The sequence below is a fragment of the Phoenix dactylifera genome, unplaced genomic scaffold (assembly GCF_009389715.1).
Source record: "Phoenix dactylifera cultivar Barhee BC4 unplaced genomic scaffold, palm_55x_up_171113_PBpolish2nd_filt_p 000412F, whole genome shotgun sequence".
In the NCBI taxonomy this organism is placed as follows: domain Eukaryota; kingdom Viridiplantae; phylum Streptophyta; class Magnoliopsida; order Arecales; family Arecaceae; genus Phoenix; species Phoenix dactylifera.
Genome location: NW_024067852.1, coordinates 360,678 through 432,766, shown reverse-complemented (window position 1 = coordinate 432,766; position 72,089 = coordinate 360,678). Strand labels below are relative to the sequence as shown.

At 37.4% G+C, this 72,089-nt stretch overlaps 4 protein-coding genes and 1 non-coding gene across 11 annotated transcripts; 1 reads left to right on the top strand and 4 right to left on the bottom strand.

Annotated features, from left to right (window-relative positions):
* Nucleotides 1-15,817: 15,817 nt before the first annotated feature.
* Nucleotides 15,818-16,522, bottom strand: LOC120105984 (disease resistance protein RPM1-like). Its single transcript, XM_039118793.1, has one exon. It carries the CDS (start codon nt 16,520-16,522, stop codon nt 15,818-15,820), a length of 705 nt encoding a protein of 234 aa, XP_038974721.1.
* Nucleotides 16,523-23,105: 6,583 nt separating this feature from the next.
* Nucleotides 23,106-25,202, bottom strand: LOC120105983 (disease resistance protein RPM1-like). The gene has a single exon (XM_039118792.1). The coding sequence runs from the start codon at nt 25,200-25,202 to the stop codon at nt 23,106-23,108; it is 2,097 nt and encodes a 698-aa protein (XP_038974720.1).
* Nucleotides 25,203-31,194: 5,992 nt separating this feature from the next.
* Nucleotides 31,195-31,275, bottom strand: TRNAL-AAG. The gene has a single exon. It is a non-coding gene; the product is annotated as a tRNA-Leu (tRNA).
* Nucleotides 31,276-35,372: 4,097 nt separating this feature from the next.
* On the top strand, nt 35,373-47,460 carry LOC120103871 (pectin acetylesterase 9-like). 6 transcript variants are annotated; one of them, XR_005508232.1, is made up of 15 exons: nt 35,374-36,042; nt 36,157-36,239; nt 36,318-36,447; nt 41,087-41,166; nt 42,091-42,177; nt 43,622-43,746; nt 43,847-43,907; nt 44,096-44,152; nt 44,235-44,312; nt 44,478-44,583; nt 45,091-45,236; nt 45,379-45,489; nt 45,635-45,733; nt 45,811-46,256; nt 46,371-47,460. XR_005508232.1 is itself a non-coding variant. In XM_039118790.1 (14 exons), the coding sequence occupies exons 1-13, from the start codon at nt 35,895-35,897 to the stop codon at nt 45,689-45,691; spliced, it is 1,269 nt and encodes a 422-aa protein (XP_038974718.1). In that variant the 5' UTR covers nt 35,374-35,894; the 3' UTR covers nt 45,692-45,733; nt 45,811-47,460. The 6 variants fall into 6 exon arrangements, 3 of the variants coding, with proteins under 3 accessions (XP_038974717.1, XP_038974719.1, XP_038974718.1); XM_039118790.1 differs by having other exon boundaries at nt 45,811-47,460; XR_005508234.1 differs by lacking the exons at nt 45,635-45,733; nt 45,811-46,256 and having other exon boundaries at nt 35,373-36,042; nt 45,389-45,489; nt 46,952-47,460.
* Nucleotides 47,461-48,624: 1,164 nt separating this feature from the next.
* Nucleotides 48,625-62,028, bottom strand: LOC103719371. Of its 2 annotated transcripts, none has more exons than XM_008808580.4 (3): nt 61,710-62,028; nt 53,392-53,437; nt 48,625-49,306 (listed from the first exon to the last, which is right to left on the bottom strand). In XM_008808580.4, the coding sequence occupies exons 1-3, from the start codon at nt 61,908-61,910 to the stop codon at nt 48,993-48,995; spliced, it is 561 nt and encodes a 186-aa protein (XP_008806802.2). In that variant the 5' UTR covers nt 61,911-62,028; the 3' UTR covers nt 48,625-48,992. The 2 variants fall into 2 exon arrangements, with proteins under 2 accessions (XP_008806802.2, XP_008806801.2); XM_008808579.4 differs by having other exon boundaries at nt 53,392-53,446; nt 61,710-62,026.
* Nucleotides 62,029-72,089: the final 10,061 nt, after the last annotated feature.

Genomic DNA, 72,089 nt, shown 5'->3' with positions numbered 1-72,089 from the left:
TTAGGGGAAAGAATGTGAGAATAGGACCTTAATGCGCTGATGTCGGCAGGCTCAGCTGACTCCAGCCCTTCGCCTAATAGAAGAAGCGAAACTGGGGATCGCGATCGCGATCCCCAACTCTACCTTTCTCGGGCAAGATGGAGCGGAGGCGCTGCGGGCGCTCCTGGGCAGCCCTGCGGCCGCCCCTCTCGGCCGTTCAGGTGGCCACGAGAATTGCGGTGGTGAATGAGCCAAAACCCACCTATAAATTCCTCTGTCATTGAGCCACCACTGCTGAGCCTTATCTCCTCTATCTCTTCCTCTTCTTCTCCTCCTCCTCCGGTGGCTGGCAAGCCACCTCGTCCGAATGCCATCCAAAGACCTTTTTGTGATCCATGTTTTCCTCCATTTAAGATCGGCTTCGAGCCGCCGCGGCCGCCGCCGTGAGATCTGCCGCTTGACCGCCGGACTGAGCCACCCTTGGCCGAGATCCATTCCCTCTATAGACTTGCCGGTGAGCTCCCCTTCTCCTTGTTCTTTTATTCTTAGAATATTTGTTTCGAACCCAACCGAGATTGTTCTCGGTCTTCCTCCCCACCGGCCCACCGCAGCAGCTGCCGACCGCCTCTATGCTCAAGTGGCCGGAGGTTGACGACCACCTAGGTTTGGCCACCATTGGAGCTCCCTTCCTCTTTCCCCTCTACCTTCTTTCCTTCTTCCTTCCTGTTTTCTTAAAGGGATGAAGGACACCCCCTGTTACCCATAGTGGGTCATGATGGGCCATAAGCATTAATATGGGCCCTATTCATATATGGACCCACTTCAACCATTTTGGGCCCTCTTGGGCCATACCTATTGTGGGCCAAGGTTGAGCCCAGTTCAACCATGTTGGGCCATTTATCCATTTGGGCCGTGTTGGGTTATACCCATTTGGGCTGTGTTGGGTTGTTTACTCATTTGGGCTGCGTTGGACCGTATTCCATTTGGGCCTTGTTGGTCCCTATTTGCCCATTATGGGCCCTATACATCCATTATGGGCCCGTTCATCAATTGTGGTCCCGTTCATTCGTTGTGTCCTAGTTCATCCGTTGGGGACCGTTCACTCATTGTGGGACACGTTCACCCGTTATGGGCCCATTCATCCATTTTGTGCTTGTTCATTTGTTGTGGGTCGTATTTATTTTGGGCTCTGTTCGTCCATTATGTGCCATGTTTATTTTGGACTGTGCCCATTCATTTTTGGCCCTGCTCATCTATTATTGGTCATATTTTTTTTAGGCCTTGTTGGGCCCTGTTTATCCATTGTGGGCCATATTCGTTCATTATGGACCAGATACATTGATTGATTCAGGTCAACCCAGGCCAAATATCTCTTTTCTGATTTTGGTCAAATTGAACTAAATAGGCCAAGCCTCTGATTGGACCTAACTAAGTAGATCAAATCCAAAAGCTCAATTAGCCTTAGATTGTGTATCTCTTTCTCTCTTTAAGCAAGCCCATGTTCTGACTAGATCTAGACATTTCCTCTGATGGTCAATCCAAACAATTAGGACCAAGCCCAAGAGCAGGATGTTGACCCCCTAATGGATTTTGATGAATACAAAACACTAGAGTATAATTCCATTTATCTTAACAATTTAATTGAGGAATTCATGTGATTAATTGAGAATATTGTTAAGAAATGTCTAGGCAAGTTCCCATAATTTTTATGAATTTATTGAAGAATATTTGAGTTAAAGAAAACAGATCAGGGACAGCCGAGACGTCTCCGGATAGTTTCAGAAACGTCTCTGGCACAAACAGAAAGAACCGGCACACTTGGAGACGTCCCCGACACCTGCCGAGTCGTCCCCGCGTTAGCGGAGTCGACTCTCTCAGTAGCGGAGTCGACTCTCTCAGTGGCGGCAGAAAGGCAGTTTTCAAGAGATATGCGCGAGACGTCCCCACAGTAAGCCGAGTCGTCCCCGCAAGTAAAAAGGAGACTTCCCGAGTCGTCCCCAAGATAGCGGAGACGGCTCTCTCAGGGTTTTCCAGAGAATGTTTTTTTTCGGTGATAAGGAAGCGGAGTCGACCCTGAGACAGCGGAGTCGTCCCCATGCATAAAGTGCAAACAAGCCGAGACGTCCCCTGAAGGAGCGGAGTCGACTCTCTCAGGGAATTCCAGAGGACATGTTTTTCAGAGATAAAGAAGCGGAGTCGTCCCCAAAACAGCGGAGTCGTCCCCATTCAAAAAGTGCAAACAAGCCGAGACGTCCCCTGAAAGTGCCGAGTCGACCCCAGACAACCGAAAAAGTAAAATCTTGTAGCCGAGACGTCTTCCGTTGAAGCGGAGACGTCCCCAGAGTGACTGGGACGCGACTGACAGCTTTTCAGGTTTGGTTTGAATTTCAAATCCTTCTTTCTTTGTCTCTAACGGCTATATTTGCTTTTTTGGGCTATAAAAGGGACCTCCTAAGTGCTTCTCAACAACTCTTCACCAACCCAAAGCTAGATCATTCAAGAGAGAAGTAAGAAAGAAAAGTTCAAGGGAGTGAGTGCATTCAAGTGAAGAAATCAAGTGTCTTCAAGCTTCCCAAGTGATTTCAAGCTCAATCACTCTCGTGCGCTTGGGATTAAAAGCTCACACTCAATCCTACGCGCTCCACATCGGAAGAATCAATATCTCCCACGCTTCCAACGGCAAAAGGATTCTTCCGGGTTCTATTGTTCATAATTGCAATATTTGCTTTTTAGAGCTTTTCTTTTCTTTTGTAAACTCTTTCGTTGTGGTGCTTGTTCCAGTCAAGGGACTTGGAACAAGGGAAAGGCGTCCCAAGCCTAAGTGAAATTGGGGGTTTTAGGGTTTGTTGTGAGCCCGGTGTAAAACAACGAGTTGGGTAGTGAACTCGCAAAACTACCATACTGTAATCTTGGATTATAGTGGAAATTCCCAAAGGTGATTTGGGGAGTGGATGTAGGAGCAGTGGAAGCTCCGAACCACTATAAAACATTGTGTTTGCGATTGACCTTTCTTATTCCTCCTTCTTTACTTTAGTGCATATATTCGTGTGTTTTATTTTTAATTAGTCAAAAGCTTTTAAAACACCCAATTCACCCCCCTCTTGGGTGACCATCTCTGGGCAACAAGTGGTATCAGAGCAGGTGCTCTGTGTATTTCTTGAAAGACCTAACCGTCTTAGCCAAAGATCTAGATGGCAACACCCTTTAACAATGTTCCTGCCGAGGGGCAAGCAACCAATAGATCTCCACTCTTCAATGGGACAAATTATACCTATTGGAAGACTAGAATGAGAATCTTCATTCAAGCACAAGACTATGCCTTGTGGAGGGTTATAGTCAAGGGACCACAAGAACCATCACACATGGTTAATGGCATTCGAGTTCCCAAACCTGAGGAGGATTGGGATGAGAATGATGATAGGATGGCTCAACTTAATTCTAGAGCCATGAACTCATTATTTTGTTCTCTAGATGTAAATGAGTTCAATAGAGTCTCCACATGTACTTCCGCTAAGGAAATATGGGATAGGCTTGAAGTTACCCACGAGGGTACAAATCAAGTCAAAGAGTCTAAAGTGAACATTCTAGTTCACAAGTATGAGTTGTTTAAGATGGAACCCAATGAAACCATCACATGCATGTTTACTCGCTTTACCGATATAATTAATGGTCTAAAGAGTTTGGGTAAATCTTATACTAACCCAGAACTTGTGAGTAAAATTCTCAGGTCTTTGCCGAAAGCATGGGAAGCAAAGGTCACGGCGATCGTAGAAGCCAAAGACCTCAACACTTTGGGATTAGAACAACTACTGGGCTCATTGATGACGCATGAGCTCACAATGAAGCAACATGAAGAAGAGTTGCCGAAGAAAAGGACAATCGCACTCAAGGCTACCTCAAGTGTGTGTGAAGAAGAGAGTAGTGAGAGTGAAGAAGAAAGCCAAGATGAGGACTTGGGTTTGATAGTAAGGAAGTTTAAGAAATTCATGAGAAGAAAGAAACCTTTCCCAAGAAAGAAATTTGGAGGGAGAAATGATTGGGAAAAAGAAAAGGAAAAAGAAAGAGATCCAATCATATGCTATGATTGCAAGAGACCGGGACACGTTCGTTCCAAATGCCCTCAACAAAAGAAGTATTTTGGAAAGGAGAAGAAGAAGGCATTGAAGGCAACATGGGATGATAGTGACACATCATCCTCCGAGGAAGAGAAGGAAGAGACCGCCAATTTGTGCTTCATGGCGTTCGAAGACGACGAGGTATGTCAAAACCCAACTATAAATTTTACTTTAGAAGAATTATATGAAGCTTTTCAAGAACTTATGGGTGATTGTAGTATGTTAGGAGCAAAGAATAAAGAGTTAAAAGCCTCCAATCAAAAACTAAAGAAAGATTTTGAAAACCTATTAATTGAAAAGGAGAGCGTTAAAAATATTAACACTACTAACCTAGAAATCAAAAATTCAAAACTTAGCATTGAAAATGAAAAGGCAAAAACACTAATTAAGGAATTAAATCTAAAAGTAAAATCCCTACTTGATAATAATACCTCACTTGCACAAAATGTTGAATCCCTTAAAAAAGATAAGGAAGAACTAGTTAAAGAAAATTTGAATCTTAAGAATGAGGTACATAAGTACAAACCAATTGTTGAAAAATTCACACAAAGCTCTGAAAAATTAAATCTTATTCTTTCAAATCAAAGAGCTGTTTTCAATAAAGCCGGATTAGGATATAAAACTAACACACAACAAAAATACCTAAAGAATTTCTTTGTAAAAGCAAAAAATGTAAAAACTGAAAAATCTACATGCTTTCATTGTGGGAAGAATGGACATAAAGCCTACTCTTGTATTCAAAGAAAGATCCAAACTAACAAGAGTACATTTATGAAAGCTAAAAACATAACTAAAGTATGGGTGCCTAAGGGAACCAACCACACTAACCACGAAGGACCCAAGAAAATTTGGGTACCTAAGAGCTTCACATGATCATTTTGCAGGTATGCCTTGCAGCCGGAAACAAAAAGAGAATGTGGTATCTTGATAGTGGTTGCTCAAGGCATATGACCGGTGACAAGAGTCTCTTCGTCACCTTGGAATCAAAAGAAGGAGGAGTAGTCACATTCGGAGACAATGCTAAAGGTCAAATCATTGGTGTTGGTAAAATCTCCATATCACCTCCCTCATTTATTGATAATGTATTGTTAGTCAATGGACTAAAACATAATTTATTAAGTATAAGTCAATTTTGCGACAAGGGATTTAAAGTATCATTTGAATCATCACTATGCATAATTAGTAGTCCAATTGATAATGAGATCATACTCACAGGACATAGGCATGGAAATGTTTACATGGTAGATCTTGATGATCTCACCATGAAGGATGGCCAATGTCTTGTAGCCATGAATCCCAAAGTCAATGAGACTAGTTGGTTATGGCATCGTAGGTTAGGGCATGCTAGCATGGATTTAATCTCAAAATTAATTACAAAGGATCTAGTCAAAGGACTACCAAAAATAGACTTTGAAAAGAATAAAATTTGTGCTGCATGTCAATTAGGGAAACAAACAAGAAGTTCTTTCAAGTCTAAGAACATAGTCTCAACATCAAAACCCTTAGAACTAATTCACATGGATTTGTTTGGACCCACTAGAACTGCTAGTCTAGGGGGTAAGAAATTTGGTCTTGTAATTGTTGATGATTTTTCACGTTTTACATGGGTTTCATTTCTTGCACACAAAGATGAGTCCTTTCCCGCTTTTATCAAGTTTCATAATAGGGTTTCAAATGAACTCAATCTTAAACTAAAAGCAATTAGGAGTGATCATGGTACCGAGTTTGAAAATCAGTATTTTGAAAAATTTTGTGAAGAAAATGGTATCAATCACAACTTCTCGGCACCTAGGACACCCCAACAAAATGGGGTGGTAGAAAGGAAGAATCGCACACTAGCAGATATGGCTCGTACCATGTTGTGCGAATCGGATCTACCAAAGTATTTTTGGGCTGAAGCAATAAATACTTCATGTTATATCTTAAATCGTGCTTTAGTTAGATCCATCTTAAAGAAAACACCTTATGAGTTGATAAAAAGTAAGAAACCTAATATAAGTTATTTTCATGTTTTCGGTTGTCGATGCTTTATTTTGAACAATGGAAAGGACAATCTAAGTAAATTTAGTGCTAAATCATATGAGGGGATCTTCTTAGGTTATTCCTCATCTAGTAGAGCATACAGGGTCTTCAACAAGAGAACTCTCGTTGCTGAAGAATCCATTCATGTTGTTTTTGATGAAACTAATGGAGATTCTTCTAGAAAAGAAGAAGATGGTGATGTAGGTATACTTGAAGACCAAATGAAGGAACTCTCCACTCAAGACAAACAACATGAGGATGATATCAAAGAAGATACAAATCAGCGAGATGAAGAAGATCAACCTCCTTCAAGAAATCAAGATCTTCCCAAAGAATGGAGGTATGCACATGGTCATCCAAAGGATCTAATCCTTGGTGATCCTTCACAAGGTATAAGAACTAGATCCTCTTTAAGAAACACTAGTGATTATCTTGCTTTCGTTTCGCAAATAGAGCCTAAATCACTAGAGGAAGCTGAAAAAGATGATAATTGGATGAATGCTATGCAAGAGGAATTAAACCAATTCGAAAGAAATGAAGTTTGGACTCTAATGAAAAGACCCCCTAATGTTTCAATTATAGGCACCAAGTGGGTGTATAGAAATAAACTAGATGAAGATGGAATAGTAATAAGAAACAAAGCTAGGCTAGTGGCCAAAGGATATAATCAGGAGGAAGGAATAGATTTTGATGAAACTTTTGCTCCTGTTGCTAGGTTAGAGGCTATTAGACTGCTTTTAGCATATGCATGCTTCATGGATTTTAAACTCTATCAAATGGATGTAAAAAGTGCATTCTTAAATGGCTATATAATGGAGAAAGTTTATGTAGGACAACCTCCAGGTTTTGAAAATCACTTACATCCAGATTATGTGTACAAATTGCATAAAGCATTGTATGGACTTAAGCAAGCTCCTAGGGCATGGTATGAAAGATTAAGCAATTTCCTAATTGAGAACAAATTTAAGAGAGGAAATGTAGACAAAACCCTCTTTATTAAAAGAAAAGAAAATGACTTATTGCTTGTACAAATCTATGTGGATGATATAATTTTTGGTGCTACTAATGATAGTCTTTGTCAAGAGTTTGCCAAGCTTATGCAGGAAGAATTTGAAATGAGCATGATGGGTGAGCTCAACTTCTTCCTTGGGCTACAAATAAAACAATCAGAGGAAGGCATCTTCATCAGTCAGTCCAAATACATCAAGGAAATGCTGGAAAAATTCAAGATGAAGGATGCAAAGGAAATCAGCACACCCATGAGCTCAAGTTGCAAGCTTGACAAAGATGAAAAAGGTAAAAGTATAGACTGCAAATTGTACAGAGGTATGATAGGCTCTCTACTTTACCTTACTGCTAGTAGACCAGATATATTATTCAGTGTTTGTATGTGTGCTAGATACCAAGCATGTCCTAAGGAATCACACTTGCAAGCTGTTAAAAGAATATTTAGATATCTAGTAGGGACATCTAATGTAGGTTTATGGTATTCTAAACAATCTGACATAAACTTAATTGCTTATTCCGATGCTGATTTTGCCGGGTGCAAACTCGACAGAAAAAGCACAAGTGGCACATGTCAACTCTTGGGTGCCAATTTGGTTTCTTGGTTTAGCAAGAAACAAAATTCAGTTGTCTTGTCCACAGCTGAGGCTGAGTACATTGCAGCTGGAAGCTGTTGTGCCCAAGTTCTTTGGATTAAGCAACAACTTGAAGACTTCGGTATCAAAATGGATAATATACCAATTAAATGTGATAATACAAGTGCAATTAATTTAACAAAAAATCCTGTCCAACACTCTAAGTCAAAGCATATAGAGATTAGGCATCACTTTATTAGGGATCATGTGCTGAAAAATGATGTGATGATTGAATATGTATGTACTGAAAATCAATTGGCTGATATCTTTACAAAGCCCCTTTGTAAAGAAAGATTCAACTTCTTAAGGAATGCTTTGAGCTTGTATGATCCTAGCAAATGAATTGAACTTGTATTGCATTGTTTTGCTGCGCAAACTAGTAATCAACCTCAAGGTAAACATAAGTGAAAACATGAATTCATGTAAGCTAAATGACGAACTGTTTGACTTTCCGGAGGATGGTTACCCTCCCTTGGACTCTTCATGGAGATATTTTCAGAGCCTATTTCATAGGTATTCGAAATTTGGTCAAACATTCCTCATTTCAATATTAATAATGCAAAAATTATTATCAAATTATTATAGGATGTATCATTAAGGGGGAGGATCACAAACAAATTCACTCTAAGTTTATCAAAAGAGATCATGTTGATTAGGGTGATTAAACAAAAATTGGGAGAAGATAGAATTTAGTCTGAAATTTTTCAGTGCCGGAGACGTCTCTGGCAAATCGCAGAGACGTCCCCCCGGGGGAGACGTCTCGCCTTAGTCGTGGAGACGTCTCGAGGACCGAATGAGGGCTTTTAAAATAGGTCGAAATAGCTCGAGCCGACCCGAGCTTTCTCCTTCATCCCCGACCAAAACGAAAAACCCTAGCCTCCATTTGCTCTCCACCTCAAACCCTAGCCTCCGTTTGCTCTCCATCACAAACCCGAGCATCCATGGCACCAAAGAAGGCTAGGACGACCCGTGGAAGGCGACCTAGGGTAGCGGCCGACGGTGAGGAACGGCGGGAAGAACCCTCCGCGCCGTCTCCACCGGTTGCTCCGCCAACCATGACTATTTCCTGTGCAAATCGCACAGTCACGACAGGAAGGTACATAGATTTCTCTTTTTTAGATCATGAGGGGTTCTCTATTGGAGAGAGACTCCGAGCCCAAGGGTGGGAACACTTTTGTACCCTCAATACCTCGACCTACCCCGGCCTAGTTAGAGAACTTTTTAGCAATATGGCCTTAGGGGACCTAGGGTACACTGGATATGTCCAAGGGACATTAGTAGAAGTCAATGAAGATGTCCTATCCACTGTCTTACAAATTCCTAGGGACGGTGAGGCTCCAACCTCACATCCCCAAAGGGAGTCAGCCCTAAATTTACTTTTAGGAAGAGAGGACTGCGGCCCTCTTGATGTTGTCAATTCCCAGGACCTAAATGCAGAGATGAGACTTCTCTTAAGTATTGTCAACCGGGTCCTATTTCCTAAAACCGGTCGCTTCGATTTTGTTTCGGAGCGAGACTTAGTTATAATGCACCACATCCTACTAGGGATCCCTCTAAACCTCCCTAGACTCATGCTAAATTACATTGCCCTATGTCATAGGTATTCTAGGTTTAGTATACCCTATGGCATGATCTTTACCTTAATCTTTAAACACTTCAAGGTTCCCATTCCAACAAATGAACCTGCAAAGCCCTTGAGAAACACCGACTATTACAATGAGGGCACAATGAGAAGAATGGAATTTCATAAGATAGACGGATCGTGGGTCAAGGTACCAAAGAGAAAAACCCAAATCCTAGAGCCTGAGATCCCACATCATGAGTCTGACCATCACTCTCCTCCACCTAGTCACATGGATATCCCTGATATTCCCTCCAGCTCAGCTGGACCTTCCACATCCATGCCACCACCTCCTCCAGTTAGTGGGCCCTCCTTCCTGTCAGAGGATCAGATGCGCACCTTAGCATCTGCCATTTGCTAGCAGATGAGGGAGGAGATGAGATCCATGATTTCTACAGAGTTGGCCCCCATCAGAGCTTCACATGAAGGGCTTCTACAAGAGATGAAGGATATTAGAAGTCAAATTGAAGCTACAACACAAGAAATAATGGGTGTGGGTGCCACCCAAACCATCAGATCAATAGAGCTCAAGGACAGCTTGAGGAGCATTTCCAAGAGTCTCAAAGAGCTGACAAAACCAGATGGCAACGTGGGCACCTTGGTTGCCCAACTCAGAGGGAGAATTGAAATGGCAACCATAGAGTTTGAAGCACTTGTGGCAGGTTTCCACAAGTCACAGGGAGATCAATTTAAGACCCTCATGGATTCCATCAATGCATTCATAGATGCAGCTTGTAAGGTTTATGAACAAAATACAGCTGGTAGGGCCCATGAGCAACGTCGCCGATGAGGGACATTTTGCAGGCTCTTCTTTTTGTAAATCCTAGGCTATTTTTGAAACACCTTTGTATTAGAAATCAATACTTGTAATGATTTCTTCTTTTTGACTATGTACTGACTTCAAAGGTTCACAATGATACATGAATACAATCCCTTTTGAAAACTGTGTACATTGCCAACTCTATGTATGTGTTTCTATGAATGTGAATGTGCCTCTTGATGTGTCATAAGAATCTCATAACATACATTAAGTATTCAGATTTGGCACAACTTATCAAAGCATATGAAACAGGGGGAGCACAACCTGAATATCAAAGGGGGAGTAAAATGAATGCTGAACTCTTTAATAAAGATAACTTGAATATCCTTCAGTGGTTAATTATATTATACTATGAATTGAGTTTTAAGCACCTAATGATAATTTGTCCCCTTCATTGTTGATGACAAAAAGGGGGAGTAGATATATAGAAAGAACCAATATGGATATTGAGATATAATTGAAAGGGGGAGTAGATATATAGAAAGAACCAATATGGATATTGAATATGGAATGCAAAATTTATAATCATACTCCAAAGTTGATTTAGAAAAGATAAAATTAAAGAATATTGACTTGATTCAAATTCAGCATCAATATTTCATTTTAACTTGATTCAAATTCAGTTGATATGCTAAAATTGCTTAAGAGCTATAAAGTTCAATCCCATGCAATTATGCACACTGTATCTAGCTCTAATCAAAACATTATACTTGTACATCTGATCGAATACTGTGTATATGTTTAAACTTCAAATTTTTGCATATACTCAGTGTTTTGTCATCATCAAAAAGGGGGAGATTGTTGACCCCCTAATGGATTTTGATGAATACAAAACACTAGAGTATAATTTCATTTATCTTAACAATTTAATTGAGGAATTCATGTGATTAATTGAGAATATTGTTAAGAAATGTCTAGGCAAGTTCCCATAATTTTTATGAATTTATTGAAGAATATTTTGAGTTAAAGAAAACAGATCAGGGACAGCCGAGACGTCTCCGGATAGTTTCAGAGACGTCTCTGGCACAAACAGGAAGAACCGGCACACTTGGAGACGTCCCCGACACCTGCCGAGTCGTCCCCGCGTTAGCGGAGTCGACTCTCTCAGTAGCGGAGTCGACTCTCTCAGTGGCGGCAGAAAGGCAGTTTTCAAGAGATATGCGCGAGACGTCCCCACAGTAAGCCGAGTCGTCCCCGCAAGTAAAAAGGAGACTTTCCGAGTCGTCCCCAAGATAGCGGAGACGGCTCTCTCAGGGTTTTCCAGAGAATGTTTTTTTTCGGTGATAAGGAAGCGGAGTCGACCCTGAGACAGCGGAGTCGTCCCCATGCATAAAGTGCAAACAAGCCGAGACGTCCCCTGAAGGAGCGGAGTCGACTCTCTCAGGGAATTCCAGAGGACATGTTTTTCAGAGATAAAGAAGCGGAGTCGTCCCCAAAACAGCGGAGTCGTCCCCATTCAAAAAGTGCAAACAAGCCGAGACGTCCCCTGAAAGTGCCGAGTCGACCCCAGACAACCGAAAAAGTAAAATCTTGTAGCCGAGACGTCTCCCGTTGAAGCGGAGACGTCCCCGGAGTGACTGGGACGCGACTGACAGCTTTTCAGGTTTGGTTTGAATTTCAAATCCTTCTTTCTTTGTCTCTAACGGCTATATTTGCTTTTTTGGGCTATAAAAGGGACCTCCTAAGTGCTTCTCAACAACTCTTCACCAACCCAAAGCTAGATCATTCAAGAGAGAAGTAAGAAAGAAAAGTTCAAGGGAGTGAGTGCATTCAAGTGAAGAAATCAAGTGTCTTCAAGCTTCCCAAGTGATTTCAAGCTCAATCACTCTCGTGCGCTTGGGATTAAAAGCTCACACTCAATCCTACGCGCTCCACATCGGAAGAATCAATATCTCCCACGCTTCCAACGGCAAAAGGATTCTTCCGGGTTCTATTGTTCATAATTGCAATATTTGCTTTTTAGAGCTTTTCTTTTCTTTTGTAAACTCTTTCGTTGTGGTGCTTGTTCCAGTCAAGGGACTTGGAACAAGGGAAAGGCGTCCCAAGCCTAAGTGAAATTGGGGGTTTTAGGGTTTGTTGTGAGCCCGGTGTAAAACAACGAGTTGGGTAGTGAACTCGCAAAACTACTATACTGTAATCTTGGATTATAGTGGAAATTCCCAAAGGTGATTTGGGGAGTGGATGTAGGAGCAGTGGAAGCTCCGAACCACTATAAAACATTGTGTTTGCGATTGATCTTTCTTATTCCTCCTTCTTTACTTTAGTGCATATATTCGTGTGTTTTATTTTTAATTAGTCAAAAGCTTTTAAAACACCCAATTCACCCCCCTCTTGGGTGACCATCTCTAGGCAACACAGGATCAGATCAAATTCAGACCTGAGCTAAGATTCTCTCTCCTCTTGTTTCTCTCTCTCGACAAGCTCGGAAATTTTAGTGTAAACCCTGTCCTTCCTGTAGCTTAGATCCAAGTTAACCCAGTTTTGAAATCTTGAATCGTCTCGATACCTCGACGATAGACCGGCCATTACTTCAACTCCAGCTAGATTTGGCCACTTTCGATCTTCACCTCTAACCCGTTGAATCTTCCTTGCTCGGACCAAACTGATCTAAGGGCGTGAGACCATAGTTTTTAATTTTGAATTTTGCAATTATGTTAAAATTAATAATATTTTAATGATATTAAATAGGTGTATCTAACATGTTTGCTTGAAGTGGCATTTAAAGTGAAAAGAGATAAGTAACTTAATACTTCAAAGTGTATTTTCCAAAGTGTTTGACAAAGTAATTATTAGTGAATTTAAATTTTGAAATATATTTTGTACTTAGTAAAATAGGTCAAGCATGTTAAATATTATTTGAAAATTTTGTTATATGCTATGAAATCTGTAAAATATAACTAGGCAACTTATAAATCTATTTATATATATATATATATATACATTCTCAGCATGGTTATGATGTGTTCTAGCCCCGCCAATAGGGATTATTCATTAGCCCTGACGACTTGTATTTGTGAAAAATTAGTTTTGACACCATTGCTACCAGTGATTAGAATAGTTGTTTTTGGACACCGTTGCCGCCGGTGATTAACATAGTGGTTTTTGGACACTGTTGCCACCGATAGTTAACAATAGTACTTTTTGGCACTTTGTGCAACCAATGCCACTGGGTTACGTGGCCATAGCCTATTGATGTTGGAATTTTGGTATCAGAGTTTTTGTGAAAATGATAATAAGTTTCGAAAAAAAATGTGTTATTTGTGATTTATTTTTTAGTTATTATTTTGTATTTTGATTAAATATTTGGCATGCTTTGACCTCACTCTGAGGTATTATGTTGCTTACTAGGCTAGTGTAGCTTATTATCATATGTTTCTGTTTTTCAGATCCAGATGCATAGATGCCTGATCGCTCAAGACTTGGAGAGTGCGTTAGATTTTCTAATGATTTTTTTAGTTATTGGCATTCTAGATAGATTAGTTAGAGTATTTAATTTATGTTGACATATGTTATTTTGAAACTTTGAAAGTTTGCTTTGAGATAAAATTATTGATTAAAAAAAGAGAAAATTTATAAATTTGTCATTGTTTTGATATGATTTGCAGTCTTGCATGCCTGTACGGTTCGCAATGTAGGCATGCGGTGTCTGTTGCATTCCGGGCTTGGGGCGTGACACGAAGGACAAAGTAAAGAAGGAACTCACAATGCTAGACCTCATCCTAGAACAGCATGAGCCAGATCAAGATTGACTTGGGAGGATAGGGGCGACCGGAGTAGGGGGAGAAAGGCTCGAGATAGGAGAAAAGGGCGCAGAAGCTAGGGAAGCATGAAAAGTCAGGGATGACCAAAGTAGGGGAGAACGACCGGAGAACATGGTGCTCGCCAAGAAGCATGGAAAAAGAAGAAGCTGCTTCGCTTCTTAGGGTCTGTTTCGAATAAAAAAAAGTCAAACTGGACCAGATCAACTTGTCTGACCAGTTGGTAAGGTTCTTTCAGGTTTGATCAAGCTTTGACCAATTCTAAATTTCTCTTAGAACCGAACCGAATAGACGACCGGATCCCAGTTCAACCAATCGAACTGACCGGTCGGATCTAGTTTAAAAAATATTGTTCTCTCTGCAATTTTATTTTGTTGATTTGAATCTCCCTCCTCATTGTACCAGCTCTCTATCTTAACTCCCTTGCCCATCTGTTTTTCTTCCTTTCTTTTTTTTTTTGCTGGAATGGAAGTATTATACATGTTTTTCGCCCGAAAGAAGGATTCACCTTCTTTTGCATAAATCGTGTAAGTCATCAGAAAAAAAAAGTAATAGGTGTACAGTATCTTGTTTCTTGAATTCAAGTCCAGTCAGTTGGAGTATGCAGATTTAAATATAACAGATAAGATGGTTAAATTAAAAAATAACGACTCCAATTTTACCCAAAAATATTACAGTACCATGCTGATTAATGGTACCAAATAACAAGCTATAATTCCATACAAGTGCATCCTTATTGGTAGTCTCACCAAGTACAATAAGATGTTGTAATATTTACTTTCTAGCATACACACACACATAAAGATATCCACACGTTCACGTACACATACGCATATAGGAACACACACAGACATGCACACCCACACATGGCAATAGAAATTCTGACTGATGGCTTCTGGAGATACATGCAAGCTTGCTTGGTGGATTCCTCAAGATGGCATACTACTTGCCCTTTCCAGAGAGATGCATCCGTCCCCAGTTTAAACCTAGCTAGCATAAATAAATAAAGTGAGATTTATCAACTAGTTTGAGCAAAATTTTAATTCTGTACGTTTTTCATAATCTGTGACTCTTCTGACTGAGGAAGCGTGCCAGATCTAACAAATTTAGACACCACAACACCAAATAGCAAGCCAGATGTCATCTGCTATGCTCTGAAAATTACCAATTAAAAAGTTTCTCATGAATTTCAGTTGACTAAAATTTGCACAGTAGAAAATAGAAACTCCTTTGTACCTGTACACTGTGCAAAGACTGAATAATGGTGAAATGCAAAGAAACTGCCTTCATGTTACCATTAGAATAAAGAATAGATATATATGCACATGTAAATACACATGCAAACATACATAAGTTCATATATGTGCAAATGCATTCATATATCCATGCATGCGTGCGTGCTTGCATACATGCATACATATCTGTGCATGTTAGTGGACGTGTGTGGACTAAGTTCCAACTACATGGTTCCCTCTAGTTTGAAGATCTCTTATGCATGCCATGGGTTTGTCAAGCTCATGTGCACATTCCAATCGACTCCAAGTAGTTAGTATATCGTTGTGTACATCCTTCTGATTAGAACAATGATTATTTTCCTCACATTTAAGATCTAAGAACCACTCATGTCCCGAGGATGAAATACAGTCTTTAGATTATCATACACGCTTATCTTTGTCTTAAAATCAGGGCTTCAGATGAAAAGATAACAAATATGGTGGAATTGCGATCTGAAAAGGGGAGGACAAAAAAAATAAAAAATAAAAATGCTCAACTGGAAAGCGTGACTTAACACACAGGAAAAGAGAAGCTGAATAAAATACTAACCTTTCATGTGCCAACATAAACCTTGATTGAAGAGGGTTTCAGGAAAGAGTTTCTGATGTCCACCTGTCTCCTCTCTTGAATACATGCTTGATTAGGGGGATGTGTTGAACCTTCTGTCGCTCCTCCGTGTTCCCATTCCCTCCACGCATTCTCTCTATGAATTCCAGTGGCATCTCCATCAAGAACAAAACTTGGAGGCTTGTTAGATGTTCAACGCCCTGAGGTAGCAGCTTAACTCCTCCGCAGCGCAGCAGGCACAACTCAGACAGGCTTGGCAATGCCCCTTCCTCCATGCTTATTGAATCGAGCTGGTTCGAACCACCCAGCATTAGGAATTTGAGTTTAGGGAACCCTCCTGCATTGAAGCACAACTCCTGTCCGTCGTAGGCCATGTACATGCCTAGAACAGCCAAGTTGGGCAGTGCATGCAGGCAAGGTAGCGGGTCTTCTCTCAACCTAGACCAAGACAATCCCAAATGCCGAAGGCCTGACAGAGAACTGAACCAGTGAGGAAGCGCCCCACCTTCTAGCTGCCCTCGTAGATCGAGCTTCTCATAGAGGTATGATGGTGGCTTTAGAGCTTCCAGCTGCAGCGCTTCTCCTTCGTCGCTGGCTACAATGTCCAGGCTGACCAGGCGGCTCATCTTTGATATGGAGGAACACAGCTCCACTGAATGCATGCCTCTTACTCTGGTTATTCTCAGGGTTCTCAGTTGTGTCAAATTGCCCAGGTGCCGGACCATGTCTTTGTTGGAATTAGAATGAATTTTGAAAAGTTTTAAAGAGGTGTAAATAAAAAGATTTGTAACCCCCAAAATTTTAAAAGAGTTGTTATAACCTTTAAGTATTTCAAATTCCATTTGGAAGTTTCAAAACTTCCCATTATCTTTCATTATGGCCTTAATGAGGCCATAAGTATTCAACCGTTATGGTTGGATGACAAAAGGCCTATAAAAGAGCCATTCCTTGTATCTAACAAAAAAAAAAAACAATACAAAACCCTTCTTCTTCCTCTCATTGTTTCTCTCTACCACCATTCTCTCTTTTACAATTTTCTATATTATTGGGCAACCGATATAGACTAGGTAATCTGCCTACTACAGACGTGCACTGTAGATTAGGCCCCTGTGAGTCGTTTGGGTTGTATCTTGGAGTCGTCGCTGACCGCCAATACCTGCACGTGGGAAGGCAACAACGGCTTTAGGACAGTGCGTCTCTTGGCGTGCCTTTCACACCTCACAGGCCAGATATTTTCTTACCAATATTTTATTATAATTGTTAGATTTTCTGTTTATGTGATTTAAATATTTTACAAAGCATCTTGTTAGTTCAACATTCTAAAGCCGTTGTGATATTGTTCCATCTATATGTTTATATATTCTGCAAGATGCATTGTTGAATACTGTTTTTGTTCATCTTTGATAGAAATCATTATTGGATACACTTTAAATAATAATATATATATATATATATAGTTTAGCTTTAGATTCTCAATTTTAATATTAAACTGTTTAATTAAAAAAAATAGTTTACTGTTTTACTGTTTTAATAAAAAAAATAGTTTACTGTTTTGATCAAGAAAACAGATTACTGTTTTAATTAAAAAAAACAGTTTAGTGTTTTAATAATAAAAAAAAAGGTTTACTGTTTTAATAAAAAAACAGTTTACTGTTTAATAGAAAAAAAAACAGTTTACTGTTTAATAAAAAAAACAGTTTACTGTTTAATAGGAAAAAAACAGTTTACTGTTTAATAGGAAAAAAACAGTTTACTGTTTAATCAAAGAAAACAATTTACTGTTAAAAAAAAAACAGTTTACTGTTTTAATTAAAAAAACAGTTTATTGTTTTAATATAAAAAATAGTTTACTGTTTTTAATTAAGAAAATAGTTTACTGGTTTTAAAAAAAACAGTTTACTATTTAATATATATAAAAAAAAAAGTTTACTGTTCTGATTTAAAAAAAAAATAGTTTTGGTGAAGATATAAGTATTAAATCTAATTGGTGACATTAGGGTTGTTTTTCTTTACAATTATTAGTAAAGTTATTGTTACATAGTATACTATTAAGAGATACTCTTAGGAACATCTTGTTTAAATTTATTCATTAGTGACATTATTGTTATTATTTTTTCTCACAGTTGAATACTCTACTGTCTTTTTTAAACTTTTAAAACTTAGAGTTTAAAATTTAGAATGGCAAATATGGAAGAAGCTAATAGTATTAAGCCTGAAAAATTTAGTGGACAAAATTTTCGTAGGTGGCAAAGACAACTTAAATATTGGTTGACTGTGTTAGGACTTGTATCTGCAATGGAGGAACCACGGTCTAATCAAGAGTTACCTTCACAAATGACTAATGAGCAAGTAGAGTACCACTGCTATAATAGAATACTTAGTGCTTTGTCTGACCACCTTTATGATGTGTATCATGCCACTACCTCAAGTGCAAAAGAACTTTGGGATGCTTTAGAGGCTGAATATGGGATGATAGATGCTGGCATTGATCGGTTTACTGTCTCAAATTTTAATAGTTATAAAATGGTAGACAATAAACTAGTGGGAGATCAAATTCATGAGTATCAAGAACTTCTTAGAGGAGTTGAGAAAAAGGGAACCAAATTTAGTGAAGATTTTAAAGTCTCCTGTCTTATAGATAAGCTGCCATCATCTTGGAATGATTTTGCTAGAACCCTTAGGCATAAACAAGGAGAGTTAACCTTAACCCAAGTCATAAACTCTCTTAGAGTTGAGGAAAAACATAGAGCCAATACTAAGAAAGAGGATGAAAAGACTCCTAAGGTGAACCTAGTTGAAAATAATACTAAAAATTTTTACAAAAGAAATAATTTCCAACATAGGGGTAAGAACTTCAAGAAAAATAATAAGTTCCACAATCGTTCTAACCAAAACCAAAACTTCCAATACCGTAATAATAATAATAATAAAACATTCAAGAGCAAAGGAAGTGAGAAAAGGCTATGCTTTGTTTGTGGGAGAACTAATCACATGGCGAAAGATTGCTTCTTCAAGAAGACTGAGGAGTATAAGCCCAAGCCCAAATCAAATCACCATCAAAGAGATCCAAAGGCCCAAGTCTATATGTTGATGGATCAAGAGAATTCAGCCGAGCCATCCTTTAGGTATAACTTTAGTTCTTCTTCTATTAATTTTACTTATGGAAATAAAGATTGGTGGTTAGATTCTGGAGCTAATGTACATATTTGTTTTGATCATGGTTATTTTAAAACTTATCAGAAATCAAGTGGAGGAAGTGTAACATTAGGTAATGACTCTGTTGCACGTGTGCTTGGAGTTGGAGACATAGATTTGAAGATGACATCTGGAAAGATCTTAACTTTGAAAGGAGTGCGACATGTTCCAGAAATCAGAAGAAATTTAGTTAGTGGGTCATCCTTAGTCCAACAAGGATACAAGGTTGTTATGGAATCCAATAAAGTTGTAATTTCAAAAAATAATGTATTTGTTGGGAAAGGATTTATTAGTGAGGGGTTGTTTAAATTAAATGTACTTTCAGAAGTTAAAGTTATCTCTTCAAGTGTTTTCAATATTGAATCTTCTAATGTATGGCATGAACGATTGGGACATGTACACTTAAAGAAAATTAAAAGAATGATGGATCTAGACTTAGTCCCTAAGTCCAATCTAAACTTCAAACATAAATGTGAAGTGTGTGTACAAGCCAAACAACCTAAAAGGCCTTATAAGTCTGTAGAAAGAAACACTCAACTCTTAGAGCTCATACATAGTGATGTATGTGATTCGAACAGACCACCTACTAGAGCAGGAAATAAGTATTTTGTGACTTTTATAGACGATTGTTCGAAATTCTGCTATGTGTACTTAATAAAAATTAAAGATGAGGTGTTTAATAAATTCAAGATTTATAAGACCGAAGTAGAGAATCAATTAGAAAGAAAGATTAAGAAACTCAGATCTGACAGAGGAGGTAAGTATACCCTTACTAATTTTAGCATCTTCTGTGAGGAATATGGAATAGTACATGAAATAACTCCGCCATACTCTCCCCAATCTAATGGAGTAGCTGAAAGAAAGAATAGAACTTTAATGGATATGGTTAATGCGATGTTGATAAGTTCTGGACTACCTGAGAATTTGTGGGGAGAAGCAATTCTTACTGCATGTTTCATATTGAATAGAGTAACTATGAAAGATAATGATAAGACCCCTTACGAAATTTGGAAGAAAAGAACACCTAATCTTAAAATCTTGAAAGTGTGGGGGTGTTTAGCTAAAGTAGCAATCCCTGAGCCTAAGCGAAAGAAGATAGGGCCTAAAACTATAGATGCTGTCTTTATAGGATATGCTCAAAATAGTAGTGCCAATAGATTCTTAGTTATAAACTCAGAGATTAGTGAAATTTCAAATAACACAGTTATAGAATCTAGAGATGCTACCTATTTTGAAGATATATTTCCTTATAAAAATAAAATTTCACACCAAGTAATAGATAAATCTTTTACTAATGATAAACCTTCCACTAGTACAAGTGCATCTAACGAACCAGAAATACAATTAGAGTTAAGAAGGAGTAAAAGGTCTAGAATAGAGAAAAATTTTGGAGACGAATTTTATACCTTTTTAACAGAAGGAGATCCTACTACCTATAAGGAAGCTATGTCTTCTTTAGATACTCCATTTTGGAAGGAAGCTATACAAAGTGAGATAGAGTCTATTATTCAAAATAACACTTGGGAGTTAACTAATTTACCTCCTGGAAATAAAGCTATTGGGTGTAAATGGATGTTCAAGAAGAAGTTAAAACCTGATGGAACCATAGACAAGTACAAAGCTAGACTAGTAGCTAAAGGTTTTACACAAAAGGAAGGAATAGATTACTTTGATACATATTTACCTGTATCTAGGATAACTACGATTAGAATTTTAGTTGCTTTAGCATCAGTGCATAATCTAGTGATTCATCAAATGGATGTTAAGACTGCATTTCTAAATGGAGACATAAATGAAGAGATATATATGGAGCAACCTGAAGGTATTGTAGTTAAAGGTCAAGAACATAAGGTCTGTAAGTTAGTTAAATCCTTGTATGGTTTAAAACAAGCTCCTAAGCAATGGCATGAGAAGTTTGATAAAGTGATCTTAGAATATGACTTTAAGATTAATGAATATGATAAGTGTGTGTATTACAAAGAGAGTAATGGAGAACATGTGATCTTATGCCTTTATGTTGATGATATATTAATTTTTGGGACAAATTTGGAGATAGTAAATGATGTTAAGTCTTATCTTTCTAGAAAGTTTGACATGAAGGATTTAGGAGAAGCCTATATAATTTTAGGAATGAAGTTGGAAAGAACACCTAATGGAATTACTCTTAATCAAACCAACACAATAGAAAAGATGTTAAAAAAGTTTAATTATTTTGATTGCAAATCTATATCAACACCATATGATCTAAATGTGCATTTGAAGAAAAATAATGGTGAACCAGTATCTCAACTGAAGTACTCACAAATGATTGGATCATTGTTATACATAGCAAATAAAACTAGGCCTGATATAGCATGCGCTGTTGGGAGACTTAGTAGATATACTCATAATCCTAGCAAAGATCATTGGGTTGCTTTAGAGAGAGTCTTTAAATATCTTAGAGGAACCTTGGAATACTCATTGTGTTATAAGGGATTTCCGAATGTAGTTGAAGGGTATAGTGATGCGAATTGGATAACAGACAATATGGATGTAAAGTCCACTTCAGGGTATGTATTTCTTTTGAGTGGAGCAGCAATATCTTGGGGATCTAAGAAACAAACTATTATCTCTCGCAGTACTATGGAGTCAGAACTTATAGCTTTAGATACAACTTGCTCTGAGGCTGAGTGGATTAAGAACTTGATGCTTGACATGCCTTTAGTTAATAAACCCATGCCTGCCATTTTTATACATTGTGATAGTAAGGCAGTAATAGAGTTAGTAAGGCAGGCACATACTAATAAGAAAATGAATAGACATTTGCAAGTGAGGTATAAATCAGTTAAAAGCCTATTGAATAAGAATATTGTGTCTTTGGAATTTGTAAAGTCTGACAAAAATATAGCTGATCAGCTAACCAAAGCTCTTTCTAAGAAAGCTGTCATTGATTTGTCGAGGGGGATGGGCTTAAGCCCATAAGGGAGTCACCTAGGGAGGTAACCCAACCTTTATGATTGGAGATCCCATGAAGAAGGTTCAATGGGTAGAAACAATCCATATTGCGTGACTCATTTCAGCACTACTTTTAAGGAGAGAGTCTCCTGCTCATCCCTATGGCAATAGTGCTTTGATATGTGACGTTAAGGAAGGGTATTACCCTGAATGAGCCCGAGGCAGGCATACTTCTGCAGGATACAGGTTACATGTATTCTTGGAGGACTCACCTAAATGAGAGTTGTCGTGAGGCCGCGACCGTGAGAATTGGGCTGTTCTCTAATAACTCTCATGAGAATCAAGATTCAGCGCATGGCCATAAATAGCGCTAATCCGCACCAAGTCTATATCAATACTATGTGTGTGGCATGTTAAAATCTGGTCCAAAGGGTCTAGTTCAAGACTTAGTTCACTATGATCCTTCAAGTTAGAACTATCAACACTAAGTGTAGGTTCAAGTCCGGAAGACACCTGCACCCATTGCATAGTATAAAGCTGCCCAAATTTCTCTATATATATATGTATATGATTTTATAAAGTTTTGAAACTTGTGGGGGACTGTTGGAATTTGAATGAATTTTGAAAAGTTTTAAAGAGGTGTAAATAAAAAGATTTGTAACCCCCAAAATTTTAAAAGAGTTGTTATAACCTTTAAGTATTTCAAATTCCATTTGGAAGTTTCAAAACTTCCCATTATCTTTCATTATGGCCTTAATGAGGCCATAAGTATTCAACCGTTATGGTTGGATGACAAAAGGCCTATAAAAGAGCCATTCCTTGTATCTAACAAAAAAAAACAATATAAAACCCTTCTTCTTCCTCTCATTGTTTCTCTCTACCACCATTCTCTCTTTTACAATTTTCTATATTATTGGGCAACCGATATAGACTAGGTAATTTGCCTACTACAGACGTGCACTGTAGATTAGGCCCCTGTGAGTCGTTTGGGTTGTATCTTGGAGTCGTCGCTGACCGCCAATACCTGCACGTGGGAAGGCAACAACGGCTTTAGGACAGTGCGTCTCTTGGCGTGCCTCTCACACCTCACAGGCCAGATATTTTCTTACCAATATTTTATTATAATTGTTAGATTTTCTGTTTATGTGATTTAAATATTTTACAAAGCATCTTGTTAGTTCAACTGTCTTCATCTGCTTCAACCGATTGCAGAGTCTGCAGGTTATTCAAATTCCATATCCCTTTTGGTGCTTTAACACCAGGATCACTAGCCAACTCGGCAAATACTGGATCACGAACACTCTCCACGAACAAATTCCGGAGATTCTTGAGTTGAGTTATCTCATGAGGCAGCTTCTCAATTTTAGTATCATAAAGATCTAAGGTTTGCAGGTTTCGCAGTCTTCCCAAGGATCTGGGAAGCTCCTTCACCAAGGTTCTCCTTAAACCCAGGTAGCGCAAGTTGAATAAAATGGCCACATCGTCTGGAACCGTCTCAATGGGAACACCTTCTAGATCCAAAACCCTCAAAAGTCTAAAGCTAGTTGACCTTGAAATCCATGACTGCAAAGAGAAACTAGTCAGGTCAAACACTAAGAAAGAGCGAACATTGGACATACCTCTGTGTGGCTCCAAATCATTGATGCCCTTTTGAACTAATAAGCGGCGAGCTTCACCGATCGATTCAGCTTCTTCACCGTCGTAAACCTTGCAGAAGTATTCTTGTTCAGATGTTCTCCTAGTTAACTCTCTCACAGTACCATGCATTCTGCACAACTTCGGTCTACCAAAATAATTCCTTCTCACAACTTGAAGCATACATCGACGAATGAGCTCATTGAGGTTCTCCTCTGCTGCCTCTTCGTTTGATATTCCTTTCCTTTTCCGAACAAAACCTTCTGCAACCCACAACCGGATTAGTCTCTTCCTTTTTATGAGATAATCCTCTGGAAAGATGCTGCAATATAAAAAGCAGTTCCGTAGATGATAGGGTAGATCTCTGAAGCTGAGCTTCAATATATTTCCCACCCTTTCGGAGAACGGCATACTAGTCTCTTCCCAATCGAAGCCTTGACAGAATATCCTCCCCTCTTCCTTCTCTCGATATGACAGCGCGCTTCCTGCGGCCACAATAGCAAGAGGTAAGCCGTGACACCTCTGCCAGACTTGTCTTGCCCAGTACTCTAGATCTGGAGGACAACTTCTGTCCGCATATCTCCAGAATGCTTTGTTACAGAAGAGTCTCCATGAGTCATCCTCTTGCAATGGCTGTAGCTCGAGAACACGGCTTTCAACTGCTAGTATAGCTACATCATGGTTCCGAGTTGTTATAACAATTCTACTTCTACATCTACTATCTACGAGCACTCGACTCAATTCACCAGACCAAACATTTATGTGCCACATATCATCTAGGACGATAAGATACCTCTTTTGTTGCAAATAACTACGAAGTATCTCCGCCAAACGGTTGCAGGGCATTGTGTCAATGTTGCCTGGAGGAACATCACGATTTTCCTGGAAGAGGTCTTCGATGAGTCTTCTCATTAGATCTTCGGCTGTATATTTCTGGGAGACACGTACCCATGCTCTGCAATCAAAATGTCGCCTGACTTCTTGGCTTTCGTAGCCATCATTAACAAGAGTGGTCTTTCCCAGACCACCCATTCCCCATACTGAAATTATGGTGCGCAATGGTTCCTCATCAGTCAGCCATCCTACTAGCTGTTTCTTGTATGCCTCAAAGCCCACAATCTCACCTTCATCAGGGAAATAAGGAGCCTCTTTAAGGTGTGGGTGTCTTCCAAGAGAATCATCTGTGGAAGTTACACACTCTGGGATGCTGTAACGGGCTTTCAGCTCTATGAGTTTTTGAAGTTTGTCCTCAGCTTCTTGTAACTTCTCTCGGATGCCATGCCAGGCCTTGATATGCTTGCAGTGTCTGAAAGTTCTATAAAGGGAACCGTAGAATCCACGCTGATGTTGCTCTCCCACCAGATAGGCATATTCATCGATGATATCTTCGAACTCGTAGACCAGGCCCCTTAGAATGTTCACCCATTCTTTCCATCGCTCGTCAACATCTTTCATTGTATCCACATATCTTATGTAGGCTTTCATGAGTCCAAACTCAGTATGAAACCATTTCATTTTTCGGTGTATTTCTTCCGATGGTAGAACTGCTTTGAGTAGTTTGGAACATACAGGTTTGACGGGTTTTTCGGCGATGTCAGACACTATCTTTTCCATCACAGCCATTACGAGAGCTTCCGCCATGTTTGAGCTAACTGATCTCAGGGAACTTGGATGTGTAACTATGGGAACAAGAAGGTTGAGACGTCAGCTTAATCTGAAGCTAAAGGAGAATTCCTCTCCCTTCTTTTTCACTTTTGTCACATGGATATATGATGAAAGTATGCATCGGTTCTCAACTTTTTCGCAACATTTTCTTCTTTGAAGTAAGGTATGAGAATCAGCAAAGCAGAGAGAATGGGTCATGCCTAGCTTCGATTATTGGAATTTACTGTTGACTTTGAGACAAAATAAGGAAAAGAACGTGGAAACTAGAAAAGGAACATTACGGACTGGAAGGATGAAACCCAAGAGTGTCATTGAGGATCTTGCTTTTGCTTCCGTCTTCTTCTTTGTTATGCAGATGCAAAGAAAAGGTGCATTACTCTTGCATTGAGAAAGAAAAAGACGAATAAAATAGTAAAAGCAAAGAATAGACGGAAATATAATTACCACATAATCAAAACCCAAGCTAAGCTTTGTTATGATAGAAGTAACTCTACGAGTTATTCGTGCCTTCGAGTGATTTCTTATATGTACCTAGGCCTGCATGCCGACACATCTTTAAACAGTTCATTTGATGCAGGCCGAGGTGCAAATTTCAACACTTTGCTGGCCAGCCTATTTTCGCACGCAGAACTGCTGGAATTGCATTTCTTTGATCAGGTTACGTCCTACAATATTCACATTCTACCGACCGTGAATCCCATTTTCCCTGAATAAAGTTTCAATTTGCATTTCCAGTTCCATTCACTTATTGTATCCTGCTTCAAAGTACCCAGTACTTGAACTCTTAAAATGGAGCGATTTGCATTTCAATTTCATGGCCACTTGGCACATCATCTTAAAAGATGACCGTTGCAGATTCGAAAAATTGTGCTCTAAATCACCTCATACCATGGTTGCCTACATTTTAATTATATCATCATAGTGTTTCTAAGCAAGTTAATTATAACATGGTGTCTATAAACTCTATCATGTAATATGAGCATATCTATTTATTTATATATTGGGGGAAGTTATTGGGCCACCTTTCTACTCGTCCGAGAGATAGCCCCTCAATCTTAAAACGTTCTAAATGGATCTATCAAGTTTCCAGACTATTAAAAATGGTCTTTCGGCTCCTTGACCAATGGTGTTAACTTGCCATTACAAATACCCTTACTTTCTTCAATATGTGGATGAACAATTAAAAGGGTTTGGTGTGCTTTGAGATCTATACAGTGAATCAATAAAGGGACTCGGTGTGCTTTCACATTTGCATGGCGGGTGATCCTTAACAACGGGTCAAATAATAAGGGTGCTCTGAGATTTGTGCTAGTGGATAAATGAAGAGGTTTGAAGTTCTTTGAGATTCATGCAGGAGTGATCTTTCACTATAGGCCATATACTAAGGATGCTTTGAGGTTTGTGCAGACATACGAATAATCTTAACTATGGGCCATATACTAAGGGTGCTTTGAGATCTGTGCAGATAGATGAATGAAGGGACTTAGTGTGCTTTGACATTTGTACGGTCGGTTATCTTTAACTATGAGTCATATACTAAGGTTGCTTTGACATCTATGCAAGCGGATAAATGAAGAGGTTTAGAGTGCTTAGAGATCTGTGTGGTGGTTGATCTTTCGCTACATGCCATATTCGAAGGGTGCTTTGAGATATGTGCAAGTAGATGAAAGAAGGTGTTTTAGGCCCTGTTTGGGGGAGCTGTTGGCAGTAGAGCTGTTAGAAGTAGAGCTGTTGGAAGTAGAGCTGTCTAAAGTAGAGCTGTTATAAAAAGCTGTTTGCTGTTTGGTAACTACATTCGTAAAATGCTGTGGTACTTTGTTTTGTGTTTGGTAAACAAACTGAGAAAGTACTTTTGTATGACAAAATTACCATAAAGGACATTGCATAGTATTATACAACAGAACATAATAAAACATAACATAAATTAATACATAAATATACGATATAGTATAATATTATTGCAATATAAAATAATATTATGTTAATATAGCATAATAGTAATATAATTATTAGAGTAAATTAATATTTGGTAATTTAACATAATATTAAATTATTTAACATAACATATTAATGTATTATGATATAATGTAATATATATTATATTTATAGTATAATACAATAATAAAAGTATAAAATATTATAATTGTTAGTATAAATTAATTTCTCATAATATAACATAATATTAAATTATTTAAAATAACATATTAATGTATTATAATGTAATGTAATATAATACAATATTTATAGTATAATACAATAATAAAGGTATAAAAATTATAATTATTATTATAAATTAATTTTCCATAATATAACATAATATTAAATTATTTAAAATAACATATTAATGTATTATAATGTAATGTAATATAATATAATATTTATAGTATAATACAATAATAAAGTTATAAAATATTGTAATTATTAGTATAAATTAATTTTTCATAATATAACATAATATTAAATTATTTAACATAACATATTAATATATTATGATATAATATAATATGATATTATATTTATAGTATAATACAAAAATAAAGGCATAAAATATTATAATTATTAGTATAAATTAATTTTTCATAATATAACATAATATTAAATTATTTAACATAGCATATTAATGTATTATGATATAATATAACATGATATTATATTTATAGTATCACACAAAAATAAAGGTATAAAATATTATAATTATTAGTATAAAATAATTTCCCATAATAATTTCTCATAATTTCCCATAAAATAATTTTTCGCGGTCCAGGGGCTCTTCTTCGTGGTCCACGCTCGAGGAGGACCTCAGCGTGGGCCGCGAGGTTGATGATAAAAAAAAATAATAGATTGATTTTGGAAGGTATGGAAAAGGATTAAAATTTTTTTCTTCTAAAATGTGGTTCAAGAGATGCATACAAAAATTGAAAAGAAAAATACATTTTCTTACGGAAGGGAGTCTGACGGCTAGGGTTCTTGGCTCCAGCAGATTTTTAGGTTTATAAAGGGACAAACTATGTAATTATGTTATTTTAATATGGGCATTTTTGTCAAAAATACAGCTTTCCGAAAAAGCTGAAACAGCTTTCTTGCAAAAGCTCCAAATTGGAGCTTCCTCCCAAAAGCTGTTTTCAGCTTTCCGCAAAAGCTGAAATAGCTTTTTGAAAAATTTACCAAACACAGTTTTTCATCTAAAAGTACTTTTGGAGGGCCAGAAAGTGCTTTCTGGCCCTCCAAAAGCTCCCCCAAACTGGGCCTTAAGATCTATGCATTGAGTGGTCCTTAACTTTAGGCCATATACTAAGGATGATTTGAGATCTGTGCAGCCGGATGAATGAAGGGACCCGGCATGCTTTGAGATCTGTGTGCCCCATGATCCTTAATTATGGGTCGTATACTAAGAGTTTTTTAAGATCTATCCAAGGACTTCACCCCACAAACAACTGATATGAACGACATTTTTGCCATGATACAATTTAATGCTACCATGTGATGGCCATATGACACCATTCTGTTAACGGAGATGAACGATAGGATTGTTTTAGAATAATTTAGAAACTTAAAGGTCCCGATTGAAAAATTTTAAAGTCGAGAGGGTATCTTTGGGATAAACCCTAAGTCCAAGGGTTATCCTTATAATTTTCCCGAAGTACTACATAGTGACCCTCTTGTGGTCTAAGAAAATCTCTAATCAAAATATGTAAAATGTAAAATATAATTGTGTACATTAAGTTAATAAATTCAATCAATTATTGAAAAGTTGAGCAGACATGCTATAATGTATAATATCACAATAACCTTATTAAAAATCTAACATGTTGATTGTATTATAATTGCAATCTAGAAGGAGAAATAAAAACTTCAGGACACCAAAACATTTTGCTTAATTCTTTTAAGGTTGGAATTGTCTCCTAAAAAATTACAATATATAAATAAAAATTGTTGCTAAATCCTTCTAAGATTGGAATTGTTTTTTAAGATATATCATGCCCTAAATTTGGAACATAACATGGGCATGCTATTGTGGGGTATTGTCCATGATAACATGAAGCCAACTATAGCAACTTGTACAAAAATTCAGCTCACACAAAATATAATAAAAAAGGTCTAAATTATTCCATCAATTAAATAAAAAACAAGTTGCTAGTTTAGAGCTTCCAAATCAAAAATTCAAATATTCAAAATTTCATAATTTCAAGAATCCACAATCATCAATTTCATAATATTATTATTCGACTAATAGACTAGAAATATGCTACAAAATCTTCCAAACTTCCTAATATGAACATCAAGAGAAGATCACTCTCCTGCTCTGGGCAACCTTACTCATCTGAAATGATAAAAATGAAAAGTGGAGCTACACAACTTAATAAGTAAACCTTACACTACTTTACCAGGATCAAGAATAAAATTTTCATGACTCTATAAATTATTTAGAGATAATAAATTTTCTTCGAAAATAGAATATTTTATTTTACATAATAAGCCAAGTCGTAAAAGTCATAGAACCAATCACACTTTCATATGTGCATAAATCATGGACATTTCATAAAAATGATTCCATGTTTAACAAATCACTAGAGTCATAAAGTGTATGCCATACCCATAACAAGACCATAATAATACTCTCAAACTTAATGCTAAGGTCATTCCATACCCATAACAAGACCATAATCAACAATTTCAAACTATTGTAACTCACTGGCGGGCCATATGTCAATTACTATAACCCGCAAGAGATGGCTAACTACTATAGTCCGCTGGCAAAGGTTGTATAATAACTAGTATAACTTGCTAGTGGGAGTCATATGCCAGCTACTATAACCTGCTTGTATGCCAAATACTATAATATGCTTGCAAGGGTCGTATGTCAACTACTATGACATACTAGTGAGGGTTATATACTAACTAGTGCTTGCTGGCAAGGGTCATATGCCAACTACTATAACACACTAGCGAGGGCTATATACCAAGTAGTATAAGCTGCGAGTAAGAATTGTGTTGTGGAAATAAAGGGTCTCGAACTTAGTCCCACATCGACTAAATAGCGGAGAGGTCTGTTCCTTAAATGAAGGGGGGCAACCTCTTTCTCTTTAGAGGTGCCTTTTGCAGGGCAAAATCGTGAGGAGGGAAGAGACTATGAAAGCCCTCCCAGAGTAGACAATACTTCTGAGGAGAAGCAGTCACTTTCGTTGTTTCAGACCGGTGGGGACTGAGCTCTGAGGTCGGAGGGTACCCTCGACCTCATCAATGATGCTTTCATTGAGAGCCCTTCACCCCGGCACAGACCCCTCTGCTAGGGGGCTATGTTGTGAGAATAAAAAGTCTCAAATTTAGTCCCACATCGACTATATAGCGGAGAGGTCTGTTCCTTAAATGGAGGGGGGCAACTCCTTTCTCTTTAGAGCCGCCTTTTGCGGGGCAAAACCGTGAGGAGGGAGGAGACTATGAAACCCCTCGCGGACAATACCTCTGAGGAGAAGCAGTCGCTTCCGCTGTTTCAGACCGGTGGAAACTGAGCTCTGAGGTCGGGGGGTACCCTTGACCTCATCAGATTGTATGCCAAATACTATAATATGCTAGCAAGGGTCGTATGCCGACTACTATAATACACAAGTGAAGATCATATATCAACTAGTGTAACCTGCTAGCAGGATCGTATTCCAACTAGTATAACCAACTGGCAGGGTCGAATTCCAACTAGCATAACCTGTCTGGTAGTATCCTGTGCCAGCTACTATAACCAACTGGCAATGTCGTATAGAACTAGCTTTGGATGTCGACCTATCCCATATTCGAGAGCTATATATAGCTAAACCTTTTAAAAATATTTATATTTTTTCTTAAAACATACATAAATAAATAAGTTGAAAAATTCTACCACAGTGCCCCCTAGTCGGACTCTCTCGCTCCATATCTAGCTGACATTGTAATCGATGCCTAACAAAAATATTTTTCCAAAAATGAAAAAATAATTTGTTGAGAGTGGGATTTGAACCCACGCCCTTTCGGACCAGAACCTTAATCTGGCGCCTTAGACCAACTCGGCCATCTCAACTTGAACGGCAATTAGCCGAGGAATCCTTTCATCACGAGTATGCTTCCAACTGGTCCAGGCACTCTCCTGTACCACATCGATCCCAACCATCCATCAACAGCAGCAGCTCAAGGCAGTCGTCATGCAGCAGTGGAGATTTCAGCACGTTAGTGCTGAGTTCGGGCCAGATACACACGGCAATCCATTAAGCAGTGGTGATTTATCTTATAAAATATTTAGTAATTTTTACCCACTTTGAGAAATTCATCAAACAACGCCAATCCACGGTCTCTTAAAATGGCAGAATATTTGAGCCACGTATTTGGCTCATCTGGTTCCTTGTATCCAAGCACTGCATCATTTAATCTTTAACATTTTGCTAAACTAAACAGATATTAAGTATTACAGTCTACTGTAATGATTATTATGACATTAAAATGGATGAGGCACCTCCGGATATAAGTAACAGTTATCATTTGTTAACGTTACAATATTATTTTTGTTTAACATTTCTAAGTATAGCCACAGTATCATTATCTTTCCATACACTAGATCTTTTCTTCTTAATTGAAGCTTCAAAGAAAAATGGATAAAAGATATACAATATAAGGGATGGTCTTTTACCACAAGGCTGCGGAGGTTGTTAAGAAGTCTAGAGGATTTGAAGTCCTTCAATGATTTTGCATGAAAATAATTGATGTTGTTCTTCCACCCATGAGTATAGTAGTAGCAAAAAAGTTTGATCCTTGCAATCTAACGTGTGCTTTTAAGGGATTTTAATCATTTTCTATATTCCAATGCATGCCCTCATATATGCATCTATAATAATAAATATTATAAGTTATGTTTCAATGAAATAAGATATAATGGTTGTTATAAATGAAGAAGAATAAAGTAGAATAATCTCATAATTACTGAAAGAATTTCTATAACTCTTTTGGTTATCTAATTGTAGAATCAATCTTTTTCTTAAGCAATATTTTTATAAAAAAATATTGAGAAGAAGGTACTAGACAAATCCAAGTGTTAAAACCGGTTGAAATAAAAAATAAAATAAAATAAGAATTTTTTGGATGTAAACCCTCCTAAATATGTGAAATTGTATGAGTATCCTGGCAAAGTATTATTTGCATATACGCCCTTATAGATATTTCTTTTTGCATATCTACCTATTAAGGATATTTTAGTTATTTTTAATTTTAAACTGCTAATTTTTTGACGACGTTGTGCGGGCACAAAAAAAAAATAAATAAAGAGTATACATGCAAAGTAAGTATTTTAAAGGGTATACATGTAAAAATTAATTTGAGGAGGGTATTCATATAAATTTCAATATTTAGAAGGATACGTATACAAAAAAAAAAACCTCAAAAACAAGTCAACATTTGTCATTAAAATACTTTTGATTTGCAGGTGGATGTGGAACTACAAACAAAGAGAAGAGAATGAAATCTACCAGAAAAGCAACCACAGTCACTGTGTAGAATGATTCGGAACCTAACTTTAAAGAGAATGATGGCACATATAAGAGAATGCAATCTTCTTTTTTCTGAAACTCGGATCATACAGAAAACAGGAAAAATAAATAGACTCCTCATGAGCTTTCAGCAAGTTCCATCATCATCTCTCTTCCTTTTATAACCGATACAAATCCTGTGCAACCGCAGCCCAACAGGAAACTAAATCCAATCAGTTCTACTACCAGTGGCTGGAAAAGCAATTATAGTGACCCTTTCCATAATCTGGCTGAATGCTTCACCGTGAATGACGATAATAAACTAATACTACAGTGTCTCTCGCAACATCCGGCAGAATATCATGATGGAATCTAGGCATCAACTAGTTTGCAGCATCTATGGCATGATGCGATGAAGTTTCAAAAATAATCTATTATCGTAATACGAGACCAGAATTTTCTTTTTTTTTTTCCCTATATTTACTTGTATTCCTATGTTCATCTATATCATAACCATGAGAAGGAAAAAAAGAAAAATAAGACCCTCTAGGCCAGATGTGCCAATCCAATCTTTCTGCATCTTTCTATAAACATAGTTTCCTGTATCAGTTCGATATCGGCATCCGATACAAATGGCGTATCGATATTCGGTAAATCGAAAAAATTCTGTACCATACCATATCGTACCGACAAAAAGCTAGTGTGACACCGATATGAGGTCCGGTACCTAGATGGCGAATCTTGACTATAAAGCTATATTTGGTTACAAATTTTTGTGGTACAAGAGGTGGAATAACCCTATTATATGTGGATGCCAACTAGTTTAGTTGCCAAAATGATAGAGAGGTAATCCTGAACACCAATATGGGATTAAACACAAGTTTGCAAAGATTCTCTCATAGGTCAATGTTCGAGCTCCGATATAAGCCAATAATGAATCCCAAAAAAGCTTGTACATGTTCGTGCTCACTTTTTTTCCAGTGAATCAGGCTTAATTTGAATGGAGCTGCTTTACCAGAAAGACGAGAGATCTCAAGATTATTCGAGTTAAAGCTAACTATTTAAGCTAGATTAGTGATTCCTTTTTCAATATCACGCTACAAAATAATGCTAATATATTCGAGTTAAAGATTATCCGTTACCAATTGGTGGGTACTTGCGCGCTTTTCGAATTTATTCTTCGCTCCGTGTGGTGGCTCCATTACTGCAAGCAAGCGCTGATTTGCGTGAGCTTTAATTTCTCGACTGACGGTCGGACGAGTCATAGGCTGAGCCCGTCGTTAAGTCGCCGTTGTGAACCGCTCGGTGGCCATTCCCCGCGGGCCACGGCACGCCAGCCGAGAGAAAAGGACGGCAAATGGACGCTTCTGATGAGAAAGTTCTTGTGGGTCCATATCCACCCTGGCGTGTTCTTTTTGCTTCTTGGAAGTTACGCCGCCGTCCACCCCCAAGATTCCTCAGCCTTTAGCCGGATCCGGGTTCAGTTCGTCGCAGTCTCACTCTCTCGTTTGGGTGGTCGTGGTGGGGTGTCATTCCAAATTACCAACTAAAATTTGTAATGACCGTCCGAAATTGGCTATCACAGAAAAATTATATTTCAAAAAATTATTTAATTTAGAAAGCTCGATTTTTTTTTTAATTTTAATTGGTCGAGCACTAGTCGGCGATTTTTTCTATGATCTTTTCTAAATTTCAATTCAATATCATATTAGTGGGATTAATAAGTTTTAAAATTAAAATAACTTCCACCACAATAGTGCTCCACACATAGTTAGCATATTGAAATTTGAGGTTATTTGAGTTTCAATTCAACACATGGTGTTAGTGGGCCAACTAGCTGAAGATAAACAATATCCAAAATTGAAATAATCTTTATCATAATATTCCATCATACATGGTGAATATCCAGTAAATTATGGTGAGAAAAAAATAAGGATGACATAGAAAGTGAATAATTGTTTTGGAAAAAAAAAATCCAATTATTTTTGAAATAGATTTAAATTTTGTTTTAGGTTTAATTTGATTGAAACAAAATGAATATCTGGTAAATTTTGTTTTATGTTTAATTGTTTTTGAATGATTGTTTTATGTTTAATCCAACATAAAATCATTTCTAATTCTAGTCGATTAAGTTCTTCTTTATTTTATCTACCTTTGAATGCCATAATTGCTTGCATTCATTTCACAAGCGAAAAGAGACATGGAAGAGTTGGAAATCGCATTTTATTGTCTCTGACCTATGGAGCAAAAGAGAGTAGAAAGATTTGGAAAACAAGGTTTGATGCTCCATTATCTCCATTATCGGACCTAATTAACCTCATTTTCTTTAACCATCACATCCCTTTTTTTTTCCCCTTCTTTCATGGTCCCCTATCTATGCATTCGCCTTTTTAGCTGGTATAACCAAGAGCCCAACTATGGATTCCAAGCCTAGACTCTAGACTTTTATCCTCATCCGTTTCATGTAAACTAGAATCGTTTTCCCTGCTGATTCCTTAGATCAAATTAAAGAGATATCACGACTTGCACCATCCGTGTGTGTCTGCACGCACGACTCTCAAAGCAAGTGGATTTATATGAACCATATCCTTTTTACGTTCCGGAGCAAGTCCGCACCCGAATCCGATAAAAGCCCGACAAATGGCGCGATAAAAACCATTCATCCCCTCTTCGAGCCTTCAGTTCGCCATTTCACTTCCTGGCCGCCTGCCCTCCTCTCTCTCTTTATCCATCTATCTATCTATGAGCTACGAAATCATTTGGCTTTTCCTTATTGTTTCCGTTATCCTAATAACCCGAACTTTATTCCTCCTTTTTATGGCGACTCCATTTAGATTTTCTCTTCTTTCTGCCTCCAATTTCTGGATTCGCTGCTCTCACTGCGTCAAACACTCTTAAGACATTTATAACATTCCAGCATAACTTTTTCTTTTTTTCTCAATTTTTTCACTGAATCGCAGTGATGGATTCGACCATTTACTTTCTTTCCTTTTCTCAGATTCTTCTCAATTAGCCAAATTTGATTCATCTGTCACTCCAGTGCCTCACCACAGCTACTTAAATCACCAGCACCTCATCACCTTCTTCTTTGCTAAATCTTTGCTTTTCTAACTCCTCCATCACTCTCTTCTCTCTGTACCTCATCTTCTAGTTCTGGAATTTCGTGTCCAAACTCTTTCTCAAAATGAGAAACTCTAGTTTCTTTGCCATTTTGTTGGTGATTCTCGTGGGATTGGGTCCATGGAGGAGCATCCACTCCCTGGAATCGAAGCAGGAGATGAGACTTTCAGTTGCCATGACCATTGTTCCTCACGCTGGATCCTTGGGAGCAGGCAAGTTCTCCGACATCGGTCATATGTTATGCTTCATCTATATACTATTATTGAACAAAGTTTAGTATTATAATATATTAGAGATTCCGATCTAAAAGTTTGGTATTGCTGCAGTTTGTCTTGATGGGAGCCCCCCGGCTTACCACCTCCACCGGGGATTCGGCGCCGGCGCCCGGAACTGGCTCCTCCAGTTCGAGGTAAGACCGTCGATCACCATCAAAGCTTCCATCAATCCAGGCCGTCTGATCTAATGGAACTCGTCTTCTCTCGTACAGGGAGGAGGGTGGTGCGACGATGTCTCCTCGTGTTTGGAGCGATCGAGAACCCGGCGTGGGTCCACGCGGTACATGAACAAGCTCGAGGTCTTCTCTGGTATCCTCAGCAACAATCCCTCCATGAACCCAGGTGTCTCCTCAGACCATTCTTTTTCAATCTCAACCGTTGATTCCGAGATAAAAGTAATCCTACACGTCCCATTTGGTGTTTCCGCTTGTTTCAATAGGGTGTATCCGTAATTCTCTATAAAAGTTGGGAGAAGTTTTCTTCTTTTTTTTTTCACTAGGCGATTCATAGGATATATCGAAAAAGATTACAAAAGACAACAAATTTCGAAGTATTTTAGGCAACTTTCTCTTTCCGACCCAAAGAATATCTTTCGAATAGTTAGCCACATATAAGGTCATCCAGCCTGCAGCTTCATTGACTTATCTGTATACATGTTTAGCTGAGCAGGAGACGCCGATGGTGGAATAGTGGGTTCTGTTTGATAGGCTGGGTATGGGCTGTGCTAAATCTGGCCTGTCCTTTCCAAGTGGGGGAGTTGAGGGGAATAGTGGGTCCCTTTCCGTTGAGATGTTCTGTTTCCTTTTTTTTGTCCCCTCCTCCAACTCTATGAAATCGACGGCGGGGAATTGAAAGAATAAAGGGAGGAGTAGTTGCTCTGGAATCTTTATGGATTGGGTTGATAGCTGAAACTGTCTGCTTGAAGAAAAGAGGAAGATGAGGGGACGACACTGCCTCCTTTTTTTTTTTAGCTTTAAAGTTTATTGTTGCTGAAGTTTGGAAGGACGACGAGCCATTATTCTTTTTGAGCCATGAAACGGTCGTTAGGTTGGAGAGATCATGAGTGCTGTATTTGTTTCTCATAAAATGGTTGCTGGGTTGGCTAGGGATACCGAGGGTATCACACTTGGCCTACTCGTTTAAATGGGCAAGCTCTTGTGCTCTTTAATTCATGTCCTCCTTTGATCTTTTCTGACTAAATTCTCCACTTTGTTCTTCTTTCCAAGAATGATAGTTGTGTTTCACCTGCCTTCTATTAGCTCAGCAGTCTGATGTGGCAAAAGAGGATTGGTGATATCCACTATTGCTGGGCCAAATGCATAATTGAGTGGATAGCTAGTGGCATCTCCAAGATTCATTTATAGGAGTGGTGCAACTCCTGAGTTATAATCTAGCAACTAATTAAATATATGGATGATTAACAAGGGAAAAGCATTAGTGATGCATGGTCGAATGGAGAAATGCGAATTAGAGAGCACAAGCGTCTAAATTTGGGTATCGGTAGGTGTTATTCATTTAGCCTTTGGAATGCATTAGATGCTAATGACTGAAAAGTCAAATGCACCGGGCAAAAATTAGCACTTACATGACATATTGTTAAGGTTAATATCATAGTAAATTTTATATCCTTGTAACATGTTTAGAGTCTCTAGAATTTATTTCTTTAATGCTACTTGCATGATGATCACAATTATTGTCCTTGTACTTTAGATTATAGATAAAAATAGTCTAGCAAAGGAGCCACAAAACTAAAATGCGATCATGCTGGTGGTGCTAAATGATTAAGGAAGTCACTATAGAGATCCGGTGAGGTGGAGGAGGGTCAATATGTCCTAACTATTAGCTAGTTCAGCTAAGCAACAAAGTGCTAACAAGTCGCAATGTGGATAGCTTAAGCCTTACTTCTTAACCTATAAACTTGACCTAACCTATAATCAACTTGATCTTATCCGATTCATTATCGCCCTAATTGCTTTGCCACTTTTTCCATCAAGATATTCAAATGATTTCTAAGAAACTCATTTATGCAGAGGATGAAGATTTTTTTAAAAAACAAATGTAAGGTGAAGTACATATAAATTCCAAAAAAAGTTTTTTTGTTAACTACCTCGAATTTCTATCACCAATATTTATTTTCATAAGTCATTTTAAAATATGTTTATGCTGCTATTTTTCTTATATAGTTATAAAATCCAAATTATCAATTTTTTTCTAATTAAAAAATGTGTTTCTTTGACCCCTCCCCTTAAATAACTCAGAAAACCAAAAATGCAAAAAGGAAACAAAACCTTAGTTTCCTCCTTTGATACCGACTCTCTCTCTCTCTCTCTCTCTCTCTCTCTCTAAGCCTTCAACTTTTTTTTTTTTAATGAAAAGGGAGGGAGAACCCACACTAGATTTTATTAAAATGAAAAGAGCACAAAAAGAGGGGAAAAAAGAGGAAAAAAACCCTACTTCCATCCAACATAGTAAAAAGAAAAAAATCAAATTTGAAATTTAAAAACCCTTTCATACAAAAATATCCTTCGAAGTTCAGAATTAAAATTCAAATTTCAGATATATCATATATATAGTGCCACGGAAGTAGAAAAAGGTTCATTATATCATATATAGTTCCGTGAAGTCATTTGTTTAATGGGTCCATAAGATGCAGCGAGACAATGCATGATGGATGATTGCCATATGGAGGTGCAAGGAGGTAAATTGCACAGAGAAGAAATCTGTCAAGAAAGACAGTGGGAAAGAAGAAATTGTGTATTAGTATTTCTTTAACCAAGCATGATATCATCACCATCATTGAAAGGAGCAGTAATATTTATGATTCCTCTATGGATATACTACTATCACAACCATCCAGCTTTCCCAACTTTTTAAGGTCGACTTCATATTTTTTTCATTCTCATTCACCAAGTATTCCTAGTTACAGGCATTTGATTTCATATAAAGATTTCTAATTGATACTTCTTGGAGGACCATAACAGAACTGAAACTATACACTTATATTCTTCTTTTTGTTAAGAAGCGGAATAAAGATTAGGTTGAAATATTGTATACAAAACTATGCAATATATGTTGATTAAACATCTCCTGTACGTCCAAGCTAATGTTAGATCATGCGGTGACTAGTGGCATTTCTAGCTACTGGTTAATTCTTTTTATTTTTCTTGCTTGCAGAAAGTTGCCATGTCCTGTATTTGGAATATTATAGAGGTTTTTTTCTTAGGTCTTATGTTAATGAGTCCCGCGATTAGATGGGCTATTGGTGACGGGCGATCCATTGATGTGTTAGAAGACCGCTGGGTGACAGAGCAGCCTATGAGTAGACTCCCGGTCATGGTGGATACGTCGAGGTTAGTCGGTCTCAGGGTCAGAGATTTGATGGAGCCTGGAGGGGGGCGTTGGAGGGTTGAGTTGATTAGAGAGGCTTTTGGGGAGCAGCTGGCAGAGATGATCCTGGCTCTACATATTCCTGCCCGGGAGGGGTCAGATAGACTAGTCTGGATGCCGACAGGGCGATCGCAGGTGCGAGCCAGGGACATTTCTATGTTATTGAGTCGAGAGCCTGCCCGACAGATAGAGGGAGGATGGATTTGGAGGATGCGGATTCACCCGCGTGTCGCGCTCTTCATATGGAAGGTAGCATGGGGCTGCCTACCGACCAGGAGTGTGCTAGCACGGCGTGGGGTGAGGATTACTCAGTGTTGTGAGGAGTGTACGGAGACTGTGGAGACGATTGATCATGTTATCCTGCAGTGCCCCAGAGCTAAGGGAATCTGGAGTCGTTCTCCCATCCTTGTTGCCCTATTCAGCCGAGTCGACACAGGATTGGATTCATTGGTTGAGAGTTTCCATGCGGAGGCCCAGTACTGTTGAGGCCGGGATCCGGTGGGCTTATTTGACTCATTCTATATGGTTGGATAGGAATGCTGGAATCTTTGAGGGCAGACGGTTACCTCCGAGGGTGGTGGTGGACAGAGCTATGCGTCTTGCCAGGGAGGTTACCACTACTACCGTCAGGTCTTCTTCTGAGATGGCCGGGACACCTGGGGTACTCTTTCCGCTGTCACAGCGCCCAGGTTCGCCCTAGTCTCTTGGGTACCCCCACCCCTTGGTCATCTCAAAGTGAACTTTGATGGTAGTATGTCGGTGGACGGGGTGTCTGGAGGAGTTGGCTTTGTCATCAGAGACCATCTGGGTGGTTTGATAGCAGCTGGTGGCCGCCGTGCGCCGGGACTTACTGCTGTCGGTGCGGAGCTGCGGGCAGCCTGGGAGGGGATATCTTATGCGAGGCGGGTACTTCGTGCTGAGCATATATGCCTTGAGGGGGACTCCTCTGTGGTGATCGAGTGGATTCGGGGAGTGGACAGATATGGTGATGGTCATCCCCTCATCCGTGAGATTCGGAGATTGGCGCAGGAGTCCAATGATTTCCGGGCGTTACATGTTTTCCGGGAGGCAAACAGTGCAGCAGACTGGGTTGCCTCTTTTGTTGCCCGGCATTCCGGGGAGGTTACATGGACATCTGTAGGAGATATTCCTCCTACCCTGTATGCTTTACTTTTTTTTGATATGGCTAGATGTACTCAAGTTAGAGCTATATGAAATGCCGCTTTTATCAAAAAAAAAAAAAAAAAAAAAAAAAAAAAAAAAAAAAAAAAAAAAAAAAAAAAAAAAAAAAAAAAAAAGAGAGGGATAGAAGTCTCATTTGGCCACTTGGTCTATAATTTCCATTTGTTTCAGGATGGACCTTCAGCCTCAAAAAACTGGGCTTGGCCCTGGCCCATTAACATCTAGTCATTGGTAGCAATTAGGATGGACCAACAATATCATTTCTCTGCAGTTCTTTATCTATCCCATTAAATTGTTTCGACATGCTAAAGTTTGTGGATTGATTGGAGCACCCATGAACTATCTTATACTCAATTATATATTTGATTTGTGGTTAAGATTTTGCAAACTGACAGATATATCTTTTGCATAGATTTCTACGACTGGAATCGCGTAAAACTTCGGTACTGTGATGGAGCCTCCTTTGCTGGTGACTCAGTTTACCACAATGGTGTAAGCTTCCTTAATCAGTCCACATTCTCAAATTATTGAATCTCTATTATCTACGAGGATATTAATTATCACTTTGGGTTGGTTCAAGACACCCAAGCCTAAACTGACTGAAAGAAAGTTGGACCATCCCATATTTATGTACATTAAGCCCAAGTCAAATATGTGCTAAGGTTGTTAAAGAATCTAGGCCTTTATGGGGTCGAGTCCAGGCCAACTGATTAGTATAACAATCTAAGAGAATTAATCTTACCAAAAAAAAAATCCTATCGTCTAGAACTTTGAAATCATTTAGAAACTCAAGTAACCATAATAATAATATTGGCATGTAGGTTGCCCTGCAGCCCTGAATTTTTAACCAAATTCATTAAAAATCAGTTGAGTCTGTGAACTTATTGGGATGATGACTGATTCAACTTATTGGTAACTCACAGTAGAATATTTCATGCTGTTCATAAATGATTTAATTTTTCTGATCAATGTCCAACTATCTTCCTGTTTCAGTATATAATGTTTATGATCCATGGTGGGACTTGACCTTTTGTATTATGAGGTGTTTATTTTGAGCTCAACCTAGATCAAGTCCACAAGATACAAACTAACCATGGATTGACTTAATTATAATGTTAAGAGAGTCAACATATGCTACACATAAGCTGCAGAAAATATAAACATAAATCAAGAACCTGGAGTCATTACAGCATTAGATGGTCAACAGAATCTTGATATTCTGTCTATTCTTTTTCATAGTTCGATGAAAATAATATTGAAACTGCATTGACATCATGGCATATGTGGATACTGGAATTTGGGCTATGCAACAAAATATATCTAGATCAATTCCTTTTTTTTTGTGTGCTTTGGTGCTTGGTGGAAGATCACATTGTTTCTTTAGTTAGTGATGGATTTACTTGTGCTGATGAGCAGACAACTGTTCTTTACTTCAGAGGGCAAAGGATCTGGGATGCTATCATTCTTGACCTTCTTCCGAAAGGGCTGTCCCAGGCACAAAAGGTATACTTCAAGCATCTGAACTCTGAAGCACTGAATGTTCCCTTGAGTTTCACACAATTTCTCACCCATAATACTAATTGGCTGCCCATCACCTTAAATATTCTGCAACCATTGTTGATGGTATTAGGTCCTAATGCAATGCTACAACTGCACATAATTTGGAAAAAGTCCCTGTAACTTATTTTCACTTATCTGATAAAAGGGTCTCCTGTAAGGGTCCTGCCATGAGGCATGTGGCACTTCATTTCTTATATGGATCGCCTAGGGCTTAATGTGGTTTTGCTGATGGGAGTTCTTCATACCGTGTCTCATCATATCATTACTATTAGGGTTTTTTGCATGATTACCTTCCTAAATATTGGATTTTGCATGAATGCCCTTCCCAAATTAATATTTACATGTATACCCTCGTAAAATACTTGTTTTGCTATTCTACCTTTTTTTTATTTTTATTTTTGCATATATGCTATCTAACAATGTTAAAAAATTAACGGTTTCAAACTAAAATGACTAAAATACCTTTAATGGATAGACACGCAAATAGATCACGATTCCGATAGCAGAAAAGAAGATAGGGACAATAGTATAATTTTAAAATTTTATTTTATTTTTAATTAATATAAATTTGATTTTTCTTAACACCATTAGAACAACTGTTATATTAGGAGCATTTGTACAATAATAGAGTTTTTCAAAGGTATACATGCAAATATCAACTTTGGAAGGGTATTTATGCAAAATCCGATATTTAGAAGGGTATCCATGCAAAAAATCCTTATTATTATTACTTTTCATTGGAATTATCATTATTATTACTCGATAAAACATGGGGCCCTCATGTATTAAGATCAGTATAGGGTTTACATCAGATGCTGCACATATGCATGTGGACTAGGCGGCAGGGAGGGTAAACTTGGTTCACACCGATGTAAATGTGCATGCTAGGCATTCCCTTGATTCTTCATGAACTTGGAAATGGATGCTTAGCAAACCTTAGTTGTGTCTCAAGGACAATAAAAGATTCTCAAATTATTCTCTAATTCCTTATATCCAGCACTGCTTTTTGCTGAATTGATTTTTACACATCCTTCTGAAAAGTTATTATTCATGAATGACTGGAAATTATTAACTTGTGGTATGCTGAGTTTCAAAGCATCCAGACTTGCTTGAGCCACCTTTTCATTTGTTTATCAAGTTACCTTTTCCCTAACAATTCTTACCAGAGAATTTGCAGAAACACTTGCTGTTTCCTTGCCAAAATTCAGTCAGAATCTTGCTTTGCTTACTGTGAAACAGAAAATGAACATTCATCTGCACTGTCCAAGCTTTATGCACAAGAATCTATACACACATCTGTGATTGTTCTTTGGGCATAAACTAGTCTATTTCATAGTTTTCTACATGCTTTCATGTATTAATATTTCTTAGTTATTCAAATTACCAGGTGCTGCTTTCAGGATGCTCTGCAGGGGGCTTGGCTACTTTCCTTCACTGTGATGATCTTGCTCGTCTTCTTCCTAAGGCGACAACTGTGAAATGCATGAGTGATGCAGGATTTTTCCTTGACGTGTAATTTACTTATTCATGCACAATTTGGTTTAGTTTGTCTTAAAGAGCTTTTGACATTCCTAACAAGTTGGGTTGAAACACTTACTTTTTGATATGGCAGGAAAGATATATCGGGCAAAAACACTATAAGGTCATTCTTTAGTAGCTTAGTTACTCTACAGGTCTGCTTTCTGTGTTTTTTTTTTCTTGTCATTGATTTGTTTTGTGCATGTGTGTGTGTGTGTGTGAGAGAGAGAGAGAGAGAGAGAGCTTTCTGCTTCTGTTAACCTTATGCTTTAACCTTATGCATGCCAATTAAATGTAGTGTTGCTTGCAGCCTTCTTCCTGATTAAGGATGTTTAAGCTGCAGGGGGTACAAAAATATCTAAACAGAAACTGTGCAGGTTCTCTTGATTATCCCTATCAGGTTTGGTGATTTTGCTCACTTTTGTGACAAGATGTTATGGAATACAAAAACTACTGATTCTTATTCTGCAATGTTTGTGCAGTGTTTCTTTCCCCAGCATGCATTAACATACATCAGATCACCATATTTTATCTTGAATTCAGCATATGATGTATACCAGGTCAGGACTCTGCATAGCCAAAGCCCATACTCAATAATTTCTCCGTTTTTTTTTCATGATTTACCTTTTATTTATACCTTATAATTGGGCTTTACTTGATCCATGCTGTCTATAAATGAATTCTCATGTGTCACTAGTTGATTTGAAGTCTCTATGTTTGAACAGTTTCATCATATCTTTGTGCCACCTTCCGCTGATCCATATGGTCATTGGAACCGATGCAAATCAAATCCAGCAGCTTGCACTGCAAATCAGATAGCTATTCTACAAGGTTACTCACTCTTCCACTTAGGCCTAATGCTATTCTTCTTAACCTTACTAAGCTTTCCTAGCCATTAGAGGCTTGTCTCAATAAGTAATCTCTCTCTCTTGAGCTCTGTGACATTTCTATCAAGTAATACATGATTATAAAATCGTGGAAGTTTTAACTTCTGTTGTTTTTTTCTATTTTTGAAAAAAAATGCCTTCCTATCTTTGCATTTTTTCTTCTATCACAAAGTTCATAATGGTTGCCATTGCACCTGAATCAACAGATTGCTTCAATTAATTTAGTTCATTTTTAGACTACATTTATTTGGTCATTCCACGTCTTTTGACTACGTATTCTTCTCTTGCAGAAGTAAGAATTATGAGAAAAAAACCTACGCAACAAAATTTCTTTTCATCTCTCCATGCAGTCTCATTCATTTTACTACATTGATTTTTTCATTGGTTAAAATCTACCACTAGCATAATTTTTATGGTCCAATCAACTTACTTTGAATATATATATGTACAGGTTTCAGATCTGAAATGCTCACGGCATTAAGATTGTTTGGTGGCTCAAGAAATGGTGGGATGTTTATAAATTCTTGTTTTGCTCATTGCCAGAGTGAACTGCAGGACACATGGTTTGCTTCGAATTCTCCCAGATTGCACAATAAGGTAGGTAATATATAACACTGTAAGAAAATCTTTGAGGAGTAACGGTGAAGTAAAATAATCCCAAGAGCTTATTTATGATTTGCAAAACATTTTGACAAATTCTGCAAGATTTTACAGCGTTACAACCATTTCTCATGTTCAGACTATTGCAGAGGTTGTTGGTGATTGGTACTTTGAAAGGAAGGTAGCCAACGAAATTGACTGCCCATATCCTTGTGATCACACCTGTCATAACCACATACCATCAAGTCAGGTATGTAGACAGAAACAACTTGTGGATCTAATTGATATAGTATGTTAATGCATCAATAAATAGGTACATGCAAATGGTACGCATCTTATATTCCAGTGAAGCATCAATGGAACTAAATGGTTCCGTCCACACCATTTGATTATAGGCATATGAATGGCGCCTCAAAGAATTCAAATATGTGGACCTTCAAAGGATACCTTAGATTACTCAAAACATAAGGCAGTACTTTCAATTACAATCCAAGGTGATTTATTACTTGTGTACTATTAAAGGAAACAAGCATATTTCTCTAGCTGATGCTCTAGCTATCAATTGTTTTAGGTATTGGAGGAGTTATAAGTGTTTTTTGGCAAAAACAAAGTTGGTTCTTGGAAACTTCACCAGTTGAGCACCTTTGTTTCTGTCATGGAGTTTGGAAGCTCTTGACTAAGAATAAGTGTGAGAGCATCCATCAATAAACTTACATCAATATACATCTATCAAGTTGACAAGAGTTACTGCTTCCTTCTCATTAACAAATCCAGAAAAAGAACATGTACTAAATCTGCAAACATAGGGAGGTTTGCCTGTTTACTTTTATCTTTTATTCAGAAAAAGATTGGACATGTGCCTGTATTTATTTATTCATTTTGATTAATATCCAGGTTTTTTTATTCAAACACTATCTTGCCAGCTACAGTAACTATATCTGTAATCATGGCTGTTGCAAGTGCACTAATGATATCATGATGGTTGTTAAGAGTCTCAAGCATTCAAAAGTATACCTTGTAAGGTGTCAATGTTTCTCCTAAGTTTCCTTTTTTCTGAGAAAAGGGAGGGGGTTACCCCCCACCAGCCACCCTGCTGTAGGCGGGTCTAACCCAGGTCATTGGGTATGACAGCCCAACAACTTCACCAACTGTACTCCTTGGCACCCACAAGTTTGGTTTTCAGATCATGTGAGCAAAATGTGTAAGGTTGATTCCTTGGGAATTATAAGGGGGAAAGCAAGCACTTCATGGTTTGTCATTTCTATCATCATATGCTCACAGGTAAAAGCAATCTGAGTTTTTACCACAAGCCACCAATAGTTAAATTTTTTTTGTCACTAACGATAGTTAGCCTTATTTTATCACTTCCGGGAGAACATTACAAGATGTAACCTAATGATCTGTCAAATTAGTTGCTATTATCAAGAACAAGTTTATATTGTTTACTTGTATGACATTATAATTGGCTTGCTGAATCTAACTATGGATTGCTTGATTGACTGGTGGCAACCAGGGAGGTAATTAAACACCATCTTGAGTGGATCTAAAATATTGACATCATTGGAATTTAACCATGACCAAGGCAAACATATAATTGCTACAGTATTCTTGGATAAAGAGATTACAATGGAAGTGGTTGTATGAAAGTTATTTGATGAATTGCATGTATCTATGCTTGCTACTAATTTAGATTTCTACTCTTTTCCTTCCAGGAAGATGGCATATATGTCCCCCTTCATTACTGTATCATCATTAGTTTATTGCTAATAACATGCATGGTGTTGCCCTCCTCGTCCATCTAAGAAAGAAACCTGTTAATTGTTTTGAATATATCAATGGAAGAAACTAGGTGGCATGAACAATGGAGGCTGTCCAGAATTTACTAAAGCAGGAAATATGGAAAGATATCAATTATTTTCAAGCAAAACGCTCACTCAGGAGTATGTACTAAATATCGTGTTCTTCCAATTTTGATCGTTCATTGCTCAATGGAAGGGCGATAAGAAAAGGATCATATGTATTAATAAAAGCAGAAGCGTCGACATTTTGTTCTTTTAATGAAAAGCTTGCTGGGGTTCTTCTCCCCAAGAAGAAGCAAAAGTCTTTATGGCTTGAGAATAATATTTGGTTGAGTTTGTATATATTTTTGAACAACTTTGAATTTATATATTTGATGCTAACTTGAAATCAATGAAAAGTTGAAAGGCATAGATCAATTAACTAGTTTCTCTATTGATTTCTACTCTTTTATCCCCATGAGCCTATTATCTTCATTCTATATTACAAAATCATTTATGCGATAGGGTGTAGAGCATTTATGATTTTGGTAAATCTCAAAACTGGATGGAGCAGCAAACCCACATGATATATTCAGAAAAGCAGTGCCATATTCATGCACTATATCATGAAATATGGAAGAAAAAATAATTACTGCAAAATCATGAACTATATCATGCCACCATGTTTGGACTTTGCCCAATTCTTTTCCTTTTGTTTTCTTTGAACATAAAGACTATCCCACGCAACAAACTACATATAATTAAAAAAATCCTTTATCTGCAATTTCAAGCAATTCTCTAAATTAGCAATATCATGTACATCTAAAGTCAAAAGAAATGGTGCTTTCAGTCTCATTTGATTATAAAAACTAAGCACAGCATTTACCAGACTAAGTTAATATTGAATCTCCCAGGGGCCTCACAGCTACTAGCATAGTCTAATATTATGTGTTCAGAAAATCACATGATTTGGAATTATTGATATTATGGAAAATTTAATACTAATAATCACTTGTAATTATCACAAATCGGCAAGTATGTGGTTGCCATGTATACAAAGTATACAAGTTATCATGTGAATAAAATCAATTTTTCCTTGTAGTTTTTTAGAATTATATTAAAGTGAGATAACATACCACACAGATCACTGATGGTTCTGGGAATGGTGCTGGCTTTCCTTCGCCCCTCTTGATGGAACCTGGATTCTGACAATCTAAATCCTGCTGATGAAAATGGGATGCAAATCCAAGGAATTATACAACCAATAACTTTACCAGCAGATAAAGCTGGCACTTTCAAGTAATCCAAATCTTACAAGGAAAAATAATATCATAAACTCTCAATATAATAAATAGATCACACCAGACATCTAAAATGTAACACCATGCAAGTTATCCAGCTAAGTCCTGATGGAAGCCCCTCGCAAAAGACCTGCATTAACAAGCTCAAACATCTGTCGAACGAACTGAAACTCCAGCTGCTACATGGGAAAAAAGGCTCACACCTGACTCTGGGTACAAATATACGATATTACAAGCACCAGTTTATATTTATCATGCATATCCAGATTTCCCACAGTTCATGCTACCACATAAACCAGCTGCATATGAACCAAAATTTGAAACCACGTTCTAATAAAAGTTGGAATGATGCAAACTCAGTATCATAGTATCAACATTTTACAGGTTCGCATGAAGTACATGAGAGGGTTACATAAGACAGAGGAAGGGATGCCTTCTTTGACTCTCTTAAAATGCCAAAAGTACAGAGAAGGCATAAATATGATATGATTCTTCATGATTGAAGACTAACTACAACTCCCCAAATTTGACAGACACATGACATCATCCCTCGAGTTTCTATATCCCACTGATTTCAGGCTTTCAGCAGTTGGTTACTTGATTTGCCTGGTTCGTGCAGGCTGGTGAGTTCCAGATTCTCTCATCAAAGTTTGAAACTGACATCAGATTGCATTTTACTTGGCAGCTCGGCGTGCCAGAACATTGGCTTTTGTTACACCATAATAAAGTGGTTTACTTCCAGGGTAAACAAGAAAGTTCCAACCAACTGGAGATCCACCAATCATGTAAGTCTCCTGAACCACTTCTTCCAGTTGCTTTGCAAATTCTGTTACCTCCGTAACCTTTGCTCCTTGAGGTCTTTTCTGTGCCATGATATTGTCCGATACATTAGGTGCCTCACCAGATTGAGTTTGTGCTGCCCGCTTTTCTTCCTCTGCTGTTATATCAGTATTCAGTTGCTTTAACAATTCCAACATAATCTTCATCTCTATCAATGAAATGACAAGAAAAAAAGAATATACAAATGTCAGACATCATGCGCGAGCTGTAATGCTAAAAGCACGAAATTACTATATATGCAGCTTACCAACAGACAGCAATGCAAGTTACCGCAAGGTGTGTGAATTATGCCAAAAACGAGAATGTAAAATCCTAATATCACAATGAGTTCAAAAGGTTCGGTTATTAAAAAAAAAAAAAAGAATTGTTTTAAAAAGTCATGAGCTGGAATCAAACAGTAATGTTGCAGGTCACTAGCTGCCCGGTAACATTACAACAAAATCCAGCAATAATCTTTCAGTAACAGATAGAACCAGCGGCCACTGTCCAAAAGCAAAGAAAAATCTATCCTGCAGCAAGTTTGAAATGAAATGGAAAAGACCAAGTCCATTGATCAGCCATGAAGCCGCTTCATTACCAACGTGTAGGGACATAGTATTGTTTGATTGGGTATGGGATCGCATTATGTAGCATTATATAAAAGAGAAAATTATGAAAAGGTTGTTTAAATAAGTTTTCTTTTCTTTTCTTTTTTTGTTTGAAGGAGGGAAGGGGGTCTTTGGATGAATAAAAGGATGACAAACAGAGCAGGTATCTTTGCTCTAGTACCAAAAGTATGGAGGATCACTTGGGAGTGGCTTGCTCGAGCATGGGTGGACCTGCAGGTTAGGGAACTACAGTTTGAGCGAAGACATCATTTGATTCTTCTATCACCAAGAACAAGGTAGAAGACATGTCTTTTGAGTAATATTTGCAAATGGAGAGTTTCTAAAGATGCAAATTAGTTCCAACTGTTTTTGGCATGTTAAGAAACTAGATCTCAATACTATATGGGACTATATGAAGGTTTATTGTTGATAAAGGTTAGTAAATCTTATGTTTGGAGTCCGCAAAAAAGTTAAAATTCATACTTCAATAGAATCAATAACGAAATATTGGTAGAGTGAATGAAATAGAGGAAGGACATAAGTTCCATGATCCAATTACTTATGATCTCTAAAACCAATTTGAAATTTTAAATAAAAAGCAGCATATGTAGATAGGTCACTGCAATATAAGATCATACAATGATGAAAGAAGGTAAATAAGAATAGGCGAGACATGGAGAGTGCAGAAGAGAAATCTAAGTAGAGGAAGGAAGAAAGAAGAATAAGATAAAGAAAGGAGAGAGGAAGAGCAGCTAAACCTGGCTCTTGTCTTTTAAAGTTTTATTACGCATTTTCAAAATGAGCTCCTCCCTTATCAACCCAGTTGGGCTCCCCACTAATCCTAATTTAAGTCTCTGTGTAGGTTACATACAAATCATGAGCTATCGAATCTACCGGGACCAAGAGGATATGAATATCCCATCTATGGTGTTTACCTATTTAATAAAACAATAATTTTCTTCACATGAGGTTTAAATTCTTCCTCAGATTGATTCCTAAGGCTCCTTGAAATTAAATTATCAATTCAACAACATCTCAAATTTTTTGTCCCTATTTATCGTTTGGAGACCAAACTAATGAACTTAACTTCTTCTCTATTAAGAAATTTTGGCATCATTTTAATTTTTAATTTTTTATTTTTAAAAACAAAATTACAGAAACAGAGGCAAAGATATTTTTAAAAACAAAATAACAGAAATTGAGGCAAAAAAAATGTGCCATGCTATTATTTTTATTTTTATATTTTCAAAAATTATTTTCATTATTTCTAGAAAAATGAAAGTAAGAAATTCTTGCTTCCAGTATTTTTAAAAACAAGCAACTCATGTTTTTAATCACCACCTTCACCATCGCCATTATCGCTACCACCACCACTGCCATCGTCTCTACCATTACTTTCGCCGCCACTGCGGTCTCCACCACCACAACCATTGTAGCCACTGCCACCGCCATTGGTTCCACACCACCATCGTTGACAGGCGCTACCACCATCGTTGCCACTAGCACCTCCGCCACACCATCACTACCACCACCATCTCTGCCACACCATCAACTCCATGCCCTCACCACCCTCATCACTCACGGCATCGTTAGCACCCTTGCCACCATTGCTACCACTTATGGCCTCCACTGTCTCCGCCACCACTATCGCCATCCGGCCACCATCATCATGTTTATGCTTCTAACAATAATTGACTATACAAAACATGTTTATATTCTTAAAAATTTAAAAATAAAATAGAGACAAATTTTCTGTTTTTCTATTTCTGAAAATAAGAAAAATAAAGGTGATGCCAAACGGCACCTTAGCAATACAATAACTCCAAGTGCCGATATGTGCTGACAGCATAGCAGTTAATTTGCATCAAAATATAACGAAAGCATATAATTCATATCAAGATATGACAAAGTCAATATGAAAAATATAAGTGCCACAAGTTTATTGCAGCGGCAATCATGGAAGGAAGCTTTATCTATCTAGGCATAGACATGTGTATGGCCAAACTGAAGAAAAAAGACCCACAAACATGGAGATGGTGCATTTGTATTGGAAATTCGTGTGTAAGATTAAATAGAAATAGCACTAGTGTGGGAGAAAATGGTTTGTCAAGGGGCATTAGTTATCAGTAGGAAGCTATTTGTAGATGTGTCTATTGCGTATGGAAAAATAGTTTAAGGATAAGTGTTGGTACCAATTTGGAAGCTGATATGGATTCCAATGTACCCAAAGGATATTGTCGATATGAAAAAGTTAACGATGACATAGTAGGTGGCAAACATTTTATTTAACCTTAGCGATTATGAGATGGCAAAGAGATTTGGAAAGGTCTGCATTCCATCCGTGAGGTTCATGGACATTAATAGAAAAGATAGAATTTTATAAGTTTCTCAAATACTTTCTAGTTAATTTTGCATATCCGCAGGCATCAAAATTATAGCTAAACAACTCAGCAAAAGCAAGAAATCATGATTTGGGGAAATCCAGACAAAACATACTCTATTAATGCAAAAAAAGAATATTTGTTAAAAAAAGATATAACAAGAAGAAAATAACTTCTTTTATCATTGATTGCTCATGGCTATCATATTTTCTGTTTCTTGTATCATTTACAAGTCTCTCCAGGATTGACAACTCAATAATCAAAATATGCATGTAATTCATTGTGAATTCAATTGTCTGATATGCCAGTATATTTCAACTTGGGAACACATGCTGAATCATCTTATATTTGGGTGGATGCGAGAGAAGTCGAGGCAATAGCATTTGCAACCGAAGACCCAGAAAACTGATTTAAAAGCAGTTAGAACAACTCGCTAACTCCTAAGATGTTAAAAAGAATATCTTGTCTCATTTATACATATAATGGGACTCCATCTTATGTAATTAAGCACGTATCTCCAAGATATTAAAACAGTTTTCACTTTTTACTTGCAGGTTTCAACTAATTTTGTGGAATCATTTCATGCATGACTACAAGAAATGTGTTAATTTGATTCAACCCACTCCCCATTCTTAAATGGGATATTATTCATCCGTTTGTCGCAATTTAGAGCATCTGTCAATAAGAATTCTACTATTAGAATATTTGGTTAGATGCAGAGCGAGCTTAAAATATGTGAGCATGCATCGGTAAATTTCACTCAAAAGTTTTTGTAATATCTCTGACTTTTAATATGTATGCATTCACCTCAAAAGTTAACTTCCATTGGTTCTGATGTAATACCTCCTTTAAATGTGAGAACAGAGCCCTTCATGAATCACACTCAAGGATCAAGGTGATTCACAGGGTTGTCAAATCTTAACCTACACCCATCTGCCATTGCACAACATATTATGATCTCAATATGTTGCATTGTAAACTGTTTTACTATTTATAATGCCATGACTTTCTTAATGACTAGAGACTAATCAAGAATGTGAGAACACAGATTTCATCAATTAAAAAAAAAATAAAAGGTGCAACAAGAAGCCTACCAATCTAGAACAATATGCTCATGAATCCTATTACTTGAGGCACTTGATAAGTGAAAAATAGAATAAATTATATATACTAGTAGGAACATCTTAAAGAATCTCTAGCACATGGTTAGTACTTGAATAATTTTTTTCTGCAGGTACATATAGCTTGTATAACCTGGAACTTACGGTTTCGAATGTCATGAGCTGCTTTGCCGTTCCGGAAGTCAGGGGTCTGGAGAAGCTTTACAAAATAAAACAATAGGATTAGCAGAGTAAATTTCATGTGGATGCTGAAATTTCAAATACAACTTTTGAGATGATGCAACATTTTCAACTTTTATGTACTCTATAACCATTGTAGGAACAAGCAATTCCAAGTTGAAAACAAAATTCATCAATCTATATGGAAATAGTTAATTGAAGCAGTCAACAAGATAAAAATCCTCAAGAAGATGCACAAACAGTATTAAAATGATTGTAGAGGAAAGTAAACAAAAGTGGTTACGAAAACATCACGGTGTTACTCTTAGAAAAACAAGCTTCAAGATTCTGAATAGTTCAACATCAAACTTGAAATACAAACTACACATCAAATGCATAAGTTGTTTTCCTACTTGTTATATGACTGAAATTTCAAAAATGAAATATGAATATACTCTCACGCACCGAGCTTCCAGTCATATATGTAAGATTATTTATGTTATTTCAATAAATTTAGCACAATCTCATTTCAATTATGTCACTCCTCCGACCCGAGATCACGCGCCAGGGGTCGTGGCAACCGCCGCATACTCATAAGGAACTCTCCCCACAAATATGCAAGGCATCTCATCATGATATCATAAACATCGCAGCAGAAATAATTTAAATAATTATAAGCCATAATTGAATTAACTACCAAATCGAACTAACAAATAATAAAAAATTTTACACCAATTAAACCTTAAATAATAACCCGATACAAAGATTATAATAACACTAATTCTATATTATGTAGATATTGTCGAATCTCGCTTATAGTCTCACTCTTATAGTAGGATCTGCATTCAAAACTAAGTATCTGCATCTCTGAAGAAAAGAAGGGATCATGAGCTCGGCAGCCCAATAAGTAATGAATACCTTAACTAAATATCTCATAAAATAATATAAACTATAAATACAAATTACAATAAATTAGTATAAAAATATAATCAATTCTCTTTCAAGCATAAAGTCAGTAAAACTAATTTCTTACAAATATTGGTATACATAATCATACTTTCAATTCGAAATAAATTACATTCAACTCGACAGCACTATGGCCACACTTATACTCTATAGCTAGGTTAGAAATAGAACCATACTTATGTCTTGCGGAGGAGACCAAAATATCATATGTATATCCATTGGCAGGGCCAGAAGCAGAATCAATGAGCTCAATAATAATCAAAGTGCCAATGCATAACCCCCAATTGGCAGGGTCTAAAACTTAGTCAGGCTGAGAGTTCAAATATGATATATGTCAAGTTCTTTTTACAAATAACATATATATCATAATTCGAGCAAAATATGCATATACGATATAAGATCAATAAACAATATATCAATAATCTGAAAAATATTACTTCAAATTACATATCTATTTTTCATTCAAAACATCATCTCGTAAAATTCATAAATCACATATAAATCGGTTAACAATTTCTTTGATGTAAAAGTAAAATTATATAAATGAAAAATCTAGAAAAGATAGATCATTACTTACCTTGCACAAACAATGAGTAGACAATCCAACTAATCATGAAATCCTCCTTCAGAACATAATATCCAAAATTGTATTATTATTTTATTAAAACATAATCATGATTACTTTAAGAATAAAATTCGAAGTTCCGGTACCCTCATAAGGCTTACTAAGCAAAAGTGTCCAACACCCCAGTCGGTTTGATCAAAGAAAAATTCATCTGATCATACTCAAACTTAGGTAAAGGTAGTTCAATAAAAATCGGGGTTGACCAACTCTAACAGTATTCGAAAAGGGCCAAGGTGGGGCTGGCGCTCCGCTCGACGACCATGGATCAAGGCCCTTCACCAGGGTTGATCCAAAAATACTAAGAGAAGTACCATACTAGATCTAACATCTCTAGAGAGAGCAGAAAGAGAAAGTTCAGTAGAGAGAAACAAGAGAAAGAATAGAGGAAGAGAAAGCAGAGTCTCTCTTTAGCCAAGAGAGAAAGAGGAAGGAAGGGTGGCTACAATGGTGCCTGAGCTCCGGAGAGACACGGCCAGCCAACAAGCGGCCAGCAGTGACTAGTGGCCGACAGCACCAAAATGGATCAAAACAAGAGTTCCAACCCCTTAAATCATGGAATAGAGGCATTCCGACAGTCGGAACTTTGGCCATGGCCATAAGCCACCGTGGGAAACTAGAGGGAGACCCTGGCAACAACGTCGACAGCGGAACTAGCCGAAAACAAGAAAAAAAGAGGTTGGTCGATCAAAATAGGAGAAACAGGGTTGTGCCCATTTTCGGCCAAAATCCAGCGATCACTAGTCGGCATCGGAGCTCCAAATAGTTTGGAAGAATGAGAAGATGAGTAGATCAAAGGAGACTAGGTCCTTACCCGATTTCTGGCGGCGTTTGGCAATGGCCACAATGCAAATGACGCTCAACGGTCGAAAACAAATTCGAAGAAATCCTCTAACAAGAAGCTCCAATCGAGGCTGCAAATGTCCGATAAGTGGAAGAGGGACCAGGAAGGGGCTCTAAATAGCCTTGGTCGTGACTGAAATCCGACCCAGAGTCGGATTCCATCGGACGATCTCGAGGAGGAAGAAAACTCCCATTGGGAGTCTCTTCACTCTTCGCACATGCGCAGCACGTGCATTCCTTTTTTTGGGGGGGGGGGGGGGGCAGTCAAATGGACCGGGCCCTGATATTGGGTATCACAAGTTATATATGCAAAAATGTACTAAGATAATAATGCTAACAAGTAACCACACTGCTCTATATGTAAAAATATATGGTGGTGAGTCAAAATAAAATTCAGAAGACACAGATCAGAGTCACTATTACTGCTCCATCAGTCCCATCCCCAATCTTCACTAGCATATGTGGTAGATCACCAAAAAGGTACCAGTGTTATGAGGCACTGCTGCCAGTGATAGTGTATATTGTAGTATAAAACACAAGACTCTGCCAACAAGATTGAGTAAATAAGGCAGGTAGCTAGTCCACAAAAACATATCCAAATCGCTAATTCTGTGCTGATTCACCTTCTTAACCAACATGATACACTTCTCAGCATCCTCAATTTAAGTAACTCCATCCAAAAAATCAGTGAAATAGCAATTCAAATAGCAGAGAAAAGTAATCTGTAAAGGCTACTAATCCAGATATTCTTCTCACATTATGATCAGGGCAACTAAGAATAGCTTTGGCTGTATCCTGGTCCACCTTGAATTCCACAAAGATATGACCAAGTGCAGGAAAATCAAACTGTCAGTCATGGTATCACATCATTTTTAAATTTGTCAAGACTCAAACACCTGCCAAAAATGTTAAATGTGCTGCTCAACATCCATGTTACAATCCACAATGTCAACTAATTATACTACAAAAACCTCCAACAAATATCTCCATATCTTGGTTCATTAGCCTCAAAAATATTGAAGACAACTTCAATGATGTTGACCGCTTATATGACCCACCCTTGAATTTAAATGGTTTTCCACCCATCTCTTACCTTGTTCTAATTGAAATGAAACTGAAACCACATAAGCATTGCTATTAAAACAAGCTAAAACATAATGATGTTTTGCTGTCATCTTGCTGATAGGAAAGCTCGCGGTGAAGATATGACAGGGGCATCCTTCTTTGGTGTCAACAAACAAAATTTTTTGTCTTCTGTCAACCATCTCACTGGATGCTACATTTTAGAGGCTTCCATCACCCCAACCGTTTGGTGTCAGTTTTATGGACCCTCATTAGCCAAGCATTCTTATTTAGTTCTATCTTCAATGTTACAAGCCCTATGCATATAGTACACACTACACACAATGTTGTGTATCTATTTATCAACTCCCTTAACATGAAAGTTAGAATTGCTCCTTGCGGCTAAATGTCTAAGACCTTATTTGGGGGAGCTGTTGGCAGTAGAGCTTTTGAAAGTAGAGCTGTTGGAAGTAGAGCTTTCTGAAGTAGAGCTTTTATAAAAAGCTGTTTGCTGTTTGGTAACTATATTTCTAAAGTGCTATGGCACTTTAATATGTGTTTGGTAAACAAACTGAGAAAGTACTTTTGTATGACAAAATTACCATAAAAGACATTGCATAGTATCATACAACAGAGCATAATAAAATATAACATATATTAATATATAAATATATGATATATTATAATATTACTGTAATATAATATAATATTATTATAATATGGTAATATAACATTGTATACTATAGCATAATAATTTAATATAATTTTAAATTATTTAACATAACATATTAATGTATTATGATATAATATAATATAATATTATATTTATAGTATAATACAATAATAACAATACAAAATATTATAATTATTAGCATATATTAATTTTTCATAATATAACATAATATTAAATTATTTAACATACATATTAATGTATTATATATAATGTAATATAATATTATATTTATAGTATAATACAATAATAAAGGTATAAAATATTATAATTATTAGTGTAAATTAATTTTTCGTAATATAACATAATATTAAATTATTTAACATAACATATTAATGTATTATGATATAATGTAATATAATATTATATTTATAGTATAATACAATAATAAAGGTATAAAATAATAATAGAAAACAAAAATACCATTTTTTGCATGGAAGGAAATCTGATCTATGGCTAGGGTTTTTTATTAGGGCTCCATCAGATTTTTAGGTTTATAAAGAGACAAAGTATGTAATTATTATATTTTGTTATAGATATTTTGGTCAAAAAAACAGCTTTCCGACAAAACTCAAAACAGCTTTTTTGGAAAGCTCCAAAATGGAGCTTCTCCCAAATGGCTGTTTTTAACTTTCTGAAAAAGCTAAAACAACTTTTCGAAATTTTTACCAAACGCTCTTTTTCATCCAAAAGTGATTTTGGAGAGCTAGAAAGTGCTTTTTGGACCTCCAAAAGCTTCCCCAAATGGGGCCTAAATCGTCATCATGATCACTTGATGTGATTTAATCTTCCACCTCAATTATATTTACATCTTATTGGGGCCTTTCAACAAAATCCTCTTGAATTTTTTGTGGCATTTCAAAGACATGATTATCACCAAGGAAATAGAAGGTATAATTGTGATATCATTCAACATACCAGATTAACCAAAGTTAACACTTCAACAAGCCCAAGTGCACTAGGCAAGTTAGCTATTGTTGAAGATCAAGCATGCATAATAGCATATTTTTGTTGACACATCCCCAAATGTTCCACTAGTACAATCTGAACCTTCTGCAACATATAAACCAGCTTGTTCATTGTTCTTCAGTATTTTCATCTCCATAATAAACATGTTTTACATAATTTATTCGAGTCCAAAATAGCTACAATTATACTACACTGTAAATCTCCTATCACAAGAAAACAAGGTAGCAAGATATCAAACTCCTCAATACAATACATAAACTTTTTGATCAATTTACTGCTTGACATTTACAGCTTTTAGGAAAAGCATTAAGATAGTTCTTGGATACTTGAATGGTAACATCTATATCAACTCCATTCTTACCAATAATATTATGTCGAATCTCCACCTAATCATTTGGAATCTTCTTGATTCTCTAGCAGTAGGTTAATGATGATGTGATTATCAGGAAAAAAACCTTTGAATTCCCTATGTTCACCCTTAAAATTGAATTCCATAGATTGGCCTCTTTATCTGGCTCCTTACTCAAGACAAAAGATGGTTCATCATGATTTGTCCACAGCTAGTTATTTATTTACATCTGCTACAACTAGTCATTCCTTTTGCCTAATAAAGTAGGAATGAAACAAAGGCTCATCTCTTGGTCCGATCCTCATTACCAATAATATAGACTTCTCACAAGCAAGAGGTGATCAACTTTGATGATTCTACCTGAAAGGATGCACCAATGACCTATAAATATACACAATGCGAGATCCAGAAGAGCCCAGTGGATCAAGATAAAGTGTTAACCATTGAAACCGCAATGACCAAATAGCAGCAACAAAAAAGAGGAAAGCTATCCAAGAAATAGTATGACAAACTATATGAATTTGGGAAACCTTTTACCACAACCAATTCTAAGAATTTTCACATAGCAATGAAACCATAAGGGTGAGGCATGGCTTAAGCCTCCTTGATATCTTCTATAAGGAGGCCTTTTCACAAGGGAAATGGAAGACTATATCGGAACTTTTGACCATCTAATAAGCATGTTGGAAGAAATATGGGTGCACCATGATGTTTGTAATTTGATAGACAAGTAAATAAGAAACTTGATTAATTTTATTAATTAAATGTCTAGGGAAACTTATATTTGAGGCAAATTTATGTGTTAAATAAGATTTATGGTTGCAAATCATCTATACAAACAACTAGGTAAAGTTGCTGAAGGATTTAGGAAAGAAATTGTGGTTCGAGTGCTTCATAGCAAATTTTTTACTTATGTAAAGGCTAGCAAAGGTTGATGGAGAATAAGTGGCAGCTATTTCAAACTCGAACTCCTTTTGCTCATTGGCTCGATCATATGTTGGAGAAATTACAACGTAGGAATACATCAAAAGTGTAATTACGAAGGAAAGAATAGTAACACCATTTATCTGCAAAAATCATTATAACATGCTTTATATTGAGAAATAAATGTCTCAAGAAACTCGCACAAGAAGAACTCATGGCCTTTGCAGTCGTAATGAAATCATACTTGCACAAGAAGAATCTGATTTTCTGAGAAATCACCAAATATATGAAATTAATTTCAAGTTTTACAAAAGTTTTTGAATGAGATTGAGTTCACGACCAAAGGGGCACTCCCAAGCCAAAATTTTCACAAAGGAAGAAAAATGTGAAAAAAAGAAAAAAAAACAATATAAAATTTTACTTATATCTGCCAGAAAGAGAAAAGGACACCAAACTTGCTTTTTCTTGGAAGGCTAAAACACTAGCAAAATTATCTATTTGTTGCTTTTCCAATACAACTAGTTATTACATTTCTTACTCCTTGATAGAACTATTCAGAAGATTTTTCAAAATGTGTGGCCTATTATTAAGCAAATAAAAGAAAAAATAACCCAAAATCAAAGCCTAATCATGTCAATTAACCAGATTTCAAGGATGATAACAATATAATTTGGCAAAAAAATATAAACAAAAGAAACATGGGTTAAGGTAACGTCTTAATATGTAAACAACTAAAAGATATGTATATATCTACTTCTACCTTGATACCACAACCAACTTATTTTTATTTTCTCTTTTCCTTTTTGTTTGCTCAGGAAAACTACAACTAACTTATTTCATCCCTAAAGCATATCTACTATTTCTTTTAAGGCTTTTTCATACCAATTTTTTTGGAAAACTAAAAGAACCCCTGAACCCTAAAATTTAATTATCTTCGACAAAATGTCTCATTGATATTTTTGATATTGAAGAACTTCGTTTGCATTTATATCAAGCTCCAGCATAATTTGAACTCCATTTAGACTTGTTCAATCTCCAAAACTTGATGGAGATCAAGGTTGCAATGTTTTGCAGAAGGACATCAAACCATGAAGAAACTTCCTAGCATGCACTGGTCTTATCATTCCCAATATATATTTGAAAATGGAATCGTCGAAGAAAATTGGACGATTGCCCCTTATTCTCAACTGAAATCAAAACCCAGATATTGGATCCTCTCAACCTTCAAGAATAACTTCAATCTTTTTCTTTTCTCCCTCTTTCTAATCAGCAGAGGCTCTTCTACATTTCATCAGATCGGCTAAATGTATTTTTATTACAGTGTATTGATTGATATGTTTTGACTCTACAATTCAACACTAATCTGATCTAAAATTCTTGCGCATCCACTACAAACTCTGGGAAATTGATGAGTAAATACCTCCATTTTGCTCTTCTGGTACAAATTCTAGTTGAAATCCGGCAACAAAATGGGGTATGCAGATACCTAAAGAGCTCCTCTTAGTCAGGGGAATTGATCCAATCTCAGTTGACATTTACCAAAAAAAAAAAATCTTGGTCATAGTTAAGAAAAATTTCCTAGGGTTTAAGAAGAATATTGAAAAGAAACCCCTGAAAAGCACAAATAACATTAAATGTTGTCTAATGGAGCCTTGATATTGATCACTGCAACCATTCGGCCCCAAGAAAGCAACAGAAGAACAAGAAAGAACCAGTCTTGACAGAGCCCCATCTCCTCATTTACAGAAAACGAATTTTCTCTACACCACGAGAGATGCTCAAACCGCGAAAGAACAAGCTAGAAGAACGAAATTTTAGAAGAAGAAAGTATGGATCACCTCGAGGAACAAAGGGCGAAGATCTCGGACCAAGGAGCGAATCTTGTAGTAGGGGGTGTTCCTGAACCCCCCATCCTCCAGCTTCCTCTTCTTTGCCGGAGGAGCCGCTGCCGCCGCCGCCGGCGGTGGCGCCCCCGCTTCCTGGTTCGGAGGGTTGGGGTTGGCGTTTTGGTTTGGAGAGAGATTGCCGCGTTCTTCCATGTCTCGCGTAGAGACAGAGAGGGGAAGGCAGCGTGGGAGCCGAGACAGCGAGCCGATAAATTGATACTGTTCGAACAGGAGGGCTTGGAGTCGTTCCAGAAGCCCCGTCGGAACCGAGAAAGGCTACCGATGCTAGAACGTAGGCTTTTTTTTGCCACGTGCGTTGCACGTGGGCATTAGAAAGCTTTCTGAAACATTAGTTTAATTAATTTTATGTTAATTTTAAATTTTCATTAAATTAATTGTATAGATAATTTTGATATGGTTTATAATTAACAAAAAATTTAATGTATTACAACACTCTTGTAGGCATGGGAATTAAACCTTGATGGAAAAAATAAATTCAATTAAATCTCTAGATGGCCTCTACAAAGTTCATACAACTAAAAACAAGCTAATTTCAAGCCATATTTTAAGGCTTATCTCAAAAACATGCTGAGTTCCAACATTTCTGAACTTGAGTAAATATGTGTATGGGTTTGGTTAAAACTATGATTGACAAAGCTTAAACAAATTTTTTTGAGTTTGGATGGACAATTTATTAATTTGCAGGTTAATGCTCAAACATGATAGTTTTTGTTAGCTGTATTGGAAAGAAACAACAAATATTTCAAGTAAATAAAATAAAATAAAATAAATCATAGAATAACTTATTTAATAGTAAAGAAACATGAAGCAGGAATAATTTTTTCATTCAAAAATAAGTATGTAATTAATAAAAAAAATAGCGGTAAAGCATCTAGTATCATACTTTTCCACAAATTCATAATGTTGGCATCCAACTCACTATTATTACACTTTTTTTTTAGAAGAAAAGAATCTACATAATGCAATGGAAGAGCCAGAGAAAAGGGGTTACCCTTTTTCTTGAGATATTTTTTTCTAAAATATGTTGGACAAAAATGAATAATTGGATGATTCAGACCTTGAGAAAAGTTATATGTTTTGAGACTTTAACTCTTTAAGCCTGAAAGAAGTAATCATTCACCAGCTACTAGTTTTATAATAAAAAAAAATTCTCACATCCTAAGTGCACCATAATCATCTGAACCCATACCAAAGAGGCTATTCTAGTTATACCATGCTCTTGTTGGGATAATTTTTTTTTTTAAATAGAAGTGTTTTCTTTTGAGAGGAGTTTTGATAAAAGTTGGATTTCAGAATTTTATGTATTTAGATTTATTCTTTTTCCTACTTCAAATTATATGCTTTATCTATTTAGGTGCTCCAAACAAACTAAGAGTTAATTTTTTTTTGGTTAAGATTTGGGGGGCCTAGTGGTATTGACTTGGGATGAATATCAGGAAGAGTCCTGTGTTATAAAAAAGATTATAAATTATGAATATGATGGCTATTTATAGATTGTTGATGATAGAGCCAATTTCATAGGTGATTGGTTGCCTAATATTCCCAAGATTTTTGTTGATACATAGTTTTTCAAACTAAATGAGCAAATCCCAAACTCAACAAGAGATGGCTAGCTTTATTAGAGTTGGGACCTTGGAGTTGTAAAGTCATCATAAATATTGAAATACTAGCTCCAAAAATAGTTTATAAATTGCTTGCTGGAATTATATATGAGATACTGAATCAAAAAATGATTTATTATACATTAGAAATATTTGTATAAATGATATATTGATTGTGAAAACTGATGTATAAGTTGCCCTTTAGAATTGTCTATGAAATACGGGTTGGGACAAATGGGTTGCATATTGTTTATGCGGAAATATTTGTATACAAATTATTGATTATGAAAATCCTATCTTTATTAATGGTTCTAATTTGTTTTATGCATCATTAATTTTGTACAAATCATTTCCTATAGTATTCGCTTAATCTCTCCATTTATGGTTTTTAGTTACTTAGTGAGTGTTTAGCTCGCCCATCTTTTCTCTCCTTTTTAGCACCGGAGAGTTCAAAGGTAATGAATAGTGATTGCGATGTGAGCATAGTAAAAGGTCCTAGATATAGTTAGACCCAACCCGCCATCATAATTTTGTCTTGGAACTCTCGTTAAATTGTGGTTTTGTAGAACTTGTTGAAACTTGAATATTTAAATTGTTTTATAATCTTATTTATAAATTCCTATAATATTCTGTTATGACATTGTTAGTTGTGGATTTGGGATTGGTGCGTGGCTAATTCTGATTATTTGGAGTCAAAAGATTTTGAAATTTACTCTGTTTGTGTTGTTGGATTGTAGTTAGCTGGTTTATATTGATCATTATGCGTATTTAGTAGGTTGCTACATTGCTCGTCATGTATTTTTGGGTCTAGGGTGTGATAATAACTTTAGGACCATAAGAAAAAAATTGGATTGAAAGAACTTAAGCTTCCTTTCTTATATAATTGATGTGTAAGAAATTCTTTGAATCCTCAATCAATTTATAACGAGCACTTCAGACTCCTTTTCATATTTACTATCTATTAATTTCATAGGTAGATGGAAAATGCTTGGAGGCTAGCATCATAGGATGGATTAGAGCCTGAATTTTTCCTTTGTTTATTTCCGAGGCCATATTGAAAATAGAAGATCTATCCAACCCCTTTTTTTTGCCATGTGTTTCTTGAAAGACAAAAGTTGTTGGAGAGCCCCGAGATGTTCCTAGTTGTGATTCCTACATGAGATAAGGATAAACCACTCAGATGTGAAATGTTGTTGTTATGATGTAATCATGTGGAATGGAAAAACTATATCTAATATAGTTAAAATGATAAGATAGTCGAAATGTCTCACAACATGTAAAAATAGAAATTAAAGCAATTTATATCGTACAAATTGGGCCTCATCCTAATGTCGAGACTCATCTGCTTAGTAATCAGAAATTCTAGGTTTGAATCTTCGATAGTGCATCTCAAGTATTTATACCTGCGAATAAGTTTCTCTCACTCTTTTTTATTTTTTTTTTAAAAAGGCACTTTGGTACCCTGCTCTCATCCCCTTCCCTTCTTCTTATTTAACTAATGTTTTGTGCTACGATTTAAAAATTTATGAAAATAAAAAGCAAAGAAAAATATCTAGTAGATGTTAACAACATGAGATGTAACATAGGTGGAAACTCCCGTAACATGAAAAAAAGGAATTGAAATGGTCATTACCTCATTCTCATCACTTTACCTCGTTCTTGTTGCCTCTGTCAATTTCCTTAATTGCTTTATCTTTTTTATTGGCATAGTTTACTTTCATTTCTTGCAACTATTTTCCTCCTCTTTCTAATAGACCAAGTAGGAAAGGAAAATGATTGGAGAATAAGAATAATGCCTCGTAGAAGAAAGAGAGAAGAAATCGACACCTTTATGAGGCATGATGAACCTATCAAATGGAAAGAATGGCTCCTTCAACTCATAGCAAGCACTCATACTAGAATTCTTAATGCTTCTTCTCTTTCCTTACAACAAAAATCAAACTTCAAATCACATTGGATGGACGTAAAGGTCCTCTCCAGAGTGAGGACAAGCCCTCATAACTGAAAGTAGTTGATGTGAAGACCCATGCAGGCATGTATTTAGTCCCACATCGGTTATTCATCGAGGAGATGTTGGGTGCTTATACAAGACTAAAAAATCCAAAAAATACCTTCTGGCTAGTCTTTTTGCATGAGATCCTAGATTGTGACAAATGGTATCAGAGTAAACTCGTCCCATAGCCTATGTAGACTAGGAGACATTGTAGCACGAGTTATAGAGGCTGACCATAGATTGATCGTCTTGCTTGTGATTAGATTTGAAAATCTTTGAACCCTTAGCCTGACGAGAACGTTGAGGCTTGAATAAGAAGAGTATGTAAGAATGCAAGCGTGTGCTTCTCACATTAGTCGGGTAGCCTTTTTGAGTGAGGTCCTGGGTTATGACAGTTTACTAATAAGTTGATATGCACCTAAAAGGATATGTGAAAGATGGTTGGCAAATTTGATGCCATTAACTATACGCAAAACTAGAAAAACTCAAACTGTTAGAAACCCGCCCATGCCGCAGAAAAATTTCAAAAATTTCAGATGCAGCGGAAGAGGCATGCGCGGGATCAACCGTTCATCGCATGAACGTTGTTTAAAATCGTTCGTAGATAGATAAGGATTAAAAACTTTTAAAAATATTAGAAGATCAGATCTTCACCTTGTGCGGATAGATGATCACCGCAAACTGATGATCGTGGTTTTTGGATGAAGGTTCGCTTGAAGCCGTTCAAGTATCCGGCCTCTACGGGTATCCACACGAAGCAGGAACTGATCCAAGCTTTCTATCTCCCCGAGGTGCTAGCTCCCTTGCAGAGATAACTTTGATGGCTGATTTCCTCCCTTTGAATCAACCCTTGATTGTACTTGGGAGGAGGAAGAAGAAGGAGGGATCTTGAAGAAGAACCAATGCCTGACTGCAGCCCTTTTGTTTTCCTTGCGTTGGAAGAAGAAAGCAAGAATGGAGGAGGGCCGCCAATCACCTTCTTTTTGATTCCTTGCTTGCGGCTGAAAAACAAGAGGAGAAAGGGGGCTCACGGCTCAAGGGAGAAGAGGACTTCAATAATTCGGTTAGCCCCCAAAAGCCTCCTCTTAAATAGCATGTGGAGCTCCTAACTTTTAGGAGCTCCCTTGAAAGATTTCCAAGAGGGGCGCCGGCCCCTCTTGTGTTGCCGCACCAAAGAAACAAGGGGGAGGGCTAACCCTAATCCTCCTCTAAGGAGGATTGGGAGGCTCTAATTTGGTTTAGCCCTAATCCAATTAGGTTTAACCAAATCATGAATCAATTGGATTCAAATTATACTGGTCCTAATCCAATTAGAACTTGAATGAACCATGACTCAATTGAACTCTTCAATCCTAACCCAATTAGGAGTCATGTTGATTCATTAGATTAATAATTAATTAGGACTTAAGGAACCCTAATCCAATTAGGACTTATTTAATTTTAGTCCTAATCCAATTAGGACTCTAATTTGAATCCGAAGTCCTAATCCGATTAGGACTCTAGGAATCCTACTCCAAGCAGGAATTCAATTTTAATTCAAAACTCCTAATCTAATTAGGATTGTAGGAATCCCATTCCAAGTAGGAATCCCAGTCCTACTCTAATTAGGATTTTCAGTCCTAATCCAATTAAGACTCTAGGAATCCTACTCGAAGTAGGATTTGTGTTTAAGTCCAATTAATTAATTCCATTGTTCCTTCTTCAATTGAATATCAATCGAATTGATTACTTGTGATTCCTAATCATGATTCAACCATCGGATCGATCAATACTTATAATGTGTGTGACCCCATAGGTTCTATTCTGACTGGTAGTGAGATATATTGTGATCTCTATCACAATATCATTGAAAACTCCTTTCAATGGGTCGGAACGATTCCAACTCTACTCATTAGGGTTAATCGATCATCGAGATAATCCCTGTGAGTCCCACCATCTACCAGTGACACCTAGCAGCATGTAGTGGCTACCCAACAGAATAGAATGATGACCTCTAGGTGCAGTTATCATGTGATACAGTCCTTCTATCATGGATCCCTACAAGATGGAGGTCATGGATAACTCGTCAAACTCCTTCGTCTGTTATATGTCAAGATTTATTCGACTTAAGTTCGAGAGCGGAGAACTCTTTCTCCACTGTGCTATCTGCCCCGGCCGAGGTCTTACGAACTCAGTCTTATAAATCACATAGGATCTCTCCTTATCTATCAAGGTCGATAGATTCCTTATAGGTGCATACCCTACTCCTACAGTGAACCTACTGCAGCCAATCTACAGTGCATGGACCCATATGGCTAGAGACCATGTATATGTGCAGTCAAACTACAATAACCTCACTGTGAGTAGCCGAAGTATCGCAGGTCAAAGGACCAGTCACACTACTGCAACATCAAGCAAGTCACTGACGAGTGGATAGACATCCAAGTGACTTCTTATCTTGGTCACGCTCAGTACCCTTGTTCTTAACAAGCACCTGCACTATTACTTCAGTATCGTCACACTGTGGACTCGAGTCTCGTCCATCCATAAGGAAAGCAATGTGTGCACTGATCGGATCGATCACCGTTCTTATGATGATCCATTGATCAGGAGCATTCAGAAAATAATCAATGATGCATGGCTCAAATTCTTAACTCTTAAGAATGCGCATCATCATCTTATTAATTCTTGGACGATTCATAGACACATAAACAATATGAATAAAAAGATGCCTTTTATTTATTCAATAATAAATAGTCAAGTACAAAATTATGTCCCTAGAATTAACAATGTGTCAGCCAGATTGGCTTCTAGGGCATACATCTAACAATCTCCCACTTGCACTAAAAAAAAAAGCCAATTGGTCATATATCTTAGGCCCATCTTCTCAAGGTGGGCTTCAGTCTTTTGCCGACTCAGCTGCTTAGTGAATGGGTCTGCCATATTGTCCGCGGAGTCTACTCTCGGCACCTCGACATACTTCTTTTCAACATAGTCGCGTATGAGGTGGAAGCGCCGCTCTATATGCTTGGACTTCTGATGAGACCTTGGCTCCTTAGCAAGAGCTATGGCGCCATTATTATCGCAATAGAGTGTTATGGCATCTGATGTCATCACGTCCAACTCTGCAATAAATTTCTTGAACCAGAAGCCTTCTTTAGCAGCTTCAAAGGCGGCGATGTATTCAGCTTCCATAGTAGAATCAGCAATGATCGGTTGTTTAGAACTTTTCCAATTCACCGTACCACCATTGCACAAGAACATATATCCAGATGTTGACTTCCTATCATCAACATCAGTCATGAAGTCTGAATCTGTGTACCCTTCTACCTTTAACTCTGATGATCCTCCAAAGACCAAGAATAAATCCTTAGTTCTTCTCAAGTACTTAAGAATATTCTTCACAGCTGTCCAGTGTTCTTCACCTAGATTCGACTGATATCTGCTTGTGACACTCACAGTAAAGGCTATATCAGGTCGTGTACATAGCATGGCATACATGAGGCTCCCTATTGCTGATGCATAAGGGATCTTGCTCATGCGTTGAATCTCTTCAGATGTGTTGGGGCACATCTTATTGGAGAGATGAATTCCATGCCTTAGGGGTAAGAGACCCCTTTTAGAGTTTTCCATGCTGAACATTTTCAACACTTCCTCTATATACATCTTCTGTGATAGGCCAAGCATCCTTTTAGATCTATCTCTATAGACCTTTATTCCCAAAATATAGGATGCTTCCCGAAGGTCTTTCATGGAGAACTCTTTTGACAACCAGACCTTGACCGAGGTTAGCATGGGAATATCATTTCCTATCAGGAGGATGTCGTCCACGTACAGTATGAGAAATACGACTGCACTCCCACTAACCTTTTTGTAAACACATGGTTCCTCTTCATTTTTGATGAAATCAAATGTTTTGATTGCATCATCGAAACGAGTGTTCCAACTCCGAGATGCTTGCTTTAGTCCATAGATGGACCTTTGTAGCTTGCAGACCTTGTGATCTCCATTACTGGAAGTGAAACCCAAAGGCTGTTCCATATAGATATCTTCATCAAGATATCCATTCAGGAAAGCAGTTTTCACATCCATCTGCCAGATTTCATAATCATGAAATGCTGCAATGGCAAGCAATGTTCGGATGGATTTTAACATGGCTATAGGTGAAAAAATCTCCTGATAGTCAATGCCTTCGCATTGACTATACCCTTTCGCCACTAGCCTTGCTTTATAGGTCTCTACCTTTCCATCCGAACCTATCTTTTTTTTGTAGATCCATTTGCATCCAATAGGTACAATACCTTCTGGTGGATCTACTAAGGTCCAGACTTGGTTGGAATGCATGGAGTCTAACTCTGACTTCATAGCTTCCAACCATTTCTCGGAATCGATATCAGATATCGCCTCGTCGTAGGTTTTGGGATCCTGTGTGTGATCCCTATCTCCTACTAGGAACATTTTCTCGGTATCCTCTTCTAGTATACCTAAGTATCTATCGGGAAGATGGGAGACCCTACTAGATCTGCGAGGTGGTTGAGGGACATCGTGTACTGGCTCTGTATGAATGGGTTCGATAGGATCCATGACTCGTTGCTTTTCAGAGACTTTCTCTTCAAGCTCAATTTTCCTCCCACTGCCTCTATCAAGGATAAACTGGTTTTCCAAGAAGATGGCATGACAGCTCACAAACACATTGTGATCCTCTGAGACGTAAAATTGTATCCTAATGACTCTTTAGGATATCCTATAAAACGAGCACTTATGGTCCTAGCCTCTAGTTTGTCCGCCTGTAGTCTTTTGACGTGGGCCGGACATCCCCAAATCTTGAGATGACCAAGACTTAGTTTCTTACCATGCCATATCTCATACGGTGTGGTAGGAACGGATTTAGAGGAAACTCTATTCAGTAGATATACTACGGTAAGTAAGGCATCTCCCCAAAGAAACATTGGTAGATCAGTGAAGCTCATCATGGACCGGACCATATCCAATAGAGTCCGATTTCTTCTCTCTTACACCCCGTTGAGTTGAGGTGTACCCGAAAAAGTCCATTGTGAGACTATGCCATTGTCTTTGAGATAGTCCCGAAATTCTCCACTAAGGTATTCTCCTCCTCGATCTGATCGTAGAGCCTTAAGAAGTTTTCCAGTTTGTTTTTCTACTTCATTTCTGAACTCTTTGAACTTTTCAAAAGATTCAGATTTGTGTCTCATAAGATACACATACCCATACCGTGAATAATCATCGGTAAAGATAATGAAGTACGAATAACATCCCCTGGCTTGCACATCGAATGGGCTACACACATCTGTGTGTACCAGGGTAAGTATTTCAGTGGTCCTCTCCCCATGTCCTACAAAGGGCAATCTAGCCATTTTTCCTTGAAGACAGGACTCGCAAACTGGATATGACTCGGAAGTCAATGAGCCGAGAAGCCCATCTTTATCCATTTTGTTCATTCTGTCCTCTCCAATATGGCCAAGCCTGAGGTGCCACAAATATTTTTGGTTTATCTCATCCCTGAATCTCTTGGATCCTTTGGCACTCACTTCTTGCTCAGACATATTTACAGATACATCCATATGCAAATGATAGAGACTGTCAATCATACAACCACGTGCGACTATTTTATTTTTGAAATAAATAGAACAACAGTCTTTGTCAAATGTAAAAACATGACCTTCCTGTGCTAGACATGAAACAGAAATCAAATTTCTGCTAGCAGCAGGTACATAATAGCAGTCTCTAAGTAATAAACTAAAATCAGACGGTAGTCGCAGATGGTAGGTGCCCACAGCCACAGCAACAACTTTTGTCCCGTTGCCAACCCGAAGGGTTACCGCACCTTCCGCCGGCCTTCTACTTTTCTTTAGATCCTGCATGGTAGTGCACAAATGAGCACTAGAACCAGAATCTATAACCCAACTAGAAGTAGAAGAAACCGTTAGATTAGTTTCAATTATGAGCAAGTCTATACCTTCTGAAGGTGTGTCACCTTTCTTGTTCTTCAGGCTCTCGAGGTATGAAGGACAGTTTCTCTTCCAGTGGCCGTCGACATTGCAGTGGAAACATTTTTCTTTGTCATTAGCCTTTTTCTTTTGAACTTCCTTCTTTGGCTTCTTGTCTTTCTTCTGCTTCTTAGCAGGCTTCTTTTTCTTCCAAGTAGACTTTCTCTTGGAACCAGAAGTCAACTCAGCAGCAAGAACATTGCCCCTTGAACCTTTCAAGGCTCCCTCAGCAGTTACCAACATATTTATCAGTTCAGTCTTAGTGCATTCAATCTTATTCATGTGGTAGTTTACTATAAACTGACCAAATGAATCAGGAAGGGATTGAAGGATCAGATCTACTTGCAATTCCTTATGCATGTTCATACCGAGCTTCTCAAGCTCCTCTAGGTCCTTGATCATAGTAAGACCGTGATCATGGACAGACTGCCCCTCGCGCATCTTTGCCTTGAAGAGCCTCTTGGACACTTCAAAACGAGCTGTGCGACTCTGCTCACCATACTACTCTTGCAGGTGTGCTAGTATGTCCCTAGCAATCTTCATATTCTCATGCTGGCATTGGAGTTCATTGGACATGGATGCCATCATATAGCACTTGACTCTAATGTCATCATCCATCCACTTTTGATGCATCTCACGCTGAACCTTAGTAGCACGTGTTGGTAGTGTGGGGATATCTGAATCGAGTATGTAGCCTATTTTCTCACAGTTCAAAACAATTTTGAGGTTT

What these genes read in the sequence shown, in the direction of transcription:
- LOC120105983 (XM_039118792.1), bottom strand. Translation starts at nt 25,202, where the DNA reads ATGGCGGAAGCTCTCGTAATGGCTGTGATGGAAAAGATAGTGTCTGAC.
- LOC120103871 (XM_039118789.1), top strand. Translation starts at nt 35,895, where the DNA reads ATGAGAAACTCTAGTTTCTTTGCCATTTTGTTGGTGATTCTCGTGGGA. An exon ending in GTAGCTTAGTTACTCTACAG is followed by an intron (nt 43,908 to 44,095) that starts GTCTGCTTTCTG and finishes TTTAAGCTGCAG; the next exon opens with GGGGTACAAAAATATCTAAA. An exon ending in TCAGATAGCTATTCTACAAG is followed by an intron (nt 44,584 to 45,090) that starts GTTACTCACTCT and finishes ATATATGTACAG; the next exon opens with GTTTCAGATCTGAAATGCTC.
- LOC103719371 (XM_008808579.4), bottom strand. Translation starts at nt 61,910, where the DNA reads ATGGAAGAACGCGGCAATCTCTCTCCAAACCAAAACGCCAACCCCAAC. An exon ending in TTCGCCCTTTGTTCCTCGAG is followed by an intron (nt 53,447 to 61,709) that starts GTGATCCATACT and finishes TATTTTGTAAAG; the next exon opens with CTTCTCCAGACCCCTGACTT. An exon ending in AGCTCATGACATTCGAAACC is followed by an intron (nt 49,307 to 53,391) that starts GTAAGTTCCAGG and finishes TTTCATTGATAG; the next exon opens with AGATGAAGATTATGTTGGAA.
- LOC120105984 (XM_039118793.1), bottom strand. Translation starts at nt 16,522, where the DNA reads ATGGTCCGGCACCTGGGCAATTTGACACAACTGAGAACCCTGAGAATA.